Source organism: Paramacrobiotus metropolitanus, unplaced genomic scaffold, assembly GCF_019649055.1.
Source record: "Paramacrobiotus metropolitanus isolate TYO unplaced genomic scaffold, Prichtersi_v1.0 Parri_scaffold0000035, whole genome shotgun sequence".
NCBI classification, from domain to species: Eukaryota; Metazoa; Tardigrada; class Eutardigrada; order Parachela; family Macrobiotidae; genus Paramacrobiotus; species Paramacrobiotus metropolitanus.
The window spans coordinates 245865-317706 of record NW_026570255.1 but is presented as its reverse complement, the minus strand read 5'-3'; the positions used below and the strand labels follow the sequence as shown (position 1 = coordinate 317706).

At 43.3% G+C, this 71842-nt stretch overlaps 4 protein-coding genes across 4 annotated transcripts; 2 read left to right on the top strand and 2 right to left on the bottom strand.

Moving 5' to 3' along the window:
• Positions 1 to 6644: 6644 nt before the first annotated feature.
• On the top strand, positions 6645 to 8708 carry LOC129589479 (uncharacterized). The gene is made up of 3 exons (XM_055484256.1): positions 6645 to 7359; positions 7419 to 8267; positions 8550 to 8708. The coding sequence occupies exons 1-3, from the start codon at positions 6685 to 6687 to the stop codon at positions 8706 to 8708; spliced, it is 1683 nt and encodes a 560-aa protein (XP_055340231.1). The 5' UTR covers positions 6645 to 6684.
• Positions 8709 to 14769: 6061 nt separating this feature from the next.
• Positions 14770 to 17012, bottom strand: LOC129589512 (BET1-like protein). The gene is made up of 3 exons (XM_055484301.1): positions 16761 to 17012; positions 16600 to 16656; positions 14770 to 15328 (listed from the first exon to the last, which is right to left on the bottom strand). The coding sequence occupies exons 1-3, from the start codon at positions 16836 to 16838 to the stop codon at positions 15101 to 15103; spliced, it is 363 nt and encodes a 120-aa protein (XP_055340276.1). The 5' UTR covers positions 16839 to 17012; the 3' UTR covers positions 14770 to 15100.
• A 417-nt stretch (positions 17013 to 17429) lies between these two features.
• On the bottom strand, positions 17430 to 18832 carry LOC129589513 (uncharacterized). Its single transcript, XM_055484302.1, has 2 exons — positions 18616 to 18832; positions 17430 to 17948 (listed from the first exon to the last, which is right to left on the bottom strand). Exons 1-2 carry the CDS (start codon positions 18680 to 18682, stop codon positions 17722 to 17724), a joined length of 294 nt encoding a protein of 97 aa, XP_055340277.1. The 5' UTR covers positions 18683 to 18832; the 3' UTR covers positions 17430 to 17721.
• Positions 18833 to 25575: 6743 nt separating this feature from the next.
• Positions 25576 to 42764, top strand: LOC129589516 (uncharacterized). The gene is made up of 4 exons (XM_055484309.1): positions 25576 to 26417; positions 30275 to 30545; positions 41362 to 41768; positions 42265 to 42764. The coding sequence occupies exons 1-4, from the start codon at positions 26222 to 26224 to the stop codon at positions 42438 to 42440; spliced, it is 1050 nt and encodes a 349-aa protein (XP_055340284.1). The 5' UTR covers positions 25576 to 26221; the 3' UTR covers positions 42441 to 42764.
• The last annotated feature ends 29078 nt before the right edge of the window (positions 42765 to 71842 follow it).

Genomic DNA, 71842 nt, shown 5'->3' with positions numbered 1-71842 from the left:
ACTCGCGGTGCTAACACGCCGATGTTTTGCTTAAAGAATCGGAAGTTATCAACAGAATTTATTCTTGCTGGATGCCGATAAATTCGGATCGGCTGATACCTTCCTCGACATTCTGAATACTGAATTGTAGGGAAATGAACTCTCTTGCTGTATAACACATTTAGAGAATAGAGAACTGGAATGGATGATGGATCGATATACTGTATTACAGCGTATCAGATCCGTTCCGGTTATGTTGTGGTTCCCTGTCAGCAGCCACCCGAGCCCTGTCGGCAGCCACCCGAGCCTGATAACCATGTACAGTACATTGTAAGTTACAGTACTCGTATAACTGATTACTGTAATTAGAGCGACATTCACCATCCTAATCGAGCAATAGACCAAGCAGTTTGTGTATGAAAAAAATATAAGGGCGTTGTGCTGCCCATGTACTCCAACGCACGGGGCATTCGAATTTCGCAGATTCCGGGTGGTCGTACTGGCAACTTAAAACTGGTTCTGTCAAGCTTGCACATAAAAATGTGGAGTATTATTATTTATTATACCGCTTTTACCAGTCAGTTTTAGAAACGAATCTGAAAGCTCACATTTTTTTCAGTTTTCCGTCAACCCAGAACACAGTCACGAGAAGGCTGAGTCGCGAATAGCCTACGAAAATAAGTTGTACAGTCTTGTACTGTGTATAATTTAATAATTTAGTAGTAAACACTTTTAGAAAATATATGCTTGGTTATCCATAAGAGTGAAAGCGCTCTCGACTCAGCTGCTAGAATGTACAAAACAAAACATGTACAAAAACCAAAACTATATGCATGCACATGTATATGTATACACGTATACATAGTACATATAAACTCATATACACGGGTACCGAATATTGCAAAATGTGAGCTGGTGGTGGTTGGAGAAACCGAAGCGGACCGCAGTTCGGTTACGGCTGCCTTTCTCCAAGTCATTTCCAGATCTGAAGTGCCTGTCCTTGAAGGAAATGCAGTACCTCGGCGCACCACTTCATGATGATGCCGTTGCCGGGGCACGATGATACGCGACAGCCTGTCGAAAATAATTAACACTGCCATCACTGATGTAATCTGGACGCAGGCGTCACTTCCGGTCTCAAGAGGCGGTTTGGGCATTAGGAGCATTGTTAAGTTAGCACTGCCGGCCTTTCTGGCTTCGGCTTATTCAGTAGCTCCCTTGGCATCCGCGATTACGAACTACCAGCCGGAATCCTACTGCAGTGAACCTATTACCAAATGGCAGCAGTTCAAGATGCGCCGCAGTCCGCGGAATGCAAAAAGCGTGGGACGAACCTATCATAAGGTCCGACCTGAGACTTTTGTAGAGGGCTTTTGAAAACGATATCGCCAGCCAGGCGCGGATGTTGGCCGTCAGCAACAAAGAGACGGGCGCATGGCTCCAAGCACTACCGGCCGCATCCCTTGGAAATCTACTCAACGACTCCAGCCTAAGAACAGCTGTGGCGCTGCGCTTGGGTCCACCGGTATGCACATTACACCAGTGCATTTGCGGCGACCAAGCAGATGAGCATGGCTATCATGGTTCAAGCTGCAAGTTCAATGTCGGACGGAAACTAACCCATGAAAGCCTCAAAGCGTTCGTCAAGCGCGCTTTTGCGTCGGCCAGAATCGAAACTGAACTGGAACCGCTCGGAATCTCCCGTACAGATGGCAAACGACCAGACGGTGTGACAATTTTCCCGTGGGAAAGAGGGAAGGCGCCGGCCTGGGATGTAACCTGCCGCAGCACCATGGCTTTGTCGTACATCGCAGCCACATCCACCCGAGCCGGAGCGGCAGCAGCGCTAGCCGAGCGGGGCAAGACCGAGACATATCGCAACATCACCCAGGATTACTGGTTCAAGCCTCTGGCTTTCGAGACCTACGGAACATTTGGACTAGAAACCACCCAGCTGCTGAACGTGCTAGGAAAGATGATCCAGCAGCAGTCAGGCGAACCGCGAACACTAGAGTTTCTGCGTCAGCGGATCAGCATCGACAATTCAACGGGGATACGCAGCTTCTATAATGGGAACAGCACCACCGGCGGCGCGTTTGCACGAAATATTTTCTGTCATTCGCCCGCCTGTGTTCGTAGATGTTGAGTAACTCTTGTGATTTAGTTTTTTACGATTTATGTAGAAATTGTGAATAATTTGTTGCTAATAACGCGAATAAAAAGAGTATACTGGAACATATACACGTATACATATATGCATGTACATGTATAATAATTGTACATGTACATGTAAACATATACATGCACATGTAAAATATGTACATATACATGCACAAAACGAAAAGATAATTTTAGTGCAGCAAGTTATAATAATTTCACCAAGTTGTAGCGGCATTCCATAATATAACGTGCAAAACGGAGTAAGCTAAGCGCATCATCGATTTACAACTGCCGGGGTGTTAAACTGGATCGCGGTTCGGTTGCCAAACAGCCCGGGACAGCCGCCAGCTCCCGTGTAACCTTCCCGCCGATCCCAAAAGAAGAACGCTGCCATCACGACCAGACCAGCGATCTGTAACATCAACAGTTATTAGGCGACATACGGCATTTATTTCATCGTACAACCGTCGAAATAATCTGATCGTCCTGTGCAGCCGCGAACCCACGTAAGACACTGTGGTATATAAGGGGCGAAAGTAAACGCGTTCCACCGTTCCCCTGTACTGCTGTCGTCACCCGCCTGGAGTGTGACGTTACGGCAGTACATATGGTTAAATCTGGCGCGGTACGTAACCGCCATGTTCAGCCACAACGTCAAACTCCAGTCGGGTGACGGCAGCAGCACAGGGGAACGGTGGAACACGTTTACTTTTGCCCCCTATATTTGCAGTAAAAACACGGGCGCAGTGCGTCGGCTTCAGTTGTCAGAACATTTACCGTAAAGATCATGGCGCGTCGCACTGTCACCATGCGGAACGCGTAGAATTCGCTGTGACAATAGCATTTGGCAGCGGCCAGCAGTCTTCGCATCATCGAGACCATGCACTTGCGCCCCGTTGCGCCGGTCGCGGCGACATTGCTGTCCGTAGACTTACTGGTCACCTTTAAAAGTTCGGAGACTGCAATACTGCGCAAATGTGTAACCGTTCGATGTCACACATGCAGCGTCACACGGTACGCATATGTCCTCGTACATAAAACGGTTTAGCACCGATTTAATCACTGTATTCATTTACTGTGGAGACGGCTTTGATGTGCCTCCTTAGTTGTACCTTTTCCTCCGTGGCCATGAACCCGTCGTTCGCTGGCTGGAGAGGTGTGTAGACATCATCTTGGTGCAAGCGGATGCAGTCGGCCAACAATCGACGGGATATCTGCACAATGTCTTCGTTCTACAGAATACGAGGGATTAGTGTGCCACATACTTATCTTTAAAATGTATAAAATGGTTCAAAACTGCAAACACATATAGCATAAAGAAACGCTTCTTTCTCGAACGTCGGTGTGTTTTGCAGTTGCACACTGAGTGTGTTCCCGTTGCACATAGCTTGAGAAATAAGATATCTGAATTTTTCAGCCTTGGGCCGACTGACCGTCTTCACCTTTTTATACTTCATCACTGTACAGAGCACAGATGACCTTAAATTTCACTGCCTTGGAGACGGTAATATTTAAATTTATTTATACGCAAATAAGATTTAGTTTTACACCGTAATGGTAACAAAACAGTCGTTGGCACGCGGTACTACCTTTTTAGTCGCATTGTCCACCAGTACAAGTAAGACCAGCATCATGTAAACGTGGAATAAATTATCCCAGAAAAGCGACGCTGCAAAATATGGATCCTGGAAATCGCTGATATCCAGCATCATCTTGGCTACCGTCGAGACCAAGGAGTAGAATGTGGACAGACTGATCAACAACAGCGGCAAGCCGACACACGTCTCCATGCGCCCATAGGCTGTCCCCATCTTTTCCAAATCGAACTCGTACCCGCGTACAACCGGTAGTAAATCGGAGGCGGATATGTGTGGCAGACGCAGGGAAATGCTGTTTAGTCCATCCAACAATCCATCCACTACCTGGTTAAAATTGCAGAGGATGACCGTTATAATGCTGAAGCAGGCATAGACGATGGTACCGGTGATGGTCTGCATTACGGCGAACCACGATTCCACTAGCACGGTCGGTAGGCTGAAGACTGCGTACGGCTCTGGAGACATATTGGAGATATTGTCGAGGACCGGTTTGCTGATTAGAACACACACCGCTAACAACATGATGCCGGTAGGGATTAGCGTCGCGGCAAGCGCACGCCCCAGGTGGGGGCGTGTATTAACTGGGAGAAGGCCGGCGCCGTCGCTCGGAAAATCGCGGCCTACTGTCCGGTAGATTTCCCGCAGTTGCCGGTGGAAAAATACCGACGCAGCTAGAATGAGGAACGCGATGGTGGAGGTCATCTCCGAGAAGGTGCTGGTCATGATGAAGAGGACCGGGTTGTACTTATACTTGGCGCAGGAGCGGGAATAATCAGTCGTCCCGTTCAGGAAGAAATCCAACCAGTCGACACAGACAATCAGAGCGTATGCGCTGAGAAGTAGTACACGCAACATTATACGACAGACTGACATGAAGAGCGTCATGGTTCGTGAGTAAATTAATTTGCTCGCTGCAGCAAATTCCATTTTTCTGCGATACTTTGATTTTTATTCAACGTTTTCCTCGTATCTCTGGTTAATCAATTTAATGTAAGAGAAAATACTGGCGTGGAATACAGGCTGTGAAAGAAATACGTAGTAATACGGATAGGTATTAGTTTGCTTTGGCTTTGGCTTCGTTTTGGAGATGTACGTTGACAGGCACAATTTCCGGTTATGTGAAATCCTGAAAATGGCAGATTGTCAATACGGTATCAGTGGCATAATAGCAAGCACTTTCCTACGTGCAGTAACTACAGATACTGTGTGACTGTGGCTTGGTAATTTACACAAATTAAATGGTTCAGCTGTTTAGCCGTTTTTTTTCTGCATTTGAAGTAAGACAAATAGCATACTAGCGTACTAGCACAGCCCGACACCCGTAACTTGATGCCGTGTTTGTCAGAGAGTCTCGGATTACAGTTAGGTTGAATGCCAAATTTTTATGCGTAACTGTAACACAACTATCTGCATGTATTTCATAATCCGCTTCATCCAGCTTTCTACCAACAGAAATTTAGCAGGAAATATGTTTAGAAAACGGTATCTATGCATCAGAGGCGGCAGAGTCATTCTGGTTGGCTGGTGTAAAAAGAAGAACCATAGTAAATGTTGAATGGAAGAAAAAAATTGTTTAAAATACTACAATATTAACTGGGTTCAATGGTAGCAAACTAAAGCGCGCGCAATCAGCTAAATCATGGTAGCGCATGTAGTCTGCACAATCCCATTGGTTTTTGGTTGGCTAACATGTAAAAAAATTTCACCAAACCCGCCAATTTTATCTTTAAGAAGAACCGATTCCAAAATTAAACAAAAACGTTTTCCTATGTAAAGGAACGCAAGGAATCGGATTCCGCACAAATCCTCAATTCCGCATTGCCCGAAATCCATTTCTTCATTCGGCTGCGGATGCCGCCGGGGCTGGTCTCCACTTGCACCTCCGCGTGCTCCACATGCGCGGCCTTCCTGGCCTCCTTCATCAGCTCCAGGAAGTTCTTGATCTTTGTAACGCTCTTCTCCAGTTCAAACAAGCTCTCAATAGCCTGTGTCACCGCTGCGGCGGAAATATCCGCACCGCTCTTACACTGGGCATACGCCGTGGGCATAGGTCATTCGTCAAATCATTTGACGAATGATATTCCTATTTTACATATACCGCAACATTCTGAGCTGCGGCCGTTTTATCTGCTAGACCTTACTTGTCTGTTCTTACGGCAGACATGGATAAAATAGCGTCGTACAGACTGGACGGGTTTGTCGAAAATTTTTCTTGACCGTTTGATACGTTGGTTTTTGAATTTATTTCACTTCTTGTCGTTTTTTCTTAGGTTGCTATTTTTACAATCTGTCGGGTCATCGTTTCGTCGATTACCAAAAAGTCGCCAGCAAGTTGTCGGCCAGCAGGACAGTGGTCAGCGAATAGTCGGTGTGTAGCATTGGTAGATGGAAGAACATCCAAACAGCGAAGCTACGACTTCCAGAATTGTCGCATTATCAGTGCCGAGTCTTCGTGTGGCCACTCTTCATTCAGTGTGAGCAATTTCGTAAGAAAAAAACTGAAAGAAGACTGAAAAACCTGTTGGGCTGTCAGCCTCCTGTGTCTGGCTTCACAGGCTTTGCAGAAATTATTCGTCAGTACCACGTGTACAGAGTGTCGCAGAGATCTCTAGTCCTGTCGCCATCATTGAATTAAATGTCTATTGGGACCGCCCACCGGCTAACCAGGGGAAGACAGACACGCCTACTGTGTGCAAGTTTTATGATTCGGTGTACGAGCCATCTTGGCTTGACAAGCAGAAAAGGGTGTGCACTTTGCAATCCAGATAGCCTTCTAATCATAAATTTCTTTGATTTCGTGCGGCCGTTGGCTGGCTTGCTGCTGCAGCTCTATGATATCTCGGGCACCTCTTTAAATATCTTTTTTTGGGTGAGGAATTCTCGCTTCTTCTAAAGTACAACGACGAACTGTTGCGGAACTATTTCTTGCTCAACGAGTTCGTCAACAATGTTCAGCCTGACGCAATACGCTAACGCTGTGGACGTTCTGGGCGACGACGGGATGATGCGCTACGGACGCGTGGTGGACGTGGCGGACAACGGGCTCTTGCTCGATCTGCTCTATCCCAACCGACGCCGCGAATACGTTCCCTTCGACCGGCTTTTTTTGTCGCACGAGACGAGCGAAATTGATCCGTATCGCCGGTTCCCCGTGGAATTCGCCCAATTTCCCGTGGAAGTGCTGGTGCCGGAGACGCCGCTGGGTCCGCTGATCTGGCTTCCGGGAGAGGCCGTCAGTTTCGGACGCGGAAAGCCCGTGGAGGAGATCGGAGGGGCCATCGTCCATTGGCGACGGAAGGACAGCGGAGTACGTTGCACCGATTTCATCCCTTTTCAGCGCATCCGTTGGCCACTGGAGGAAGCACTGGAACTCGACCGCCACATTCGTCCCGAAACATTCGTCAAGCGAACGGTGCCGCTGGACGATGAATTCCGCTCGCTGTCCAGTGAAGAAGCAGAGGAGATCATCCAGCGGCTGAATGACAGCGAAACCCGATCAGACATTCCCTTTCCGTGTATAGTGGACGTCGTGGAACTCGTGAACGGCCGTTTGGGCTACGTCTACCAGCAGGGTTATCGGGAAGTGGACGGCGTTTATGATCCTCGAGACGGGCGTGTTCTGGTAAGAAAACATTCTCTTGGTTTTCTTAGGTGTTCTGGCGTGTAGTGGGCGGGTTTCAGGCGGTCCGCGCCAATCTCGAAGCGGAGTTAATTCGGCTGTCCAAGCTGCTGGACGAGTTCCCGGCCCGGCCCGACGAGACGCCGCTGACGGACAAAGACTGGCAGGAAGTGCTGTCGCACTTGGGGACGGGAGCCCAAATGGCGCTGCGGGCGGTCTGCACCGCGTGGAACACGCTGATGGACACCCCGGCGCTGTGCGAGCGGATTCTGACGGGCGTCGATGCGGACGCGCCTACGCGGAACAGCGATTACGTCCGCCTGGCGACGGTGTACCACCGCTTGCAGCCGAACACGCAGCACGTGGTGGCGCAGTCTCCCCACGGAAACCCGCGGGGCATCGCTGCCACGATGATCGTGTGCGACATGATCCGCTACGTCGCGCAGCAGCGCCCCGGCATCCGCCTGCGCAGTCTGCAGCTGCGGCGTTTCCCGCTGGCGCTGCAGATCAACGGCGTCACCGGCCACTCGGCCGACAGCGAATGCGCCCTACACCAACCGGATCCGGCAGCGCTGCAGGCGGCCGGGGAGCTCCTCTCGTATCAGCTGGAAGACTTCGTTGCAGCCTGCGGGCGTCTGCCGTGCGAGACGGTTATCCTGGTTGACTGCACTGTCCAGCTGCTCTGCTACTGCTTTTCACGCCAGTCGGCCCGTTGGAAATGGAGACTCGTCCGTGTGGACATCCACATTCCCACAGCGCGACTGCCGATTGGTCCGGATTTCCGCTGCGCTTGGTGGAATGCGTTGGAGGCGGCGCTGCCGGCGACCAGTGGGCAGGAAGTGGAGTTCTTGGACCTGCTGCAGTATTCCGAATGTGATAAAGACGTCCAGCTCCGGAAAGTCGTCTGCACGGTACGATTCACGGTTTCTGACCGAATGACTGTATGTTGTGACATAGCAACGGCACTATTTCCGGTTCGCTGAGTGTGTCACTGCGCAGCGTCGTGTTCTTGCGCAGCAAACCCGCATGCGTGAAAGTGGCATGGGGGATCAAAAATCCTCGTTGTGCTGAGTGTCGTTCAGTTGGGTGCATGGTTCTGAGTGTCGTTGAGCAGAGGCAGAGTGCGAGCGGGAGAACCTCGATGGCGCGGGATTTCGCGGCTACAAAACACTTTAATCACGAGCATGTTGCAGATGTTGTGCGCGCTGCAGTCGGATGATCCGCGTCCGACGTCGCATTTTCGCGGGAAGAAGTGGTGCGTGGACGGTCTGGAACTGGCAGACGTGCATCTGGAAGATCTGTCGCGTATCAGCCGGCACTTTCTCGCCCAACTACAGCGGGATACGGCCTAGAGTCTCGGTATGATTCTGCTGCAAGACTGATACTGTTTTCTGCGTGGGCCGAGCCGGCTTCTGCTGAATATGTTCTTACCGCTGTTCGGATTTTCTGGGGCCGCGTTGTGCAAATGTATTTCTTGCGTTACTGTAAGGCAGTTGACTGCACCAATCAATCTTTTCTTTTTGAGTCCGCAGACTCATAAAACAGTGTGTTTAGTACTGTTTACCAACGTTTTTCTTTTATTATGCCAGCGTTTGAAGCAAAATTTCGAACAACAGTTAACTCATTCAGTTGTGGCGGTCTGCACTCCGCGTCGAGTAAGCGTCTACAATAAATTAACTACAATAAATTAAATGAACAACAATAAATTATCTTGCATACGTGAATAATGAACAGGAGGAAAAGCAGCGACTCTCTCCCTCTGTGTTTCAGTTTCAATTCAGTGAAAATTCAAGCCGTGAAGGTAAGGACTTCAGATTATTTGGAAAAGATTCCAAATACAGCAAAATGCAGTACGCAAGTGAATAAAAGCGCAGTCCGTTAAGGTAAAAGTTCATATCAAACTTGTTGAACAAATCACAGAAAGACACCGTACACACAACTGCAGGTGCAAGTACATAACACGGTGCAGCATTTATGTAGACTTTAAAAATATGTGGCGATCGCTTCGTTCATAACCTTTCGGGACCTTTCACTCGGTTCGTGACCTTTTGCATTACGTTTCTCCCGTTACCCGTACGCTACGTTATATACGCGTAGAATGTACTGTAAAATTACGCTGACAACACTGGCATCGGTAATTATTGCATTAATCAGCAGCATTTTGCAAATTTTTATTGCAACGTCAAGCAGGTACTGGATCCCACACGAACCAAGTAGGTGTACTGTTGCAGATTCCCACGATACCGCAAGCTCGAAGACATCCGGAAGTGTGTCCCAAATGGGAGAAAATTCCAAGCGCCGGACTTATTTTTTTTTTTAAAACGGTTACCTCTCTTATCCTCTGGTTTATTGAGACACTGGGAGTTTTTGGCCCTGCCTTCAGTGAAATGCTTCATTTCATGGGCCGCAAGATTAGGGACATACCGGGCGAAGCGCGTTCTACTGCCTTTCTCAATCAGCGTTTTAGTTTAGCTGGTGTTAAAGGAAATGCTACGGCTGTTGTGAGTACAATGCCTCTTAATCCGAGAGAAGATAAGGATTTTGGTTGTTTTATTAATGTTTCCGTTTTGGTTGAAAATGCCGACGACTGCTTTAAAGGTTATTCTATGCGCTGAACACGAATCTGGAATCGTTTTGCAAAAAGAACATTACAGAGAGAGAAAACTCGACATTGGATCGCTTTTTTTAAAATCTCGACAGAAAAAATCTGTTACAGAAAAAAATCTCAATCTGTTACAGTTTTTTAAAATCTGTTACAGAAAACTCGACATTGGATCGCTTTTTTTAAAATCTTGATTACTACGTGGTGAAATCGCTTCAAACTCGGCTTTTAGGGGTTATTCTAGGCGAAATGAAACAGACAGTGCGCAAAGGTCAACCATTCTCCGGCCCGTCCAGGGTAGACGCTATCAATATCCTGCGTCTCGCTGTAGTTTGACGAGAAAATGCCGACTAATACGCGACAGTCTGGCCAGCTGCAAATCTTCCAACCCGTCGACGCACCATTTCTTCCCGCGATAGTCCGCCGATGGACGCGGATCCGCCGATTGCAGCGCGCACAACATCTGCAACAAACACGCGTTGCTCAGTGGTTTCTCGCAGCCGGACAACAACCCATTACGTAAGACACTGCAGCTGTGCGGCGTACCGTGGCGACGACCTTCGGCAGTTTGCCCTGAGTATCAAACTCCAGTCGGATCAGGAGGTCTTCCAGCTTCTCCTCATCCGGTGCCGGCAGCGCCGCCTCCAACGCCTCCCACAATGCGCAGTGGAAATGACGCCCGATCGGCAGGCGGGCAGTCGGGATGCTGATCTCGAGACGGAGGCGTTTCTCGGCCCAGCCGTCCGATTGGCGATACAAACAGCAGAACAAATTGACAGGACAACTGACCAACTGGATGACGTTGCACGGCAGGCGGTCGCATCCGGCCATGACATACTCCAGCAGATACGAAACGTCGTTCCCCATCGGCATCACTCCCGCCGGTGCCGGATGCATCTGATGCAGACGACTTCAACAGTGGGCGAAATACCGGCGGTGTTGGCAATCTGCAGTTCCAGCGTCAGATGACGCAGATGCAGAATGTGTAGGCGGACGCCCATGCGTTGGCGCGCCACATAACCGAGCATGTCGCTCAGCAGCAGCAGATCGACGGTCGCATTCGGGCAGTTGCGGAAGCGGTCCATCAGAAGGTGCTGCGTGCCCGGCTGCACGCGCTTGTACACGGTCGCCATGCACAGGAAGCGAACATTTCCCCACTGGGAGGACATATGGTCGCCGATCACCACACAGCCACGCAGCGCCGGCGTGTCCATCATGCGGTGCCACGCGGCGCACACCGTGCGCACCTTCATCTGCGTCACCGTGTCCAAGTGGGCGAACACCTGCCGCCACAGCTGCATCGGCAGCGCCATCCCGTCGTTGGTGGCCGGCGTCTCGCCTGACAGCGGAGATAGTCTGATCAGCTCCGCGCAGAAACGGGCATGGGAAGCCTGCAAACCGAGGATTGCTTGGAGTTCAATTGATTTCGCAAGAAAAAAGAGTTCGTTCATACCAGAACAAGCCCGTCTCTGGCATCCCACCCTCCCGCTGCTCCTCGGAAGCCCTCTTGGTAAATGCACGCCAGCCTGCCGCCGTGAAGCTCCACCACGTCAACTTTGTACGGCAAGGACAGGCCACGCCATTCGCCGTCATTCAACTGCTTGATGAGCTCCTCGGCTTCTTCGGCCGACAGGGAACTTACTTCAACGTCCAGCGGCACCGTGCCCTTGACGAAGGTCCCTGGACGAATGTGCCGATGCAGGTCCAGTGCCCCGGTCAGCGGCCAACGAATGCGTTCGAAGGGGAGGATGTCCGTGCAGCGCACGCCGTTGTCCTTGCGTCGCCAATGGACGACAGTGCCTCCGGATAGTGTCATCGGCCATACGCGTCCTACAGCGACCGCTTCACCACGCAGCCAAATCAGTGGGCCCAACGACGATTCCGGCACCAGCACTTCCACCGGAAACGTTGCGAATTCTTTACTGTTAGTGAGGTATGGCTCGTCTTCGCTCGTTTCGCTGGGTAGGAAGAGCCGGTCGAATGGAGCGTATTCACGGCGTCGGTTGGGGTAGAGCAGATCGACGACGAGGCCGTTGTCGGCCACGTCCACCACCCGTCCACACCGCATCATCCCGTCGTCCCCCAGGATGTCCACGCTGTTACCGTACTGCAGGAGACTGAGCATGGCCGGCCGATGATGTGGAGTAAGCAGTGGGCCAAACACAGTTCCTGTGCTGGACAACGGACCACAACATACACCGCGGAGCTTCACTACTACGTGTTTCTCCTGAAACGGTAACAAAATTCAAAGAAAATGAAAAGTCGTTATCAATAAAGGAAGAACTAGAAGATCCGTGAAATCTTTCAGCAGGTAAAGAGCTATGACAAGCCTGCTTGTATAATATTACGGCCGCACTATGGCAAAAAAATTGAAATTGAAATTAGAAATTGCTTGAAGAGACCGTTTCAAATTTCTTATTTCACGCTGGCCTTCATTCGCAGACGATTAGTTGATTTGTGCGCAGGCCGAAATCTGCGCACAGCTTAGGACTAAAAAGACGCATAACCCCAAACCCAGAATTATCCGTACGCATGTGGCAAGTGCACTAGTACGATAACTGGATATTTTAGTTGAGTCGTGCAGCGATGCGTTCGGAATGCTTTGTGGGTGGGATTAAGCGTCTTTCTAGTCCTTACCTGTAAGCCGAAGTTAGCGTTAGCCGAAATGTATTGTGGCCGAAATGAAAACGGCCAAAGTAAGTAATGACTGCAACACCGGCCGCCGAAGTGAATGGCGCGTCAGACCACATCGGCCGTGTACAAACGGGGCTACCGATCACTTCGGCCCCGTTTTCGTTGCGGCCAAAGTCTTTCGGCCGCAGTACATTTCGGCCGATACCCACTTCGGCTTATGCACATTCCTGCCGTTTTTCTACAAGCCGATGGATGGACTTTCCATGCAAACCTGAAACCTAGCTAGCGGACGAACGGACTGCCGTCTTTCTACAAACCGGCGAGGATGGGCTTGCCGGCCAACACGCACACCGCGACCACAAGGTTGGGAGTAGAGCAACCGTCCGCCCATGGTGGTGGCGTGCCACGGAGGATGGGAAGCCGGCGTTCGGCTACGAAGGCTGCGTCGTAATGTCCGATAGACTGCCCGCTGCTGACGATGGAAGTACACCGAAGTGGCCAGAATGAGGAGCGCGACACTGGAGGTTACCTCCGAATAACTTTAGGTCAGGATAAAGAGGACCGGGTTGTATTTATACTTGGCGCAGGAACGGGAATAATCGGCCGTCCCGTTCAGGAAGATATCCGACCAGTCAATACAGACAATCAGAGCGTATGCGCTGAGCAGTAGCATACGCAATAATGCACGATACGATAGGAACCAGTTACCACAAATGCCATTTGGGGGATTAAATTGCTGCTTACGGTCCAGTTACTGGTACAGGAAGAATTAAAGAAGATGTGTATCGTTCGTTTAAAGTTAATCGAGTTCGTCAAAGTCAGGAGTGCCTCAAGGAAATTACTGGAGCGGTAGTGCTTTTCCAGTCCCTGGATTACGGTCGGTTTTCGACAGATTTCTCCTCTGTAAGTTCATTTTCTCCTCTGTAAGTTTTGGACAAACTGACATGGAATCCGAGAGAAAATACAGTAATCGGAATTTGGACGACGCTTTCATCGTAAATGTTCAGCTGTGGATCGGGAGTTGTTCTTTTTTTCTGTGAACAGAAAAACTGCATGGAGGCCGAGCTAAGGCAGGCATGATTTCCGGTTGTAGCCAATCCAGAGAATTGTAGACATTTTTTTTTCTAAGCCGACAGCTAACAATTGTAAAGCAGCTACGATATACCTAATATTATTATGCCAAATGGTTAACGTAGCAGACTGACTATTAGCACAGCCAGGCGCCGGTAACCTGATACCGGAAATTCTACGGGCGGGAAGTGTTTCCATAGGTTACTCACGATTGCGCTTACAGTATGGTTGAATACGGATTCTGTGTAAACGGTATAGCCGAAATACAGATAGACCGGAAATTTTGGGGCGCATGGAAGTGACCTTTATTTTAACATCAATATTTGGCGTTCTCGAGCCGTGCTAAATGTGTGCAGTGCGTAAACATTGTGGCGTGGCGCGCCGCGGAATGTACAGTTTAGCGCAACCCACGAAGTTATATTTTTCGACGCTGTATTCATTCCTGCTCATCATCCGGACAAGCTTGTACATATTCCAGAGAAAGATACAAAGTAGCTACTAAAACTGTAGTGTACGCTGTGTTGAATCCAAGATTGTCCGTCTAATGTGTGGTACTGAACGTACTAGTACTCATTATTGTGCGTCTAATGAGTGGAGCTGCGGCTTGAATTCAGAAAAGGTTCTGCATTACATCGACTATATATATAGTCGATGTAATGCAGAACCCTTCCTGAATTTAACTTTTAACCTTAAGCAACCTTTTAACCTTAAGCAGTACCCTTTTTAACTCTAACTAGTACGTACCGATACTAAATATATATTTATTAGTATCGGTACGTACTAGTTAGAGTTAAAAAGGGTACTATTATTTATAGTTTCTTGTTGACCAATAATTTATAGTGTTATACAATAATTTATAGTGTAGTACGCTACAACCTGCTAACAACTCTTAGAAATATATTTTTGGCTTAAGAATTAGACTAATAGTTTGGCTTCCTAAGCATTTGTGGCAAGGTAGAAAGCCGGTAATATTTCCAAGATTTAAAGCAATTTTATTATCACTTCTGGACACGCTCTTTGAATTTGAGAAGTCCTATAGCGAATTTAATTATTATATGGAAAATTTGTTAACAGCACAGCAGCACAGAAAAATCAGCACAGAAAAATTCCAGCCTCGTTCCTTATTTTTTTTTCGGATTAAAATTCACAGTAATCTTCGTGTACAGAACATCGGCAGTTCACCAGGAGTTTAACACAAACAGCAGATCTCTTAATCGACAGGAAAGTACCATATTCCGCGGTCAAAAAATAATTGTTAGAATTTAGGTTTAAAAATATAAACACAGTACAGCGACAAATTACCCGAAGTTAATACACAATATGAGTGAAAAAAATAAAATACAAATGCTTATTATATAAATTATACAAAGTAGTACACATCGCTTTATTCGGTAATGCTCATGAAATTCAGTGTAGAAAAAGCAACCGGTCCGGAGGTCAGTGTCGGCCGGTGGAGAAGAGCGGCGGCGTCGTCACGGGGTCGGTGGGGGCGCCGGCGTGGGCCGCGACACGGCGCAGCAGGGCGTAGGTGGTGTAGAGGAAGAGCGCCACGCCCACCGCCACGTACAGCAGCGTCCTGCGGTCCCGCTTCCCCGCCGCCAGGATCTGCCCGACGCGCTTCCGGCCGCGCTGCAGGTAGTTGCCGGCGGCTACCATCTCCTTCTCCTGCAACGTAAATTCTACCAGTAAATTTTCGAATAAATTACAGCATTTATTCAATACTGTAATTTTTATCTCATAAAATCAAACCAAAAAAAGTATCAAATTTTCTAAACTAACCAAACAAATTTTCCAATAGCCTGGTAAGATATCTCCATTGAAAGGAGTTGGCTACTGTTAAGTGATAATAATAATAATAAAATACATAATACATTTAGATAAATATATTTAAATTATTATTAAATAATTTATGGCATTAATAAGCATTAAATAATATGTCAGCCAACTGAATAATTTCCTTCGGACACACAGAGAATTGCCTGCTCTGCACAATTTCCAAATTCATGAAAATTTAGAGAAATTTACTTGAAAATTATTTACGGATTTAAGAAAAAATTTTATGAATTTATGGAGATTTCATATGGATCAAAATATGAAAATTTTTTACGGAAAATTATTCACGAAAGCTATTTATGGATTTAGGAAAATTATTTATGAAAGTTATTAATGGATTTATGAGCATTATTAACTGATGGATCAATTATTGGATGTAATGATTCTACAGATGGTCACCACTGGTTTGCGAATATTCTTAAAAAAACCCGGACAATAAATACTCATAGAAAGTCATAAAGCGGTCACAAAAACTCAAAACGACAGTGTTTAAATAAATTATTATTAACCTGGACAGCATTGATTTTTAAAAATAAATCATTAGCATTTGTAATAGAAGCATCTGAAAGCTAGATAAGATTTTTACGATGGGGAAATTTCAATCAAGTACGTGTTAAAAAGAAAACCATTGGACGTTCGCGATCAGTTCACGGCGTATTTGTTTATCCATCAGAAAATTTGTAATTTGTAAGATCGGTTGTTTCTGCATCAGTCAGCTACCAAACGGCGCTTTTACAAGTTACAACGATTTCTTGAAATTTATTCCCATTTATAAACACAACGAATGCAGAGGAAGTCGGTTTGTATGAAGAAAAACTAAAAGGAAGACCATGGGAAATTTTCAAAAATATTCAAGATAAAATTCGCTGGTACGCTGTCACACTGGGCGGTTGCAAATGCGTCAAACGCCGGAAGTCCCTGCATTTCCTTAATTTAAAACCTCCAGGTACGAGGTTTTCGTTAAACAAAAATTGCGTTAGACAGGTAAATAATTTCCACTAAAATACAGATTACTTGGAAGGAAATTGTTCATGTATGAGTACGATGGGAAAATTAAAAGATCCCCAAAGAAAAATTATAAGACTGTTAAACTGCGAACGCACCGTTTCATCGAGAAACACATTCTGATCCTTGGTCTCCCCTTCGATATCGATGGCCAACTGCAAAGAAAATACGGACCATAACAAAACCCAGCTAAAAATGATGGAGACTAGTAGATCAATGTGGGGAGAACAGAATGCAGGAGGGAAAGGAAGAGCCCAACCGATTTCAGCAGCGAGACACGCGACGACAACGCATCCGAGCGCATCTGGTTATCGCGCGACAGATAGTCCTCCGCCATCCGACGTCCCCCGATCAACACTCCCGCGGACAACGATGAATCCGAGGACAGCTACGGATAACTGGGATTAAGTAGTACCTTAATCTACCAGATTCAAGCGTTTGACGGACGAATAATCACTGGAGATTGGGAAAAAAGGAAATGTTTGGAACAGTCGAAAAATCAACCAAAATATTCATGTTTAAACATGCTACAGAAATCAAGCGACGCATCGACGAGTAAACAGTGAGCTATCCACGTAACTGTCGCTACAGAATGCTGCCATTTAACACGGCAGACGCACGTGCAACCACCCAATTTCGGTTTTATCCTGTTTTTCATGGTTATTGATCAATTTACGACAATTTACGGGTTATTGATCAGCTTAAGCAGGCATAAAAATGCAGAAAAAATTATATTTGGATAAGAAAATACTTGAAAAAGAAACTGTTTCGTTCAGTCGTTGTTGTGCAAGCAAGTGCAGGCTAGGGGGGTGGCTCTTTCAGCAGACTGATTTTCATGGAAAAAATATTTTATTTCTGTTCTTTTTAATTTTTTTATTCATACTGATTTTTATAATTTTGTGAAGAAATTGTGCGCGCAAGCAGGAAGCATTTTCCCGTGTTTTTATTGCGAAAAAACTGCAACAAATTTATTGAGCGTATTTACATATTCACATTAAATAAATTCAGTGGTTCCCGTGCATTAATTAAAATTTAAAGCACCGTTCTTAACGACAGGCATATAAAATTAATTTTGCCGTCTTCCATTTTTTTCTCACAACAGCAAAAATTGCGGCATAATTGCCGGATGGGTAAAATGCATGTACAACTCATTGGCTCGATTAAAAAAAAATTAATACTGAATTGAAGGATAAAAGTTTGGGTTGGGGAATTGTTCGGGATCAGAGAATGGAATGGCTGGATCCGGAGTGGTGGTGGTCGTGCTTATGGCCGTGACCTTTCATCAGACCGGCTCCCGCGCCCACCGCCGCCCCTGCGGCGGCCCCTTGTTTGGCACTGACGCCCGGCAGCACCGCGCCGGCGATGGCTCCGCCGATGGCGCCCTTCGCCGCGCCGGAAATGACGCCGCGTTTATCACGGAGAGACGGGAGCTCCACCGGTGACGCCACTGAAAAAAGCGTAGTGTAAGCAAGAATTTCCCCCTAAAGTACATGTATTACTGCGTGTGCCTATATTGCACTACACTACAAGGTTACACCAGATGTGGACATTAATTATATAAGATTACAGATACACTGCAATTTATATTAACGATAATTGAACACTAATAAATTGAACAATAATAAACTACATTTTTAAACGAAATCTCAATAAATTAAATAATAATTATATTACAACGTTACACCGGAAGTGGACATTGTTTTTATAAGATTACATATACGTACACCGCAATTTATGTTATTAGTAATTAGACAGTAATAAACTGAACGATAATTTCAATAAGTTACGTTATCGAATTTAATTACAATAAATTAACTAATAATTACATTACAAGGTTACACCGGAAGTGGACAATAATTATAAGATTGCACCGGAATCTGTATCACTGTATGGACAACAATTGAATGATAATAAATTAAAGAACATTAATTCCGTTAAATTACGTTATTAGACTGCATTACACTCAAATTACAATAAAATAAATAGGAATTGCGCAACAGGCTTACACAGGAAGTGGACAATAAACTGCCAGTAATTATTGTTATACGCGAACCGGAAAGGATTTTTGCTCGTAATGTTTACTGTAGGAAAGCTGTTAATAATCAATGACTTACCGGCAAAAACGAATAAAAATCCAATAGCCAGGACTAGCACCATTCTTATATGTCGGTAAAAATGCATTTTCACACTGGTCCTTAAGAAATTATACGTGTGCAAAGAAAACGCAACGTAGCTAGCTGTGTAACAGGAAATCTTCAAGCAGAAAATAATTACAATAAGTCAACTGAAAGTTGCCACCGAGCGATTCTTTATATACTTATTGTCAGTTTGGTCAAGGAAACCTTTCCGCAATCAATGCCATCCCGGCGCAAATGAGCACGCGGTAATCTGAATAGACTGCGCGGAATATTCCCGTCGTATTGTTTCAGCGAATGAACTTCATAATGCGATTACGATCGGAAAAATGAGTGGTCAGCCGATTTCAGTAGCTGTAGTTACCGTACAACGCACTGCACGGCAGGTGGACTTTATCCCGACCAGAAAACAGGTAATTTCCATGCAAGAAATGCAACATGTACAGAAATGTAACGTAAATTAAACAAAACAGTCACGCATATTTATATATGCGCTTTGCCGTGTAAACTATATAAAAAAATCTGCACAGAAGTAGCACTACACGCAATTATATTAAAATAATGTTAAATAATAAATACCATGTTAAATTTTATGTTTTTTATAACTAAAGTTCAAATTTTTTTCAATAAAAAAGCAAATTTTCTATAAAAAAAATGAAAATTGCACATCAGTTGAACGAAAAATTAAAAAAAGTACATAATATCGCAGCGAAAACAGCGATACATTTTTTCTATATTGAGTACTGACTATAAAGGTTAATTTCAATAACCATAAAATTTGAATACCAACGTTAAAGCTGATTAGGTTAATAAACGTCCGTATTTATTTCCAATATTAAGATTAATGTTTAACTAATTTTAATATATTTATGGATGCTTGTATACACATAATTAAATACACATAAATGTTTATTGTACATATACACAAAAATACACATAAATGCTGGTTGTATACACCAAAATACACATGAATGCTTGTTGTGTACACACAAATGTATGAGTATTATTTGTAGGCGTACAAAAATGCTACGAAACACTTGCATTAAGTTATTAATATAAATTGCTTCCGCCCCAATTTAACACGCCGGCAGCCAGCATTCCCCCGTGCAGCATTTAACGGCAGCGTTCCCAGACGGTGCAGTTATTACTCCGTCCTGCCAGAGCACAATTACATACCAATCATCCATAATCGCCGGCTCGAGCATTTTTCCCTGCCCCTGTCTACCTTGTAAACTGAGGCCACCGGCGCTGGTATGGACCATTGTCCAGCCAGGTACGGAACATATCGCCTTCATATACACTTTACAGATAATTAGCAGGTTGGCATTACGCTGCATAAACGCCCGGTATTAACTCGATACATCGCACTGTATAAATGTTATCACGCCACTTGCAGCCTATATTTTCATATTTGACTGATATTATTGTAAAGTGTGCTAGGAGGAATGCGCGCTGGTCCATTAACGGGAGAATAAAATTGCTCGCAGACGGTAAATGGCTCATAAATTATCCATACTTCCATAACGCGTTATGCTTTTACAGTTGGAAAATGGGAAGCAATCGGTATGGCGATCATTGAGGCCATTATGCAGAGAATTAATGGGAGATACCACACATGAATATATGAAATTTTAAAACTGAGAGATATGTGCATGATATCTGTGTACTGATATGTACATGTACACTCTGTATTGTACATATCTACATGAAATTATATTATGTACATGAAATTTATTAATAACTATATAACTTATATATACATGAAATAATTTATATTTACATGGAATTATTTATATATACACGAAATAAATGTGTATAATATGTACAAGTATATACTGCATATGCATACATAGTAAACATGTAACATGTGCATGCAATTTATATCATCGGCGTGTACAGATGATTATAAATATTATATATTACAGTATATACATGTTTGTACATGCACCTCATCGTTTATAAAATATGCCTTTCGACTGAAAGGTCAACGCGATTTCCGTGATGAACTGCAGTATATAAAAAACTTTCCACAGTAATAAATTAATAAAGAGAAAACTAAGCAACACATTAAAAAAATGTAAATAAATTAAAATCTGGTACAAAAAAATAAAAAAATCAGAAAATTGAAACAATATAAAAATTTTAAAAAATATAAAAAATTACCAAAATTGTATACATAATTAGTTGACGTACATATCAGCAATATATGAAAATTATTTGATCGAATTTTTATACGTGTGTTTTGTCCAAGCAAACGTGCTAGCCGAAAACGCCGGCAACATAACAATATTATGCGCGACAATCGCTTTCGAAGCCTCGAACTGCATGCCCTGCCCGCCCGGAAGTTGTCCCGCAGCCCGCACTGCATATGCTAACAACATCCGGACGCGGAGAATCCATCCGGAAGACGGCCATCTCCCGGTATATACGTGTATACGTTACGTGGCCTTTTTGCGTAACATCGCGATCGTTCTCAAGTGACGATTAGGCCTTTGTCGGCGTGCGCAACGAGTGCATTCAGCTTAACATAATCACGCTATAATGCCGGAAGTGAATGCGCTGGCCAACGGATCATCCTAATGGAAATGTCACTCGTTCGCCCAACAAAAGCCGCCAATAATTCGTCTAAACAACGGGATGAGCATTCAGTCCATGACATTCAGGAGAAAATGTTGCGCCGGATTGAAAGAGCTTAATTTAATGGTAGGGAAGTTTTCGGGGTCTAGTTCAATCTCTGTCTTAAATTGTTTACACTGTCAATGAAATCGCGGGACGCTTCAATGAAGAAGATGTGCAGCACAGAGTTTCCGACGCGCTCCCGAATTTCGTGACCTTTTCCCAACCGGCTTAGCTATATCGGCATATATTACTAATTTTATTACAAGTTTATTTGTTTTGTCAATTTTCACATTCGACCAATTAAGCTAAATTTTTTATATTAATTTACAATAAAATTGTGAACTCACGATCGAATCGTTGCCTATAAATTTACAAAATAAATATTTCTTAAATATCTTAATTTCTATATTAAATTCTGTTTTTATTTCTTCTCGTTCATTATATCCTTTAATTGTGTTTTCTCTCATTTTCGTTATTTTATTTTGTTTATGACTTTTATGAGAGTATTTTGCAGTAATTAGATTAACTTGTTTATTTTTGGTTTGGTAATTCCATGGTTTTATTTATTTCCTTTTTGTTATACATTTCCCAAAAATATTTAATCCCAAAAATATTTAACAAAAATATGCTTTTGTGTAAGTATAAAAATACGAAAAACATATTACCAAATTAAACGTTTTATTATATATTTTCGATTCCGCATACTCTTTTTCGGAACTGCTTAGAAAATCAGAAAGACCTTTAGCAATTTTTAGAATTTTGCACACCTCAGTTTCTAATAACAATTTTCTTTTTGTGTTCGAGACTGCGATTACAACATAAATTCTAAATTATTATTACAGAACAAGTTTCCGGAAATAAATTTTATTAATTTTTCAAATAAGAAAAACGCCGTAAGGAGCAATTTCGTAAAGGTCACGGCATCCCTTTCACCAAAAACGCCAGATGCACAAGCGGAATAGGATAACGAGTATCTTGTTTGCATACATTTCCACTGCTGAGACGATTCCATCCCGTGTATATTGTCAAGAGGCCGTGGCGCGGCATTGATCCCGGTTAGTTATACGAATGTAGGCCGCGTTAGCCCGTCCAGGGGAATATAACTAGAAATTCATATTCCTATCTGGCTACTTATCAATTGCCGGTGGATCGGAGAGTGGCTGCATCATTACAATTAAGCCGAGCCCAATGGATAATGGCTGCTTGAGTGGATATAGATGTATGTATACACTTTATATATGCAGTCTGCATCAACATTATTCATATTCCGCGCAGCCATTAAATAATATTGTTGTCCAGCTGGAAATTACGCTGGCTGACCATCAGATAAAACGCATCGCCGGAGATCGATATCGCGCGACGCGTGCGCCAGTCGGGATGCTGGTGTTCTCGTGGAGTGACCAGCTGAAAAGTCAGCTTGTAATAACTTGTACAAATTGTCCTGTTTTCCTTCACAGAAGCATGCATGCGCCAGCGCAACTTGACTCGATGGTCAATCGAATTTATATTAATTTCGCCGTGAAATTTAATGCAGTGCCGGTCAGTTTCATATGACACAAAACCGGAAGATACACGGATCACTCAAAAGAAGAGAAATTCGTTTGCGTTTACAAGGGAAATAAATCTCGTTAATTTTAATTCGTGTATTTTTATACGCACGACATTGTGAAACGCAATTTGAGAAATATGTTTGGATTAATAATTTATTTCTATTAAGTCTAAATTTGAAACACAGTTTACACAGTAAACACAGTTGTGCAAAATTACATAATTTTATGCACGTGGACGGATTTTTATTTACTGCGTTTGCGTACTAAGAATTGAATATTCTTTTACAAAAAATTAAAAATTGTTAAACAATATCTGAAACTTTTTTACTGTAGAAATTATTTAGAAAATCAGAAACTTCATTAGTAATTTTTAAAAAGTTTTCAGAGGTTTGTTAAGAACAGACTTTTTGTTAGCAATTTTTAAGAGTTTTTCAGAAATTGGTTAGAAAATCACAAAATACACTAGTAGTTACATTTTCGAGAATTTTTAACAAATTCGTTTATAATTTTTATTGAAAAGACGACGGTCACAGGTCGAACCAGCGAATATACGCCGTTATAAAAAAAACCCTCAAATATTTTCCCTGCCAAAAAATGAAAATTAATCCTGATTTCTTAAGCGGCAACACTGCCGCTCGTTAGTATCATATGTTATTGCGTCACTGATAATCTTTTCCAGATCATTAACCGGCGCAACACGCTACCGTATTGCGCAATTATAATTGCCCGCATCGCACCGGCTAATCGCGCCAGTGAATCCCGCTAATTCCCTGGGAAAACAAGAGCCCGACCGCGCGGCGCTTTGTCAGTCCTAACGATGTGAGCCATTACCCTGTGTCGACAGCGACAACCAGTATCCCGCTGGCTCGTCAATTACCCGAAGAATCCCGACTACCAACACGCCGATCACGTGGCTTATATCTATCTATGGTGGCGCTTATATACGAAAATTAAAAGCGCACTCGGCCTAATCCAGCGCTGGACGATTAGCGCGCGCCGGGAGAGCGCATCCGGGACGGTATGTATGTATAAGCCAAACGTCTTAGATCGATGCGCGTAGATCGCTGTTTATCGCTCAACTGCATCGGTTGGAGCGATCGGGAGGAAGATGCAGTTAATGGCGAAAGGAGCGGAACAAGGAGAGCATGGTATAAAGTGTACTGTTCTATGTGCCCATGAAACGCGCTGGGGTCGATATTGACTATGCTTCATGGGAAAGACAAACATGAGGATACACTCCAGCGATTTATGCGAGGACGCTCTAAGAGGCCCATTGACAAGCCACATTATGACATCACATGCAGCCAGAGTTGCCGCTCTTGACAAAAAAATCACCGGTTACTTTTGCTAATCGTTTTGTTGCGGGGGTTTCTTAGGTTTCTTAGTTTCCTTAGGTTTTGTACAGAATTTTAAATGTGCGCTTACTGACCAATCAGAAGCTGGTGGTGCTCCCGGTTAATTATTCAGGAAAACGTGCGTATATGAAAGAATCGCCGGTGGTATTCTTAATCGATGGATTATAGTAATTTCTTGTGGGTGGCGTTTCTAAGGTTTCTTAGAAAATCGAAGACTAGCACTAGCAAAAGCCCTTATTGAACTAGCCCTTATTGGACTAGCAAAAACTAAGGCAAATAAGCAGAAAGTACAGAGTATAATTCCGGTAAGATATTCTCTAACAAGCCCCAAATGAGAAGTACCTCCCGGTCAATTAACTAGAGCAGTCGTTTTATATTTTCCAAAAAGTGTGGTTGGTTAGTCTTTTTGAGTTGCCTAGATCCTTAGCAGACCCTAAAGTTTATTATTATATTAGAAGGCGAATAAACCTAAGGTATTTGGGCAAAATTTTCAGTAGAAAAATAAAAAAATGAGAATGTACCGATCTGTAACCGGCACTTTGCATCGAATCGGTCGCTTTGTTTTGTTAATGGCTGTTGCAATGTGCTTCTTAGGTTTCTTGGGTTTCTTAGATTTCTGGATGTTGACTTGATGTTAGGGTTATAAGGTTTTCGACTAGAGAAACCAAAAAACAAGGCATTTCCGGCGAAAGACATATGTAAAGAGAAAGTCACCGGCAGTTTGTTTAATCGCGATCGCTCCGTCTTGCGTTTTTGCATCGTCGTTCTTAAGTTTCTTAGGTTTGCTGGAGCTCGGCTTTGCCCATGACTGAAGTCATCCAAAATTAAAAATACACATCCGGTAAAACTACCCAGCGAAAGCGAATGCAGAAAGTGATAATGCTATTTTTCTGAAGAGCTTCCTTTAAATTCTCTACGATGCGCTAATGGCGAAGACATATGCGCCTCTAAGCGTCTCAATTGGATGCATTAGCATAAACGCCGGCCAGAAGCAGATGTCCCCGTTTTCATCTGCTCCTCGGGGTGCACAGCCTCCTTCCACAGACCAAGAGTCCGGTCTCGCGGGACATTAGCCCGCGCCCGGTGAAAAATTACTCACTAACCACATCTGGCAGCTTCTACCATATTAATACGATCCGCACACTTTTTCCCCATTCGTCATCGTTACGACCGCTTCACCCTTCCCAAAAAACGAACCCGGTGAATTGCGCAAGCAGGAGCACTCGTTGATTGGCGGAGCTGGAATGCTGATAATCGACAAGCAGTATTTACACGAGTATTCCACCGCCCACTGCCACGCAATTACACCACATACTGACCAGCCTACTATCTCCGCCCCCTCCGCAGTGGAGAGACGGCCACCTGGTTGCACAGCGATGAGTTTCTGTTTCTCTCGGCAGTCACAGGAAAGAGAATAGAAAAATCCCCCCTGCAATCGGCTTTAATCTCGCTCTGTCTGGCTGTGTGTATGCGTATCCGGGTGTGTTTGTTCGGCTCCATTCCCTTATCGCTCCATCAACGTCAAAATATCCGCATCTACCTGTCGGCGCTAGATTCCGCACGTACACGTACGAGTAGAGCTGGTTGAGCTTGTACGATCAGCACGCTGGTCAATCTACCTGTCCGTGCTACATTCCGCACATATACGTACGACGGCGAGTAGAGCCGGTTGCGCTTGTACGATCAACGTTGTACATTCATTCCAGCGTTGAGTGGCCGTTTGGAGTGGTCAATTGTGCACACAACTGGCCGAGAGAATATATGCATACTTCACATCGCGACGCGCCGGCTTTTTAATTCCGCATCGCCCTTTCCATCATCATCATTCTATCCTTCCCAGAAGTCAAAAACCCGGCATCCAAATTTGTCAAGGCTGTGTAATTTTTATTGCCATCTCGTATAAATATTAACCTGTATTATCGTCATCTGTAAACATTATATAAATATTCTCAGGAATATTTACCGGCCGTGCGATTTATTTACGGTGTGTGTTCTATAATGTGAATTGGGACGTTTCGCGGGAATTTTATCGGTGTTAATTACGGATCATTGTAACGGGCAATGGAGTGGCTACTTGTTCCGCTACTGTACACGTTAATTATCCTCCGTCCGGCGCTGTCTTATCCGTTCGGCGCGGGTCCGAGTGCCTGTAAGACGCTGGTGCCGGGGCACGGTAAAGAGCCGCAGCCGGCCGATACGCTACCGTTCCTCATTGAGCCCGATGGAGATAGCTTTGTTCTCAATCGCATCCTCAAAGGTAAGCCCCAATCGCTGCCCGCATTTTACCGATAGACAATGGCTTTTTATGACCCGAGCGCGGCTCATTCGAGAAGATGCACTTACACCCGGTAATCAACTCCAACCGGCAACTTAATCAAATAAGCCCGACTTTTATGGAAAATTATGGCTGTTGTTTAAATCGTGGAATGAAATTGTATGGGTAATCGTATTGATCCGGCTTCGATTTTTGCCGTTTGTTTATATTTTATAAGCATGACGAATTTCCGATTTTCTTCGATCGGAAGAGAGTGCTTTACAAAAAATTCTTTTATTCACAATTGCATAAAATGGCACTTGACAGTTAAAAGGTCGCGTTTTATTCTGCCAGTACAAAAAAGTTGCCTCATTTTCTTTGTAATTTAAATCCACCTGTGAAAATAATCGAAAAGAATGTCAAATTTTTCCCTCGAAACTGGAGAAATAGTTTGAATTAAAATTTCTTAATATATTCTGAGAACATAGTTCTGAAACCACGAAAACTGTGGATTAAATTCGGGAAAAAATTTCTCCTGTAACAGGTTGTTCTTCTATGAAAAATGTATACTGATTGTTATTCTAAAAATTAAGGAAAACCGACGAAAATAAATATCTTAAAAATGCTAAATCGAGTTCACATAAAAATGATAAAATCGTCGTGAATATTTTCAAAAATCATAATAAAATATTTCAAAAGCGGACAAATTGCCGGTAAACGCGGATTACACGCGGCAAAGGTGATCGTTTGTTGTGCTGAGGCGGGAGCGATGATATTAGCCAACAAACAAACAGATACTTGGCGCGTTGAATACACCCGTCCGCGCGTTGGGCGCGATCTTTGGCTTCGTCGACATTCAGCCGGCGATTTGCCCAGCATGACGCGTATTACAATAGCCATACAATTCCTAAATCCGCGTTTTCACCTGGCCAAGGTATCCCTCTATACATACACACATATGGTCAGTTGCAACTGCACTGGACAATGCCGTAATTGCCAGTTCCGCGGCTGGAATTAGGTGAAAAGCTGTCTGCGTGTTTGCTCTTCGATAGCCACCACTCTCTTGCCACTTTTACTTTTCTCCACAATGAATTTTCTTGACCGGCTCAAACAGGTTGTCGGGTCGCGCGCTCGCATATATATATTTTGTATAAATTCGCCAAAGTGGAATGTTTGTGCCGGGAAAGAAGTCGAGTGTGTTTTCTAATCGTGACTAAATGTTTTTCCAATCAATTCGTTGAGACTGCATTGCGAGAAGCCAGAACAGACAAGTCAATCATGAGGAGCAATACAGTTTAATCGATAGGCTCTTATGATTATTAGATTGATGCGCCGCGCGGCCGCGACGCAGAACTGTAATTAAATAAAAAGCAAATTATTGCAAATTATATGCCGCCGGAATTTTCAATCATTGTAAGACGACGGGCGTTTAACGCGCATTTTTAAAATCATCTTTCCGTTTATCGAGGTTTTGCATTAGTGTCTGAAGTTTTGTTTAAAAATTCAAAACGAGATACACGATTTTATTTTCATTTATTAATCGGAAAATAAATACCTCAATGTAGAAAAAAATATATAATTAAGTAAAGAATAAAAGAATGTTATAAATGGGTAACAAATAATTAAAGATGTCAGTTGTGGTTCAAAGATGAATTCAGAAATTTGGCGAATTATTTTCATCAGCGTTTGAAGGAAGAAATTCATTTGCGCCGAATAAAATATAATTTCACCTTCGCCGAGGACGAAATAAAATTATTCAAAAGCGGCGAAAATGATTAAAAAATAGTAGTAATTAAAATTTAATATATGTAATGCGTCATCTGATTTTTCAAAAATATTTGGAGCAATTAAATTTTATTACCTGGATTTAAAGAAGCGTATAAACCCGTATTTTGCCGGTTTTTATCCGTTTTTTATTGCAAGCGATTAATTGTATAATGACCGCGGCATTTTGCCGGTGGAGGAAGTAGGGTAAAAAAGTATCGATTTAAAGTGGTATAAGCGGGAGGCAAATCGCTGAGAAACAGTTAGCCGGCACGCGCCGCATCCACTGTTTGCCGTGGCGATGAGTGTTTTTTTCGGTTGTGTTGCCGATGCAGTGCAGCCAATGAGCCGCGACACACAGCGCTGCCCGGTAAATGGAGTGTGCTGTTTACCAAAAAACTTGCCGGCGTTGATATAAAGCATCTCTATAATGATCCTGTGTTGACATTGTCCACTCTTTGCCCAGGCGCTGTTTGACCCAGAAATACGCCGCACCACACAATCACCGGCTCATATTTTATTAATCGCACCATTTTTCGCTTTGCAGGGAAATTTTTCTAACAGTGGATTCGTACAAATCAAAGCCGGATTTTTTTTAATAATTGTTCGTTGACATTTTCCGCCGTTTAATAGCGGGATTATTTTGCATCAAAGATCCGAAAAAACTGAAGAAAAATGTGTGGACAATTTTTAATAATTTGTGCGTTGACACAGTCATTTTTGCCGTTACTGGTGGTTTTTTTATTAATATTTGGATTTCTCCAAAAGTTCTCCAGATAAGACCGTAGAAGAATAAAAAGAATTTTTTTAATAAATTGTTCGTTGCCGGCGTCGTAACGTTTTCTGCTGAAAGGGGAATTCCATCAAACGTTTTCTCAGTTTTGAACAATTTGTGCGTTCACTTCTTGATTTTTAATGCAGCTTTTATTACTTAAAACACTAACTGAATTTTATATTAACAAATTTTTGGATTTTTCAGAAAATTTCCTGTTCGCTTTGACAATTGTGCTTACCGGTTCGATAAAATTATTGTTTTTCAGAAAATAAAATCCCATCGAAAATGTTAAATATTTTATGGAAAAGAAATGGTGATGTTTTCTGGAAAAATAATTGTTTAAAATATCCGTTGACTTTTTAACGGAAAAATTGGAGAAAAGCTAAAAATGTTTGTATTACGATGGAAGTGGTTGTGCCTACATGCTCCCTCATTCCATGTTGTTTTTTGCTAGTCCCGGCGAAAGGCGGTCAAGCCGGTCGTCCCTGCGCCCGGAAATCAGGTGCTTCCGGCGGAAGTGGGTCAAACGAGTGTCAGTGCTTGTCAGACGTTGGGGCTTCAATTCTGCTAAAAAAGCCCCATTGTGGGGAATTGGGTTGGCTTGGCGTTGTGGGGATCTGTGTCGACTCCCATCACTTAGGGCTTTTCGATATATACATGTTACATATATACAGTAAGGCATCTATCTGAATTATTGTCCACAACGGCAGCGGATAATCGCGACGCGGCATTATGTCATTCGTCATCACAAGTCAATGCCTATGTGGAGCGACACGGCGTTCCCACGGGGTTTTTTTCACAGAGGCGTCGCTGGGAATTTTTATTATATCATTGTTTGCTTGGGCGATTGAAATATCGGGGAAATATGATTTATCGATAGCTCGAGAATTTATTTTTAAATATTTGCGGCGACAGAAAATTAATAAATGCGTGACGAATTATTTACCTATCAAAAATAATATTTCAAATAAGGCGAATTGTTTAAAAATATATAACTGATAAATTAAAAACAGCCACGTAAATTATTTAATAATTAAAATACGAAAATTAAAAATCTGGAATTTTGAAATCACATTATCAACTCAAAATTATATATTAATGGAAAAGCATACAAAATATTCCAGAAAATAAAGTTCATAAATAAAAATTCGAAAATTACAAAAATATCAAAAAATGAAAAAATAGTTAGCATAAATATTTGATAATAATTTGCGTTGTAGAAGACTCAGCTAAAATGTAGTGTTTATTAGTACAGTTCAAAAGTTATTCTCAAATTTTTAAGGTATGTTAAAAATAAAACAACTAATGGTTTAATTTGTAGTACGGATTCGCACGGCGCACGGGAAATACAAGAACCGGAAGATCAGCGGCTTCTTCGTGCAGGCGCGCGCCCCCGACGGGAGCGAGGCCGTGGGAAAGTGGCAAGTGGAGGCCGGCACGGCGGCCGCGGAGGGCAGCAAAGTGGCCATCAAGACGCAGAACTGCTTCCACGAGGCCGACTCCGTCACGCACGCCGACTCCAAACCCAAGAGCGCCGATCTCATCCTCCACTTCCTCCCCACCGGAAACATGCCCGACCAGATCCAGTTCATGTAAGCGCAAAAATCAAACAAAAAATAACTGAAAAATCACGACAATCACGGCAAACTGCCGCAGCGGGCGGTTATACAAAAAAATTCACTGTATTAATCAATATTATTTTTATATTTATATGTATGTTTACCGAGAAATTCGGATACTTATCAAAACGTTTTACTTTACCGGTGTTGGTAAAGGTCACATTTTTATATATGCGAAAGAAATTTTCATGAAACGATTTAAACTGTCATAAAAAACGTCTTTTATTAAAGTTGTTAAAAAATGATTCACTGAGTCTGTATTCATTTAAAACTTATTTGTTACGATAAAGGTCACATTTTTATAAGGAAATAAATATATGTACAAAATTGTTAAAAACATATTTAAAAGCTGATTCGTCCAAAAAATTGTTTTACATGTTTTAACGGTTTAAAAAGGGATTATGGGTTTAAAAATTGATTATATCGGTAAAGGTCACATTTTTATATACGGAAAAAATATAAAAATTATATATGGAGAGGTTTAAATATACAAAAATTGCCAGTAAAAAATGAGGACGAGCTCCGTGTGTAAGTGGAAAATGGAGGGTAATGGTTTTGGAATGGAGCAAATCAGTGGCTGGTTATGATTTGCTGATTGCATCCGGAAGTGGACGAGCTATAGGGCTGCAGCAGCCGGGGAAAGTGGAATGACTCGTCAAGCATGCCGGTTTATCTTATTCTGTATCATATCTGCCGGTTGGAGTTTAGACTGGGCAGTAGTGTGTGTGTAGACGATACAGTAACAAGTTTACGCTCCATTGCGTCGACGGCAAATTGTGCGATAGATGCGTTGCGTTGGCCTAATGTGTACGGCAGATCATTCATTCCCAGCCTCTCCACGATCGCAACGAGTGCTCCTTGACAAATGAAACAATTGTCCGTCCATGTTTGTCCCGCTCCACTCACAACTGACAATTTTACATGAATCATTGAAGAAAGTTTCGAGGGAAAAAGTATATACAATGCAGCAATTTAACGCAGATAAATTCAGAAAATCAGAAACCTGTTTTATAAAGAAATGATTAGCAATACAATATTTACAATTATATAATAATATAAAAAATTAAAAAAATAAATATGTATTATAAATAATCAATATTATTATCAAATGTAGCGAAAATGTTGAAAAACAAATTTATAATTAATAATGAATACATCGGAACAATATTTGTTACATTTAATTTGGGTAAATATAATGCTTCTTTAAATGAGAAAAAATTAATATAAAAAAATGCAGATATCTGTTTGTTTAAATTTTCCAATGGTAAAAATTGGCTAATATCAGTGTGTATGTTTTTATTTTATTTAGAATAAATTGTTTAATAAACCGCATAAAATGCAAAAAATAATAATAAATTGTCTAACGGCTTTCTGATTTATTTTTTATTTTTTATAATTTATTTTTAAACGTTCATTGACATTGGCCGCCTTTTGTTGCGGCGGACACCGGCGTCCATTGTGCAGAAACCAGGCTCCGCGTTCGGAGGCCGGGCGCGCCGCATAAAAAGGCAATCAATAGGGAAAATATGAAAAATATTGGTTTAGCCTGCATAAACAGTGCAGCCAATGATTAGTTAATTGAATAGGTGCTCGCCGTATCGATCAGCGCACTTCCGCTGGGAATAACAGGAAGAGCGGTTAAATTGCCTGGCTGGCACGCTCGCGCCGACAGCTTTATACTTTGTATACGGACTTCAATTGCACCTTTGACACAAATCTTCCCTTTTATCAATAGCCCGCGTGTTTTGTCCAATAAACCATTTACAGTATTTTATATCTAATAAACAAAATTATTTATGTATTAGAATTAATTAATGTGCCAACATTCATTTTTTAATAAAAATAGATAATGAAATAAAAATTATTTATTAAACCAGAAAGCTGTTAGAAAATTCGTTTTTACCTTTTATTCTGTTTATTAAACAGTTTCATTCAAATAAGATGAAATATATAATCTTGCGCTATTTGTTCAAAGGTTTTGTAAAAATATTTAGACTTTGAAATTCAAATAAATCAATATCACAAAAATATAACTTATATAAGAACGGTGGAACAAATTATTATAAAAATTTGAACAAAAATTCGAATACAAGTTGAATTATATCAAATAAAACGAAATAATGGCAACAGAAAATAAATTAAATAAAAAAAATGATAATAATAAGTAAAAAATTTGAATGCGGCAAATTTGAGCGGCTCAATTTAAATGAATATTAAATCGGATATCCAGTTTTCATAATTTTTTTCTCAGGGGTGATTTTTGCAAAACTTTGTAGCCAATAAAATTTTTAAAATAAGATATTTTTGCCGGCACATTTTCCCGCAACGAAACTGCACACAAAAATCCGGAGATAATTTTTCTTTGGCCAATATATGCGACTGGTATTTGCACGTTTAAAGTCGTAAACCCAGATTTGATACAGCAGCGATGGCCGGATCGATGACCTCGGCGGTTGGACGCTCTCCCCACGCGCACACAACGCTGCGCCGATGTGTCCCAGTCGTTTCATATTCCCGGCAATATCCACACATATCACGTGATTTTCCCTGAACCACGGTGCACTCAAAATGTCCCATCATTTAAGTGATTTTAGCATAATTAGATTCGTCGAAATAATTATTCCGGTTATTCGATACGGCGACCAAGCGTGTTCGGTCAAAAATGATTTGTAAATATTTTCCAATTTCCGTTTTATACTGAATTTTCCGGCTTTTATTATCTGCAAATTTTTAAAAATCTCCTGCGAAAAAAAACGAAATGCATTATGCAGCAAATGTTTTAGATCAACCAAAAACGAATTACTAAATGTTAAATAATTTTTTTAGCCGTTTGAAAAATTATTATGGAAAATTATTACCAGTATTATGTTAATAAATCGAAAAATATGAGAATTGTGAAGACAGATTTATATTTTGAAATCATAAAATATCGACAACATAAATATTTTTTTAAATAAATCATAAATAGTCATGAATTATTTAGGAAAAATTTTTTGGTTGCTTAAAAAATTAGCAAGTAACACATATTAAAAAATAAATAAAAAATATAAAATTATTACAAATAAATATAAAATAAATATAAAATATAAAATTATTACATATCAGTAAATCGAAAAACATGAAAAGTACTTGTACTCAGGAAAAAAATAATTATTAATTAGAGTTATAAAATATTTACATTATATTTATATTTTTTACAAAGTAGAATACGAAATTATTTTGACTAATTCTCACGAAAAATATTTATATTCCACTGGTTTTTCTCCGATTGTTTGAGAGGCTTTTAAAAATTGGAAAATGCCATTTGCAGCACATTTGTTCAGCGAGAGCACTCACTTTGCGCAAATTGCGCAATGAAATTGGTCTCCCACATAAATCTGTCGATGTGCCGTTGATAAGTTGTTGGGAAAGGTAAAAAAGCCGTATAAATGCCATCAATCTTGCTTATCGCGTGACGCGTGAATCTGTCTCTCTGTGTACAGAATTATATGCGCTTGCTGCCGGCGCAGCTTGTTAACAAGCCCAACAACCATAAAAAATCCAAAAACTATCCCCAAATCTGGGACAATCACTTTATGAGTTTAATGTCGCTCATTTGCTCCACCGTTTTAACCGATGCGCTTTTCCACCCATAAAATCCGCCGGCTTTATGTGCGCGGCCCGTGGACAAAAAGATCGATAAAAATTTGGTTGGAATGACTTTTTCGAATTCTGCTCAATTAAATGCCGGTTTTAAAAATTGATAATAATTTCGGATAATTCAAATATAAAATAAAAAAATTTATTCCCAATATTAGTTCGCAATAGTTCGCAATAAAGCCTTAAATTTAAAATTCTCTTTTTTCTGTTGCCTCTTGAAAAATTTTTAAAAAATAGCCTTTTCCGGACAAAAAAAAACATCAAAAAAATTTTTTTCTACAAAACTTGTTGAAAAATAAAAAAGAAATAAAAAATTGCGTGCCTTTTTTTAGAACTGGACATCGAATAATCAATAAAAATCATAAAATACAGGAAATATTGTTTTAAAAAGATATAAAAATTATTCCTAAAAAACCACGATAAAAAGAATAAAAAATCAAAAATTTATAAAAATCGCTTGTTTTGTATTATTATTTTTTCTGCAACTGTTTTCGATTTTTCTTGTTGGAAATTTGTTTTATATTCTGAAAAACTGTAAACGTGGTCCCTTTAATTGTGAATTTTTTTATAAGAACCCGGCGAATTTTTTTTGGCTATTTTTAATGAGATTTATTTAAGGAAAAATTGGTGTTATATAAAAAAAATGTAATGGATGGAAAACCCGCGGTTGCGGTCAATTTGCGGCGATTAAGCCGGTGCAGAAAAAAAAGCGGAGCGACAGCAGGAAGTGGCAGGAATGAAGTGCGATGTGGCGACGGTGTTGATTGTGCGCGTAGCCTAGTGGACAGGACCGCTAATGGACGGGCCGCTTGGCCGGCTGACGAGGTCAAGTGGTGTCAGTGGCGAAGAGCGGCGGAATCGCCAGTCGACGCTGTCAAGTGCCCACCGACTTAACACTAAACATCTGCTCTTTAACCTGCCCTGCAACTGCCCCAAATGTCCCGCTGTTGTGACAACCAGGAATTTTTCTCCGTGTAGCGAGTTTTTTTGTACAGATATTAGGCATTTATAGAATTTGCCGGGCACCGCTTAATTAAAAAATAAATTTTCCGGGTAAAAATATTTGCGAGAATATTTCCCTTAAATTTCCAAAATTAGCTGGTTTATATTTTCTGTGCAGTTTTGTTAAGAAATTGTTATAAAAACGACAACTGATATTTTTCACAATAAAATTACCCAGTTGTTTTTAATATACTTATATGTTTCAAAAAAACGTTGTTGGATAACATAAAAATTCTATCAAAACGGGCCGTATTATACGGCTGAATTAAAATTGAATTTTATGCCAAAATAATGTTTTATTAGGACTTAATGCGCTAATTCCAAAATAGATGTTCCAAATATTCTACGCGTGTATTTTAATAAAAAAACAATTATTATTCCTGAAAACAAATGATCTGCACAATAAAATTAATCGTTTTGTTTTGGAAAAATTTCTTCAAATAAAAATTTAAATACTGAATTTATTTTAAAACGCTCTAAATAAATTTGAAAAACAATTAAAGGTTGTCGTATTAAAACTTTAAATCTTTTTTAAACACAGTTAAAAATTTTAATATTTTATTTAAATTAGTAGTAAAGGCTTTTATATATGTAATAAAATTGCCAAAAAAATCAGAATAAATGGCCGCTTGCCGGTAACACGTTTATCGGTTAGTTGGAATTTTTCCACAAACGTAAAAATGCCTTGAATGGAAAACACATATTGGGTGTTGTTTGCTCAGTGACCAGTGTGTGTGTTGAGCCAACCGATCCGTGGCGGTTGCGACTCGCCGCAATCACTGCGGCCGTGTACACAGCGCATTCGCTATCGCCGGTCGGGCGCCGGAAACCGGCGGAAATTCGATATAAAAATCAGTGTTAAGGAAAAATTGTCATTCCTGTGCCGGTTCTCTTGCGCCGCGGTCATTCTCTATCTGACGCCGGGGTACAATCACGCCTGACTGCGCGTTATACGCTGTAAGAAATAATATTCCGGCTTCTGCTCAATCTAACCTGTTGGCCACGCTTGGATGATTTCAAGAGAAATTTTGAGAGAATTTTCTTAGCATAACATTGCGTGCTAACATGCAGCGATTATTATGGCGACGCAGCGTTAAGCGAAGCGGGGATTAGAACATGTTGCCGAATTAATCAGTTTTCGCTGTGTGGTAATCTCGGGGATTTATGCCGCGGTTGCCGGCGCCGCGGCGATCGCGCATCTTTCGTTATACGGAATTAAAAAAAATTCCCACAGAAAAATCAACAGAATTGTAATCCATGCAATAAATCAAACAAATACTTATCGAACAAAATCCATTTTGATGAACGAAAATTTCAAAAATCCTTAAACATTTGTATTTTTTTTATTTTTGAAGTTTTTCTTAAAATTGTAAATGTTGTAACTGGTTTTGCAGGAAAAAAAAATTTGTTTCACTACTATTTAAAAATTCTATACATTTAATCATGAAAATTATAATTATTTACAAAAATATGTTATACATTGTTAAATATCCTTTAATAAATGCGATTTATTTACAGTGAAAGATTAATAATTTTTATAACATTGAAGAAATTTCTTCGTATTATATGTTGTCAAGGAAACATTTAATACCTTCGTTTCGACGGAGAAAGATTCATTGGAGTTGGAAAATTGCATCGTAGTAAAGTGGCTAAATGGTTAAGCATTTTCGGCGAAAATAAGCAATTATTACAAAACTGAAAATGCCGTATATAGAATTGCGAACAGCGACACTAATATCCAATTTTTGAATTTTTAATATTAAGTGGAAAGTTAAAACAATAATTTTTTCCTTATTGTAATAATGTTTAATTTTCGTCTTGTTAAAATTTTGTAGTAAAATTTGGTAATTTTTATGAAAATCAAAGCCCGGCAAAATGCAAATGTACATCTGAGAAAAATATAAGGTGCGGCCCGCGTAAAACGGTCAAGCTGGTCAATTAGGATGCAAACGGCGGCGGCAATTAAATCCCGGTTGGATCCGGCCAGTGTCCAGCATCTGACGAATAATTTGCCTAATAGCGGGCATTATTAATCTGCGCACCCGGCGCAGCAGGTGCTCGCTGGCTAATATTAATCCGACGATGGATGAGCGCTGACATATTTCCGGGACATGCAGTGTTTTTCGCAGCGATTAAGCCGCGTTGTCATTTATGCATAAATATCATCAAATATGGATGCGCCACGCGCTAATCGGCTTTACATATATCGAAATCAACACCGAGTGCCGGATTGATTGATTTCCTAATTGCCCGGACTAATTGTGCTTGTCACATTCGACAAAACTGTTTTCCAATGATTATTAAAATTGTCATCGCCATCAGAAATATACCGCACGCACTATTTATTTTTAAAAAAATATTTCAACAATAATCTAATATACTAATATAAATAAATACAAATAGAATATAAGTTTATCAGTATAATATATTATAATTGTAGTAAACATAAATCACAAGTTTTACTGAAAATCACTAAGAGTTGTTTTTTTAAATTAATATATAGTTTTGAATTAGTTAGCAGCAAAAATATTGGATGGATTATTTTCCGGATATATATTTATTCAACAAAATTCCTGTCTCATGTTTAGAAAAACAAAAAAATATCCAAAATTACAAAACCTGCTTTTGAAAATTAATAAAATAATATTAAAATCATTTAAATTTTTTTCTGTGAATAATTCCAATATACAAAATTATTCTGGAATAACTATAACAAAAAAATAAATTCCGGTTGTTGAAAAATATTTTAATTTGTGTCTGTAGTTCTTGTACTCAGCAAATATTTTCCCGAGTTTCTTATTATTCCCGGAAAAATGGCAGCAGATGCCGGCAACGTAATAATAATATAATTGTGGTTATACAAAGACTTTGGCGGTTATTTCCGCCATGCGAGCGCGTGGCCTGCAGCGGCCCTAATAACGTGGACAGCCGGTCCGTCCCGGCGCGGCCAGAGGCCAATTTTAAATGATCATTTGCTGGGGAAATTGCGCCGGGATAAACGCGGGGATATTGGGCAAGTGGCCTTTCGGGTCACTAGCAATATCTTCTGACCGCAGCGTAATTATTATATGTGCATACCGGTGCCCGACGGGCATTACACACAACCGCGCATTCTCATTAATTTTACCAACGCAATCATATATAACAAAAATTTCTAACTGCCGGTCGAATTCTACCTACCCTTTTTTTACTTTTAAATTTATTTACGAGACGACCGGCATATATTTTTCTGTGTTATTCCGTTTAAAAATTTCTCGGTATCGTCGGAATTTTTTCACTGTGTTGTTTCGTTCCGAATTTAGTTTTTTTTCTTGCCGGTCGCACTTTTTTGGCTTTCTTGTTGCATTTAAAAACTATTTTTCTTGCCGCTAGTAATTTATTTTAATTTTTGAATTTCATTTATATTTTTTTGTGGCGATTATAAATTATTTCCGTTCCTTTTTGTATTTTAAAATTATTTTAATGCCGATAGCAGCAAGTATATTTTATAAGTTACGTTTATGCCCGATTAACCTGATTTATTATTAACTTTGTGTTTATAAATTGCTCAATATTTCACTTGCAATTTACGTTATTTTGTTTAAAATATTTAAAATTTATTTCCCCGATTTAAAAAGTCTAAAATTTGATTAAAAAAAAGAAACAAATACAGATGGATTTTGGTTTAATCTATTAGAGAAAATTCTGTTCTCGTTCCCGATTAAAAGCGGGTTACTCGCGTGTCCGATAATCCACTAAATATTGATGGTATAATGCGGAATGTTATTCCTTGTCCGACTACACAGAGAAAGTGACCGGCATTATGCCGTTTGTTTGATAGAAATATCGCTGGCCGCGCTGTCGGGCATGTTGATCCCGACGGGAAGACGCGGCCGGGATTAGGGATGACGAATGAATCAGCTGGCGCGGTGCATGATAAGCGCAGCACCGGACTTAATAGTCTTATCCCGCTCATATTCATCGCTGACCAATATATCTGTCCACACAGATAATATTGCCTTGTAGTGTATATATACTGCTCTGGATGAAACTCGGCCACTTCCGCTCAACTGGCCACTGGCATATACACGGAAATATACAAGAGGGACCGGCCGACGCGCACGCAAACACAGATATATACAGGCAATTAGGGTGTAGGCGCGGGGATGGTCCGGCCATCGTGTAGCCCACAATTTCATCAGTTTAATAACCGTTTTTAAAACTGGGCCTCGGCATTCGGTGGGGGTAGGTCGCAGACCTCCGTGACAAGTGCTATGTATGATTGTATCCTGTCTTCGTACTGGCAGAAGAAGGTCAAAATTTCCGCACATCAGCATTTAGTTTTTAAAAAAACTGCAAAAATATATTTTCCATTCCTGAACTTGCGAAGCATTTTTGTTGTTTTTAATTTTATATCTATTTGTTTTATTATTTTATACCTATTTGCTTTATTATTTTTATCTATTGTTATAATTTCCCTGCCAAAACAAATCACGGAAAAAGCGATGTCTGGATTTTTGGAGAATACCGGTAGTACAAAACTTGCAATTTAAATCGAGGAAACTGGAAATTAATATATTTTTAGTTTCCAGTAAACGGCAAATTTTTCGTTTCACTTTTATTTATTCATTTTAATTCGATTTTCCAAAAACAAAAAGGGTACATGAAAAAGGCTCGAACTTTCTAAAAAATTATATGACTTTTTAAAAACCTAAAAAGCATGTCAGATTTAAAAGGTTCCGACAAAATAGTAAGCATAATAAATTATTTAATTGAGCGGCTGGTTTTTACAACGTTTTATTTACGAACAATTATTAAGGTATCACAAAAATTTAGTAAAATTAAGGCGCCGTTTTAAAATCAGTAAATGATTAAATAAAATGTAAAAAAAGTCATAATGCTAATTTTAAATTTAATGCAGAGTCTTGAAATATATTCAAAAAATGGATGTTGCGTTTGTCAGTGCCTGAGTGCCGGTATACGTGTGTAAGTAAATTAAATTTCTCATAATTATTTCTGTTCTATAAATTAAAATGCACGGAGGAACAAGGGAAACCAGTGAACCGCAAGAATATCGTTCGTCCGACCCAACCTCCATTGTCCACCAGTGGTTTTAATAATTGCACATATCGTTTTCCTAATAACACCCCCACAATGGTCAGCCTCCCGCCCGCAAAGGTGAAGTGAAGCATGGCATGTGCGGGTGGTAATTGCGCGGCCGTGTCGTGCACTTGCATAATCCAGCGGCCGTGTCAATATTCAAACAGCCGCGTGCCGACTGACCACTGGTCAGTGCGTCCGTTACAATGTTCCCAACGCGGCATTGTGACGAAACACACCGGGGTCATTTTATTCGAAAGGGAATCGGGATGCACCGGCCGTAATGGTGGTGTGGGCCGCGTGTGGCCATCTGGCTTCAGTGATCGGCCGCGCGCGGCTTAAAATGCGCCCGGTAATTATGCTGTATTGCATTTTACGATGCGCTAATGTGTGCAGTGGTTTTATGTTGCCACAGCTGCGTCCACTGATATAAGCGCAGTGGACGGCGGATTTATGTAAGATTGGAAGAAGAGTTTGGTGATTTATTGGGGCGATGCCACCTGGTCGGCTTGCATAACAGGGTATCCATATAAAATTGGAGAATGGAGAAAAACATTAATTAAATTCTAATTGTATACGCGACTGCGCTTCAGCAATTTTTAGAACAAAAATCGCCCGCTTGAACGATTTTGGCTTTAATTTAAAATTCAAAGAATGGCAAAAATAAAAAAAAAACTATTGAAAAAAATAGAAAATTATTGTAAATAAAAACTAATAATATTTATTATTATTATAATAAATAACAAAATATTCAGCAAAGAAAAACGAAAATAATTTTAAAGGATTTTCTAAAACAGTTTATGGAACGGAAAACTGGAAATCGGCCAGCAGGTGCGCCGTCTCAAAATTACGTAATAAAATAAACAAGCAGTGTTCAACAGAAAAACAACCAAGGGGCGCACAAATCATCAGCACTGGGTTCGAACAGAAAAACGCTTGTTTGTGCAATATGCGTTAAAACAAGCACATAATTTTTTGGTCCTAAAATGTAAATTATTTATAGGTTTTCACATAAATTAAAATAATACGCTGCGTTTTTCAGGACTTTTATATGAACTATTTTTTGAAGGGGCACGATCGCGCGTGATTACGGTACCTACTGGACCAACGTGCGCTCCGCCATCGTCAGCCGGCGCTTCGTCCCCGAAGCGGAAGCCCCGCCCCCGCCACCCCCGGTCCCCGTGACGACGCACGCGCCTAAACGCATCCAGCACATCACGCACACCATTCTCCACCACGTGACCACGCCCCTGGTTCACCACGCCCACAAGGTCTCGCACCATCCGCGACGCACCACGCCGCACCGGACCACCACCACCTCGACCACCGCGGTGCCGGTGACGACGGCGGACATCGTGCAGCTGGAACTGGATAAATACATGGAAGAGAAGAAGTACATTGAGGAAAAAGAAAGGAACGCGCTCATGGAGAAGGCCGCCGCCAAGCATCAGGACAACGAGGAGAATGTCCAGAACGGTCAGTAATTACGTAACATCATTTTGATTTTTCGTCTTCCTTTTCATTGTTTCGTGAAATCTTTTATGCAGAAAGAAATAATTTTCGTTTTTAGTCGCTCTTTTGATAATATAGTATCAACGGTATAATATTATGTTAGCTAATCATATTTTTAAATCACATTTTAATTATTTATTTTGTTTTACTTATTTAGCGCACTACAACATTTTTCTGTTCTTAAGCATTTTGAGTTTATTTTATTTTTATTAAACTTTTGGTGTTATAATTATACGTTTACTAAAAATTAAAATATCGGTATGTTTTATTATAGTACAAGTCGATTCTTATATTTCGCCGGTTATATTTTCAATAATTATTCATAATATTACTGTTTATAATAATTATTATTTTGTGTTTATTTATTAATATTTGTATTGTGTATTTCATTAAAATAGTAAATCAAAAAATTTTATTTTTTTAAATTTTACAGCTAGTGTTTTATGCGTGACCTTTGCAGACGGCAGCAACCCCGACTCGCAAGCCGCCAAAGTCCGCAACGGCTCCAAAACGAAAGCCGCAACCGACGGCAACGCAGCCGCCTCTCTCAGCGTTTCAAGACATTTCCTCATCCATTTATTCCTTTTACAGTGTGTCATATTTGTGACCTTAAGAATAGCAACACGACGCAGTTAGATGACTGCGCACTGCTCCCAGTTTTACCTTGTTGATACGTACAAAAAGGTCTGAGTGTCAGGTTTCCGCGGACGGTGATGGAGGGTCCGCTCTCGATGGCTTCCAGTGTCGCAATGTGGCGACACTCTTTGTAAATGTAAACATATACAGAAACCGGAACTATGTGCCCCGTGTGTGAGCCTTGCATGTACTGCATTTTCCCGTTTTCACTGATTCTTGTTCTTCCGGAGTTTTGTTGTGCTTGGTTTTTGTTGAAGTGCCTGTGGTTGTTGATCTGTTGAATCTGCTGAGTTTATTGTCGAATGATAACATTATTCTCCTTGAACTGAGGCATTCAAGTGCGCTGAAAAATAATTACGTTATTGGCGTTGAATTCAATTTAACCAGCTAGGATTCTTGTTCGCAAGAAAACATAAGTAAAATGCCGGTACTACAGTTTCTAGAAGTAGTTGCAGTTGTATATAGACTACGAGCACGCAAACAAACAAATACATTTCCGCAAACCGCATTTTTGCGCAGAACAAAAACCCGCTCGCAACAACGCAAGAAACACTCGCAACAAATACATTTTTCTGTGCACAGTACAGCGAATACATTTTCCAGCGATACGGCGCTGCGCAGATGGTGCGGTAGTCGGTCGATGCAGATCCAATTTTACGCGGCTGACAGCGGACTTTTTAGGATCACACTACTGCTCTTAGCGCAAAGCATCAATTACATTTTATTCGTACAATTTGATTTATTGGGAAGTACCACAAAATATGTTAACAGCAAATAAGTACATAACATTGCTTTTCATCAGTCCATCCATATTATTATGTACGCTGTGTTTTATGGACTACAACCTACTATCTAAGCTCTCTGTTTCGTTGTTTCGTTTCTCCCATACATATGCTACCAAGATTCTTCAGAAAACTACAAACTTAAGAACTTGAACCGGGTGAATACGGGATGCACGACGGAAGTGGCGAGGACTTTTACGTAAATACAACCACCCGAAACCTATGGTACGGTTCGCATACCCGTTGCAGTTTTTTTCCTGCAGGTTGTCCGAAATTCAGCAACTATACTCTGCGACCTTATACAGTAGCTTCCTGTACATATGTACCCTTGATGTACCTCCCGATGTTGCTTCCTCTTATTCTTTCGCTGCTGTATCCCACAGCATTTCTGCAATATCTTGTAGGTACTTTGCATCCTACTTGAACACCATACAGAAAATTCGAAACACGGAACAAGATAAATGAGTACAAGTATGTAAAGAACAAGTTAGGATAATGAGGTCAAAAGAAGAGCTGCAAAAGCATAACAACATACATGGAGGATGCAGAGGGACAAAACAAATCGGTGGGATACGGTGGATACTTTGGATACTGATCCAGGAACACGTGTGGTGTACAAAGTCACCCAAATCCTCCTGTTAACTGTTTAAAATAGCACGAAAACTATTCCGTTGTGCACGGATTCGTAAAATGCCGAGAAAGGAAAAGGCGCAGACGATCTGATTCCCTAATGAATTATCAACCTCTTCACAAAGTCTGATGACCTTCAGCAAGGAGCTGGCCTAGTTGCGCATACTGCATTTTATGAAAATATGTTAAGCATATACTGCGCGTCCGATGCAGACATTTTGCGATGATTTCAAGGAAAAGAATTAAAACGTTGTCGTGTAGTAAGGGTCTTTTACCAACGGCTCTCAAATCTACATACTATAGATGCGTGTTCCATTTAACTTCCATTATCCAAACACATTCTTCGATAACGATAAAATGGGTTTACATAGGTGCTCATGCATATCCCTACACAGAAGTACCTATACCGGATAAATTATAATTCCCTCGGCACGAAATGAAAAAAAATCAAAACAAAAATCAGTAGTCTAGAAGAACTTATTCGCACGGAAGCTGTAGCCTGTAGAATCCGGCACAGTTTGCATGAATTAATTGACGCTTTAATACCATTGCAAAACTACGAATTTTTCACGATAACGAACCTCGTCAGTTGCAAACGCATCTTTTCTTCCAGCGGTAATGCGCCGGCGTACGCCGATCAGTCGACTGCAAGGCGGTCCGTCGCCTTACAATCGAACGACCCACGTCCGAACAGCGCATTTTCAGAAAGCTTACGTTTTGAGTTTCCCTAAAACGCCCAGATGCAGACTGCGTTGCCGGTTCGCTGTCCAGCCACACAGACGCTCTTGTCGCTCTGCATCGTGAGGCTGTGCGACATGGTCGGCTATGTAACTGCAGCTCGCTCCGCATGGAAACCGAAGAGGGACGCCTTCAATACCACGCAAAAACAGAAATATGAGCCTAACCTTAGAATTCAGTAAACGGAAAACTAATATCAAAACCAGAAGCTATAACGCTTAGTGCAGCAAAAAGCAAAAAATAGAGAATTCTCCGCATTTACGCACCATGTCGTAGAAATAGTCAAAATAGAAACAGGTCTGTCAAACACAAGGCTGATTATTTCCTGACGATAGAGTTTCGTGTTTATATACGCGCATTGTCGCGCAAGTCGGGCATTCTTTGCTTCCTACATGCGCGATACGGATTTGATGCCTGGGCGGGGCCAGTCACCCTTAACCTTCTTTCTGGTCGCTGTCATTGGGCGAGATAAATTCGGAGCCCGGGAAAGAGAGCGCATTACAGCTTCAGGGTTTTGGTTATGCGGAATTTATGCCAGATATTCCTTGATGACCGTTCTCCAGTCATGGTTATTCAGTCAGTTGCCATTGAAACGATACAGTTGCTGTCTGTCTGAGCGGATCAACCCAGCTGCTACCGAATGCCAGTCATGCCGCGAAACCAGTCAAGTCTACGTTTTCGTAAGAGCCTCTTCCATACAGATCAGTATAAAATCAAAAAGGATTTCTTCGAAAAACAGAGTGCTTTATTGTGGCTTTTGCAAGAGTTTCTCTTAATCGACCGGTTTTCCGAAGAATCATGCTTTCTATGCGTTATAAACATAAAGATGAACATAATTAATGTACTCAGTAACTTAATCATGAAACATACAGATAAAACCTAATTATTTCCCGGCGGATCGGTGACAAACCATTTTCACCGAAGTTACACCGAACTTCCCCTTAACCATCAAAAGGCGAATGCGATTTACAAATTACAGAATATTAATAGCATAAATCTTCGCAGGTAATGCTGGAACCTTACAAAATGATAAAATTTGAGTGCCACCGTCACACCGTGCATAAAGTGGATTTGGGCGAGCTCGTACACCTTACGTGTTCTTGGGTCTGTATCCAAAGTATCCACAGTTTCCCATCGATTTGTTTGTCTATGTGCATCATCCATGTAGTTAAGCTTTGTGGTTCTCCTTTTGACCTCATTATCCTTTCTTGTCCTTTCCGTACTCGTTGATCTTGTTACGTGTTTCGGTGTTTTGAATTTTCTTTATGGTGTACAAGTAGATACAAGATGCAAGTACAAGTAGATGGTGTACAATGTACAGATACAAAATACTGTACAAGTAGATACAAATTCGCACAAAACAAAACAAATTCTTCGTCCAAACCGACCGTAGATCACAAGAAACGCGAACCCGAATCTTGTTATTATTAGTATGAATAGTGGTTATGTACGTATAATACGATTGTTATGCAGCTATCCTTATTTTGAAATAAGTATTATATCTAGAGTAGTAGAGACATTATTTATATCATTATTATCGAGACGGACATTGACGAACGTGAATCACGTGAGCCTTTTTGCCCGTTTCCGTTCTGTAATGACTGATATTACATTGGAATTGAATAAACGTGAAGCGAAATTACTACTACATTCTTACTTTGTAAATGTAATGTTAAAATACACCTATAGAATCGTCTACAGTGGGTAACTTGTGCGAAAGCAAGAAAGCAGCATGTACAGATACAATAACTGGCAACCGAATAAAAAGGAAAAATCTCGCCCGAATTCGCCAGAGTTGGTGTCGTTTCCATTGTCGTTGTTGTGTTTCCTCCGTTGGATTTTAATGCTTCATAAAAAGACCATTACATCAGAAAGATGCACGCATATAACAACTGCAGTCACAAAGGACAGACAGGCGTTCCGCTGGGAAATAGGCTGCTTCCCTACTTTTCGGCAGCAGAGAATTAGAGCCAGCCCGGCGCTCTGTTGCACATGATCCGATACAGACGAGAGATCGGTATTGCAGACGTTTCCCTCAAACCGTCCTAATAAGTTATCAGTGAAACGCTGACTTCAGTTAACGTGGTACTTTTTCCTAAGAGATTAATTGGTAATTCATTACGAAATCATTCTTCTGCACGTTCATGTTTTTCTGCGTCTATGCGTTGCGATCGAGAAATGGTCGACCGTTCAAAGTCCGGCCTACCACAAAATAAAAGCGTTTTGTTTTTCCTAATTGTGATTCCTAATTTCTCATAAGCCACAATTTTTGGATGCAGCATTATCCAAAACTGGCACAACGTCTCGCTTTCCGTTTTCCTAGCCTTTTGCACACTGCACCGCGGCCACAGTCCCTGCCTCCCTGCTACCGTGCGGCCTCATATCGACGAGGCGTGGCCTTGAATTCTATCACATGTTGTGCAACTGTCATTCGCCGTCCCTTCTTACACTGGGCGGAGTTCATCCATCGCCCATGCCAGAACTTCTAAATTACTTATTATTTCCACATATTCATGAAGCGTTCAGTATTCGTTCAAAATATGCGCGTATAAATCAGCTTTTAACGAACCCTTGGGCAGTCCAAAGTTGGCATCCCGAAGTGGTGCGTCACCGTGCGTGCCGTGTCGACCATCTGCAGGATCTGTAATCATCACGTCCTGTATTGAAACGATTAAATGTTCACCTTCTGTACAGCTTTCAATTATTCCTGGTAAAGCAATAGTTGTAAACTGTGCAGACAGTGGCATTAATCGCTTCCAATTGGAAGCTTAATAAATTGCGGGTATTTTTTGTTGATTTTAAATATTTCTGATATGCTCGCTGCTCGTAATATTGGTACATACTGTCAAACATGATTTGAACCGTGTCGATTACGATTAGTGAGTCATTTTCCGCCTGTCTGTGGCCGTACATTTGCTGTTCGGCCAGGTTCAAAATCCCGTTCTCGATTTGTAAGTAAGTCACCCTAGCCGGAAATAGGTTACAATAATATTCATATAAAGTATGACAAGGCCAGTACTGTTTTAAAATTTGAAACCAACATTTTGATGATATCCATTTTTATATTATTAACCGATATTATTAATTAATATTTAATTGATTAATTAATATTCTCTATTCGTTAAAACGTGTTTTTGGTTGACTTATTCGACAACAACTTAATTATGATATTTACTATTCAGCTATTTTTTTCACACTTTGGAATACCATTTAAGCCAAGCAATGTAAGAATGACGAGATAATGAAAAATCCAATGTTTCGAATTTTTTAAGAAAATTTAATGCCCAATAGTGTGGAGAGTAACTTTAGAAAATGACATCAAGCCCGAATCGCAAGTCAGACGTTGGCTGTGAATTATTGTATACATTTACGAAGTTTTATGTGGCATGGTTTTGCTCAGCTTTTTATTTGGCGGTATACAAAATTCACGCAATTTTTCTGTCATAATAACGATGTACTTATTCCACAGCCTCAACCGACAACAGAAATAGACGGTCTAATTATACAGAACATCTCTTCCAAATTAGCCGATGCTGGGGCTGTTCCCATGGCGGAGGGCCGCATTTCCGCGTTGGATTTGCTGACTGTGTATTCGCTATACCTCTAATAAGTATCACACGCTAGTACACACTTAGTACTAAAACAAAAAGAATATTCATAGCAAAAACACTTCCTCAATGCTATCCTGGTCGGGAATTGTACCCATCACACACATTGCGTTTTCCTCTCTGTATCTGAACAGATAGCCGCTGCCTAAAAAACTCTTTCGCTCGTTTCTGGCTTGTTGCAGTAGCCATCCCAATTTCAACCTTATCCACTAACGTCTTAGTACCACATCCCCATGGTCCGTAAATTTCAAACGCTGCTGGCATGAGGTTGTACCGAGGTTGCAGCCAGGCGTGTTTTGTCAGCTTCGTTCTTTCCGCTTGTTCAGCTGCTGCTCCGACGTTCACAGAGGTATGGTCGATATACGATGCGGCGAGTGTGTCCACGCCTGTTACATCTACGGCCAGCGGTTTTCCACGCTCCCATGGTACCAGAGTAATCAGGATATCCCATGACTATGTGCAGGATATCCCTGATTTTCGTCATTGTGCCAGACGTAGCACAGTGGCAATCGTCCATAGAAGTAGCGCAATTTCAGCCAACCTCGTGCTCTAAGGCTTTTTTTACCTTAACGATGGAATTCACGGAATAGGCTTGAACACTGCATGAAAAACGGGGTGTGCGTAGCATCACTTTGATAAGAGCAGACTTAAGGGAAATGTTTAGGTACTTGGTGTCAAAAATGGGATATATAAACTAAAACTTTCGCGCACGCGTTCAGGTTTATAGCCTTTTACCATAATTTTAACACAAATGGGAAAATGCTATGAACCTGAAATTAGTTCACTTTCGACTTTTTTTTTCGGGCACTGATTATTCCCGACCAGCCAATCTAAATGCTAAAAAAACATCCTCGTTGTCTCTCATGTCATTAAAAGTTCCGAGGACAGACACTGCACTTCCTCGTTGAATCTCAATACTGAATATCTGGCGTAAAAACTCCCCCGACCGTGGGTTACCGCTACATTCGCAAATCTTCCTCGATAACTCCTTGAAAAATTTCTTTGTTAGCGGTCCAAAAGTTCCCGTAGTTTCAAAAGCCAGAGGTTGTACTACGTAGCGATCCGCGAGTCCATCGTACTTCCGTAGCTCTTGATTTTCTCTTACTTCCGCTGCACTTCCTGGAACGCTTGACGTATGCCCTATGTAGGTTTGGGCGAAGGTATCGGCAACAGTGACATCCCACATCAACGGTTTCCCATTGCGCCAGGGAAAAGCAGTAACTCCGTCCGGCCGCTTGCCATCTCCTCTATCCAGTCCAGGTGGCTCGAGCGTCGACGGCACTCTGGCGGAATTCAGGGCTCTTTTTGTTGCTGCATTCAGCAAGGCATGAGTACCGTGTCTTCCTTTTGCCAACTTACACACCAGACCGTGGTGGCCGAGGCTGTCCACTGTGGCTCCGCAGCGACATTATATACACGTGTCTTTTGCAGCAAAGTTTCAAGGAGATCGGGTAAAACCAGACTTTTGGTACACAACAATGCATTTAAACTTATAGACCATTTTAGTACGGCAGCCGGATGTTGGATGTTGTCCGCGCAAACGGTTTTCAGAACAATGTACGTTATACAAATCCTGTAGCTTTAGAATGATATAAAGTATTACAAAAAAGTGATTCGGAGTGCCCGAAAGCGAAAAGTTTCAGTGTATGTATCCCATTTTTAACACTATGTACCGGGCCATTTTCCTAAACAGGTGGAGGTGGCGCGGCGGCTCGGTTAAGAAAAAGGTCACCAAGTGATTCGAAATACGCGGCTTTGGATTAGAAAGGAGCGATTCACTGAATCGCTACATTCTAATACAAACCCGTGTTTCCCAGTCCCAATGGTATTTCAATTTTCACGCATAGCATAACAGTACTGCGCACAACGCCGTTATGGCTGCCACGTGTTTTCATACATGGAAACTCGGCGTCACGGTTCCTTGGTACGAAAACACCGGCGGCCACAATTTCCCCGGCAGCGCCGTCTCGGTTGTCCGCCGCAATCCAGAATTCAGTAAACGAACCAACAGAAAAACCAGCGACTGCGTAATATTAGGGTGGTCAGTGCAGTAGAATTTGAGTCTTCTCCGCATGCGCATGAATTCAAAGAATTAGCTCAGATGGAAAAAAACTTGCCAAACGAAAGACTGATTGTGGATTTTCGCTTGTCGATGGAATTTACCTGTTTTTATATGCTCTGGTCAGTGCATGCTTGACATACATTTGCTGCACTGATCAGTCGTGTATGGCGCCGACGTTCATTCTGGTGGATTTTACCCGGCGAGACGAAATTCGGTGCACGTGAAAACAGCAGCGTTGAAATTTCAAGAGATCAGCAGGGAAACTGATCAGGAATTCAGAATAAAGGTCGGCGCCAGCAGCAGTGACTGTTGGAGACAGGAAATCCATGCCGCGCATATACGACGCAATCAATGGTTGACTGGCGCCGATGAATGCACGGAATCAGTTGTCTATTCGAGTATAGACAATCGAGAACCAGATCTTGGCAGTGTAAGTCATTTTCTCCATCTTGACGAATTCCACGAGACCGTGTGCAAATGCGAGGCGGTCTCTAATTTGGCTCGAATATCTCCGCTTTTAGTGCAGCTATATAAAGCAGGCCTTGGCTTGATGATGCCGTTATTTTTCTCATTACTAAAATGTGGTTTTCCTTTCATATTTTCCCTACTGAGGCTGTCGATGTTGGAGATTTTTGTTGAACATGTGTGAAAGGTTGATTCAGTATGCTGTGCGAAATTTTGCGATAGTGGCTAGTTTTGCTTGCCGGCTTCCATTTTAATTGGTCATAGCTTCCATTTTTAGTAGTCTGCATACAATGAACGACAAAAAAAGGTTGAACCGATCAGTCGGTCCGCGGTTCAAAAAATAACCTCGCAACGACACGCCACCAGTAAAACTTGACGTTATCACTTTTTTATGTTACTTTCAGATGCTCCGTGCAACTATACTAATTGCATATCAAGAGTGTAGAAAAAAATGCTTAACTTTTTGATGCTAAACCTGTGGCTGTTTATGGCGAACAGCACAAATTCTAGCCATTTTGCTTCCTCGTAGGCACAGCATAGGATCTGTGCCCAAAACCGTTTGGCTTGCAATCTATGCTTAAGTCTATGGGAAAGCAAAATGGCTAGAATTTGTGCTGTTCGCCGTAAACAGCCGCATGTTTAGCAACAAAAAGTTAAGGATTTTTTTCTACACCTTCTGATATGCAATTAATGTAGTTGCACTTCGCTATTCACGGAGCGCGAGCGTTTGAAAGTAGCATGCAAAGAAAGTGAGTAAGCGTCAAGTTTTACTGGTGGCGTGTCGTTGCCAGGCTATTTTTTGAACCGCGGACCGACTGATCGGTTCAACCTCTTTTTGTCGTCCATTGTATGTTGTGCTGTTCGCATGTGGACGTACGTGTTCTTGGCGTTGTGAGCCACGGCTCAGTCCAGCTTGATCCGCGTACCGCGGTGCACAGATCTCGCGTCCACGTGGTACCTGAAGATCACCGGCACGTTGTGACATAATTGTAACCGATGCCTTTTGTGATCTGTTTATGCAGTTTGTACCGGGTTAAAGATGGAGGCAGAAATGTGACACGTGGAGGGTCTCGGTTGGCAACGAGCGTGACCGTCGTGATTTACCCGCTACTGAACCTGAAGTACCGAGTAAGCCACGACAGTTTCCCTCTCTGCTTTTTTAACCCATCGGTCAGATTTTAGACAGCGGCGTGATAGTGGCACATTTTGCCATAATTGTAACCGGTAACCGGTGCCTTTCTGCTCTATTGATGCAGCTCGTACCGGGTCAAAGAAGGCGGCAGGAGTGTGGCGCGTGGAGGGTCTTGGACGGTTGACAGCGAGTGTGACCGTCGCGTGTTACCCGCTGTTGACTCGGTACAGTGGAACGAGGAATTAGCACGTTTCTCGTTGTGGTTTCTTGACCAATGAGTCCAATTTTAGAGACCGGCGTGATAGTAGCGGACTCCATCGGGGAGAAATCCTAAAAATTAGAAATTCTAAAGAAACCCAAAAATGGATGGTAAACATTTCTACTAATACTCGTAGTGTCTTCATCATCGTGTATCAATAAGGAAAATGTCAGCTACTGTGGCTTGTTCCAGCCAAGAAAGTTTAACTGGTCTGTAGTTTTCCGACGATCTAGTCAATACGTTTTTCTCCTAACTCTGGCTTCACAGTTCGCATGCACAAAATTTGTTATAAACAGTAAACCTGTTGATATTTGACATGTACAGTATCATGTTTTGAATGAAAATCACGCAGAGGAGTGAGAGTAGTACACTATATGTGTAATTTGCAATACAGATCAGGCTTGAAAAGTTTTCTTCATATACGCACGATTTGCCACTGTCTCTTATGAAAACTGCATTTAATCCGATCAACATTTGAAGCGATTTTTTCAGTTTGCGCCGATTGTCAGAAAAATAAAAGGACGCGAGTACTGTGCTGCCACCCATGTTTATTATGTTCAATGAAATGTAAAAGTTGTTAGTATCGCACTCATGGTTCTACCAAATGCAACTTGCAGGTGAAAGAAACTTATCTTCGCAACTGAATTAAATTTTCGGGTACTCCAACCTGTATACTGCGGCGCACCACCACATTCACGCTCTACTTGTATTTTTCATGAAATATGCATTACCGAATTCATCTTAAAATTAGACACAGTCGATATAAATTACGAAATAAACTTTTCTCCTTGAAAATCACCCTCGAACTCGTATTGAGAGGAGTAAATTTTATCATTGTGGTAGATACAGTATAGCGGCATTCGTTCATAGCGCAACTTTTGCCATATGTACCTGTACGACAAAAATGACGAGATAAACTTTTACAACATTTTCTAAGAATAAATATGAAAGCGGTTTCAGCAGAACGTTAGTCAGCGCATTCACGAAAAATCTAACTGTCGGAAATGGATTTGTCGGTTAACAAGCAGTAAAATAGCCAAAACAAGGGTCAGAATATTCTGGAGAAACATAACCAAGCTTTCAGAGAAATGGCTAGCTCCACTGTGACTCTTGGAATTCCGTTTGCCCTCGAAGCCGCTTACGCTGCGACTAACTAGCCGAATATAAGCAATTGCAAAGTACGGCTGCAAAATTAGTTTCATTCTGATTAAATTCTTGTGTACCGCTCATTAAGCTATTACAGTGGAGCCGTGTGCAGTCCGAATCTCCTGACTTTGGCCAGAGCAATCCCATCCAAACGCGACCCTGATAACGATGATTTTTTAATTACTGAAATTCCAGCGCAATTCTAACAAATTTTTGGTAATCTTGCGCCGCAGCCAGTGTTCACCATGCCCAGCGGAATGAAATGGCCGAACACCGTGGACATCCTGGATGACGACGGGATGATGCGGTGGGGCCGCGTGGTGGACGTGGCGGACGACGGGCTCTTCATCGACCAGGTCTGTCCCAACCGGCGCCGCGAATACTTCCCGTTTGACCGGCTCTTTGTGCCGCACAAGACGAGCAAAACGGACCTGAGGTCCTCTATTCCATAACTAAAAAAGTTTACGCCCGTTCCCGTGGACGTCCTGGTGCCAGAGACCCCGGAGGGTCCGTGGATGTGGCACCCTGGTCAAGCGGTGTTTTTCGGGCCGGAACCACTCCAGGGCGGAGGAGCCGAAGCCAAGTGGCAGCGGAAGGGCAGCGAGGAGCCGTGTACCGAAATGGTTCCGCTTGAACGCCTCCGCTGGCCACCGCAGTCGGATCACAGTCTGCGCCGGCTGGCGGACCGGCAGGCAGCGTTGGACAACGCGTCCTTGTCGGTTGGCGAAGGACCGGAACACCTGGAGCATATTCGCCCCGGGTACTTCATCAAACAGACGGTGCATCTGACGATGGGCCATGAATTTCGCTCGCTGCCCACTGAAGAGGTCCAGAAGGTCATCAAGCGCGTTAATGACGACTTATCGGATCGGCAGAACTGGACGGTTACCATTGTGGATTACATGGACGGACGCTTAGGCTGTATTTGCCGACAAGTTGATGGCGACAACAGTGATCCGGGAATGGAAGATGTTGCGGTAAGAATGCAAGGGGGGGGGTAGTCTAGTGGTTAGCATTCTAAGGACTTTAAAGTGTATTCTAGTTTTGAAAGGATTGGCTCACGTGTACCCAGAATGTCCAAGTTACGGTATTTTGGTATTGCAAAGAAACCGGGTTTGCGGCAATATCCGTTTGCGCAGCTGTATACGATATCAGATTTGGTGAGCAGGGCACATTTTCCGTGTTTGAATTTCTTGTATGAAGTTAGCACAATAAACCGATTATTTTGAGATGCTTAAAAAACAGTTAGATTTTTGCAGATATTAAAACAGATGTTGCAGGAACATTAAGTTAGCACACGTTATATAATCAAATAACGTTGTTATTAAAATATACGTTTAACTAGTGCACAATCTAAATAAATTAGTACGCGTTGTGCCTTATAATTCATTTACATTTATTACGCTGCACGAAACGCGTGCAGTACCGGCGTTTTCGGTAAGTTTTCTTTGACGTTCCGAGCCTTGCCTTTGACCTTTCCAGTTGTCAAGTGATCGACTAAATAAAAAGGCGGTAGCGCGGTGAACCATGCACAGAGTAACCGTTTACGTGCGAAATGACGGGAAGAAGGCGTTGTACTGCTTTTCCTTAAACAACGGTTTAGTTTGGCTGTCATTAAAGGAATGCAACGGCTGTCTTCAATTTAGGACTATAAAGCAGTGAGCCCGCGCTTGCACGTTGAGTTTTTCTGAAGGCTGCTGCCTAGTGATTGTCATTTATCCACGCCCTGTTGACCTTTGCTAATGATACACTTTTCAGGCTGCCGTCACCCGTTTCCAGGAGGAGCCGGAACTTGCCTAACGAGCCTCCGCCGGCTCAAGAGATGACTGAAGCAGTCTCACCAACCTTGCAACCAACCATTTCGTGAACTAACGGGAAAGGGCGTTTTTTTAAACAAGTGTTTCGCTGAATCGGTCTAGCAGATGCTGAGGGAAATGCGCCGGGATTTTGGTTATGAACTTTGTAACCCGGGAAGCGAGAAATCTTAGGTGTTTATCATTACATGAAAATGTTTTTTTTTTTGCGTGAGAGCGTCACAGCGTTTGGTCTTTCTTGTTAATCTGGCAACTATTACTTATAAAACTGCTGATTAACGCACTGCGTCTTTTTAATTGTTCTCCTACTTTCGTTTCTTTTTATTTTGTCAGTATTCACCCACTACTTTCTGTCCGACCAAGTTGCATAAAAGAAAATCGTTGTTTCTGCTAAGGACCGCTACAAAACTACCGTAGGCAGGCAAGAAGACAGAACCCATAATTTATTGGCACGTTTGAATTTACTGGCAGTGTACTGCATTCACGCTTATCAATCAACAAGCTGGTAGGTACGTAAATACGATACTACTAAATTAATACCAATTAAATGCAAATACGTGTGCAACCCTAAAAACAGGAAGTTTCGCTAAATAGCCGGTTGTGGTGGCTAAGCAAGAGCTATCCAACCGCTATAGCGAATCCAAGTGGTCGTGCCAATTGCCATACGTGTTTGTATGAGCACTTGCAGTACATTAATTTTCCGCCTTCATTGCTTTTTCAATCTCATTGGTAGGCAATTCTTCACATGGTCTGTGATTTCACGGTAAGCACATTTATCGCTGGCAGTCCCTCAGGATCTTTTGCTGGATTCTGTTGCTGTTTAAATTTTCCATCCTTTATTTCAGCTTCAGGAAGAAAGCTTGAGGAAGGTTGTTTTCTGCACGCTGTAGCAGAATTAAACTTTCCGCTGTGTGTCCTCCATCGTCAACCATGCCCAGCGATCTGAACCATCCAAACAGCGTGGACGTTTCTGGGCGACGACGGGATGGTGCGGTACGGGCGCGTGGTGGACGTGGCGGGCAATGGGCTCTTCGTCGATCTTAGCTGTCCCAAGTTCCAACCGACGCCGGGAATACGTTCCGTTCAATAGACTTTTCTGGCCTGCGAAGAAAAGCGAAGCTGATCTGGCTGGTTCATACGTCAAAAACGTTGTGCCGTTGAAATGGGGAGCACTGGTGCCGGAGACGCCGTCGGGTCCCTGGACGTGGTTCCCGGCTAACGTGGCCATGTTCCAGCGCGGTATCCCGTTGGCGCAATACGGAGGGGTCATCGTCCAGTGGACATGTGAGGCAGGCGGCGTGCACTGTACCGATTTCGTCCCCATCGAACGCATTCGCTCGCCCGATCCGACGAAAATTATTCTGAATATCCAGGCAGGGGTACTTGTTTCGTATAAGCGATGCGTTGCATTAAAGCGTCATATTAAATCCGGGAACTTCGTCAAAAACACCGTGCCGCTCAGCGATAAATTTCTCTCGATGTCCACCGAAGAAGCAGAAGAGTTCGTCAGGCTACTAAACGGCCATAAGATGGATTTCTACCGTTCTGCGGTCTGCGTGGTGCGGATGGAGCACGGCTGTTTGGAGTACATTTATCAGCCGGGTTATCTTAAACAAGAACATCGCTGGTGGGATATGGAGTTGCTGGTAAGAAAGACTTCTTATTTCCAATCGGCATTCGTATGTGTGTGGTACGGGTTTAGGATGCAGCGGATATGCTCCAATAGAAGTTGCTCATCAAGAAGGATCAGGAGGTCCCCGGTAAGATGGCGCTGCCGATGGAGTTGTGGCTGGAAGTGTTCTCGCACTTGGACACGGTGGCGCAGATGAAGATGCGCGCGGTCTGTGTAGGATGGAACCAGATGATGGAAACCCCAGTCTTGCGCAGCCGAATTATGATCCCTGACGGCGAAGACGGCAAACCGAAATACGTCCCGTTCCTCCGCTTGGCGACGTTGCATAACCGATTGCACTCCGGTACCCAGCATGTTGTGGTGGATGCAAAGCACCGGGAAACGAGCAGCGATGAGATGATGATGCTACTGGATATTATCCACTATGTGGCGCAGAGCATAACGATATCATATTGCGAGCGCTATGTAATGCCGGCATTGAGTCGTATCCGGAGCCTATTGGCTTTTTGCGTAAAAATGGAAAGCGCCCGGATGGAGCCACGCGTTGGAAGTGATACCGCGGTCAGCCGTTAGTATGGGACGTCACTTGCAGAGACACGATGGAGAATTCATACATCGACGCGACCTCAAAATGTACTGGCGCCGCTGCCAAACATTTTTGCCGTGAAAAATACCAGGAGCTTACTGATCGCTGTAATTTTGTTGCCTTTCCATGTGAGACTTTTGGCACTTGGTGTGAGACTGGCATTGCTACTTTAAAGGAGATTGGTAAGAAGTTGTTTTTAAGGACGGGCGAGAGTCGCTCCACCTGTTTTTTGTTTCAGCGTTTAAGTTTGGAGATTATGCGTGGTAATGCTATGAGTGTTTTATGCAGTCTCTTCTCAAGTTTATTGGGACAAATTCTTCATTTGGTTGTTACTGTTGAGCGAAGCTCGTTTTGTACATATTGAAAAATAAATGAATATTCACTTACTTATTTGAACTGGAGACATGGATTGCGGTGCAAACGATCAGCCGGACGTCTACCTAGACATGATGGCATCAGCAAGGAGTTCGCTCGCGCGTTAACGACGGGTGGTTTTCCTGCCAGAGTGGAACCGAAAGGATTGGCCTTAGTAGGTAACAAAAGACCGGATGTAGTTACGCTTGTCCCATGGGAACGTGGTAAACCACTCGCAATAGACGTAACCTGTGTGGACACTCTGGCAGCTTCTTATCTCGACCGTACAGCCGTCAATGTCGGTGCCGCAGCGGAACTGGCAAAAAAGCAAAAAAGCTCGCAAAACATGCGTGGCTTCAGCTAAGGTATAATTTTGTCGCCGCTGGCTTTGAAACATACGGACCTTTGGGCGATGGAGCTAAGAAGCTGGCGATAAAGTCGGACTCCTCATCGCGACCACTACCGGGCAACCACGGGCGAAGGAATTTTTCTGGCAACGGATCTCCATACAAATTCAAAGAGGAAACGTTATGTGCGTGATGGGCACAATACCGGATCAGGAGAAATTAGAGGAAATTTTTTTGTTACAGCCTGTTAAAACTGCATTTTCCTACAACAAATCATTTACTGCGATTCGACTCTAAATGTGTGCTGAAGTCTGATGGGCGGGGCAGAGAAAGCGAGCGCATTGACGTAAAAACAGGGTTGTTTCCCTGCCGTTTCACAAGGCACCAGTGCACCACCCAGCTGAGAAGTTTTTGAACTACTATACTTGTATTAGTTGTATACATAAAGTAGTCATAGGTGAAGTAGATAGGATGCGTGCAACGGCGCGACGCTCATTGACTGGGAAATGTTTGGCTACTAGTAGTTTCATTCATTACTTTGGCCGTTTTCGTTTCGGTCGTCGTTCAATTCGGCCACAATACATTTCAGCTAACGCTAACTTCGGCTTACAGCTTAGGACTGAAAAGACGCGTAATCCCACCCACAGCATTCCGAAAGCATGCGGCGCAGTGCGCTGTAAGACTCAGTTAAAATATCCGGTTGTCGTACAAGTGCACTTGCGACATTGGTACGGTATGGGCTATGCGTCTTTTTAGTCCTAAGCTGTACGCACATTTCATCCTACGCACAAATCAATAAACTAGGAAAATGCACGAACTGTGCATTGGTTGACCGGAGCGCAGCTCTTATTAGGGTTGAAGACTGAAAGTGTCTGTAACGGCTAATTTTGGAAAAGTTGGTTTTTAATGGGCAGAACAGAAAATAACATAGCAGATGCAGTGTGGTAGCATGTCCGAATGTGCATGTGTTACCGACCAAAACTTTCGGACTTCAAAGACATCCTGTGGACGTTTTAGTCGGTAAACCGACAAAAACGTATGTGGCCAAAAGCACGTCACCCAAAAGTGGTCCGTAACTGGCAGAGGGGTACGGAATTTTTGCTCCGTGCCCCCGAATGTCAAACAAAGCTGGAACCCGTTAAAAAAACCCAAGAAGCCATAATAAACCTAAGAAACCAAAGAAACCATAACAAACCTAAGAACCCTAAGAAACATAAGAATACCTAAGAAAACCTAGGAAAACTAAGGGTGGGTCTCACATTCAAAGCGAATCTCGTTATGGTACGGTTGCTCAACCGCACGAGGTGGTTGTTTGCAGTGGCCACGCCTACAGATACGGTACGCGAAGCCACCTCGCGAGGTGGAGTTGCTGTATCGCAACTAGATTCGCTTTGAATGTGAGACCCACCCTAAGAGGGCCTAAGATGGCCGACACATCCAGTTGGCCGAAATGAGCGTTGGCCGAAATGTAACGCGGCCGAAGTGATCGGACGCGCCACACAACAACCTGGGGTGGTGGCAATGGAGTAAAGGACAAAAAATTGATTTTTGCATTCTGACAACTTTTTCTAGGTAATTTGACAGCGCTAATTCTGAAAATGTAGTCAGAAAAAAATTTCAACGGCATTCGAGGGCGCTGGGTCGAAAATTTGATTTCCTTATAAACACAGTTGTACGACCCGAAACAATAGAACTCTTTACTGAGCGCTCTGGGGGACGGTCCAAGACTTTTTCTGACTTTATATTCGGAATCAGCGCTATCAAATTACCTAGAAAAAGTTGTCAGAATGCGAAAACTAATGTTTGTGTCCTTTACTCCTTTGCCACCACCCCAGGTAGTTGTGAGGCGCTGGGGGGGCGGCAGTCACAATTTCGTTTTGACCTTTTCCAATTTTGGAAGATGGTTTCTAGATCAGAAAAATTCGCTGATTCTGAATCTGTGATTAGAATGCGTTAATGAAATGAGGTTGATGCGTAAACTGAATTTGCTAATATCCTTACGAAGTCCATGTAATAAATAAATTCTGGGCAATCAATGACCTTTTAAAAACCACCGTTTAAACCGGGGTTAGTATTGCACCTGAAATTCAGCAAAAAGGCAGAAAGAGATATTAGAGAGGGAGTGATGAAATATTTGGCTGGTATGGGAGCCGTGATCTCGAGTGTTAGAACAGGCGTCCGGTATGAATGCGGTAGTGCACGCCAATATGTCGACTTACTGTACATATGTTTGCTATACAGGCTGCCGTTCAGTTTACTATTGCAGTGAGGTCACCATTGTCGGATAAGTGGTTACCATTACAATTCAACAATTATTTGGCTCGGATACCCTTCGACAGCAGTGCCCTACAACTGAACACTAAGGAAATGCTATTCCCCATTCCGTACGCTAAATGCCACATCCCGGCAATAAATTCCCTCGTATGATATATCAAAGCTTAAGCTGAATCGACCAAACTTTTTCATATTGTGTTTTTATAAATTTAATTTGTTATCGCGTCGGTGAACCCTTAATACACTGACGGCATGTAGAAGGCCGCAGATTAACCTGAAAATTAGCTTATCTGAAATGTGTCGGACCCGGGTATCACCATTAGGGCCAAGGGTTGCCCGTGCCACTTCGGTGTTGTTGGCATGGGGGTATACGGCAGCAAAACATTTTTCCGAGACGGGGAATGGGAGTGCGATTTTTGTCGGTCACATGCGTACACACGGGCATGCCGCGAGGCGAATGCTTGCAACGTGGCGCTGAGGGCATTTTGTGGTTGTTCACTTTTTCAGCCGGTCGCATTTTTGGGAAAAAGTTGCAGAATTTCGACTGCATGCAAAAATCAGGTACTGCCCGACTGGTGTTACGAAATCGAAGGCCTTGGCTAGCTGGCGGCAGTCTTTGGGGGTTTTAGAAAACAGTGGTGATGGGACGTGTGGCTGCAGTAGCTAAAATATGCTGTGATGGATTGCCAGTAGCCCACTCGATCATCACAGCAGACATGTCCGCTTTTAGGTTTGAAAAATCTTTAGTTTTACGTATTTGTGATGTCGATGCATGTCGTTGTATCCATGCCGTCCGCCAGTCGTCGTATGCATTTCCTATGGCGTAGTTACAATGCTTCTCAATACAGCAGTGTTCATAATATTATATAAACAACGCGCATCTCTATATAATAATTGCATTATCCTTAATCTTTGTTAATCCCATAATCCCGTATTTGCCAGAGACGTCATCGAGCAGATCTATTACGTCATTTTTTACTTCCGCGTATGACGTCATCGTTTACTTCCGTAACAAACAGACAGACAGACACTTTTTCATTTCGCCTGAATTAGAGGACCTTCGCTGCGCTCCGGTCGATCAAATTAGTGTGAAAAAGTATTTGAAACGGTCTTTTCTAATATTCTTTTTCTATTTTCAGTTTTCTAATTTACAGGCAATTTCTAAATCAAATTTATTAGCTATAGTGCGGCCGTAATACACAAGCAGGCTTGTCATAGCTCTTTACCTGCTGAAAGATTTCACGGTTCTTCTAGTTCTTTCTTCTCCACTAATAATGTCTGCTCATGTTCTTTGAATTTTGTTACCGTTTCAGGAGAAACACGTTGTAGTGAAGCTCCGCGGTGTATGTTGTGGTCCGTTGTCCAGCACAGGAACTGTGTTTGGCCCACTGCTTACTCCACATCATCGGCCGGCCATGCTCAGTCTCCTGCAGTACGGTAACAGCGTGGACATCCTGGGGGACGACGGGATGATGCGGTGTGGACGGGTGGTGGACGTGGCCGACAACGGCCTCGTCGTCGATCTGCTCTACCCCAACCGACGCCGTGAATACGCTCCATTCGACCGGCTCTTCCTACCCAGCGAAACGAGCGAAGACGAGCCATACCTCACTAACAGTAAAGAATTCGCAACGTTTCCGGTGGAAGTGCTGGTGCCGGAATCGTCGTTGGGCCCACTGATTTGGCTCCGGGGTGAAGCGGTCGCTGTAGGACGCGTATGGCCGATGACACTATCCGGAGGCACTGTCGTCCATTGGCGACGCAAGGACAACGGCGTGCGCTGCACGGACATCCTCCCCTTCGAACGCATTCGTTGGCCGCTGACCGGGGCACTGGACCTGCATCGGCACATTCGTCCAGGGACCTTCGTCAAGGGCACGGTGCCGCTGGACGTTGAAGTAAGTTCCCTGTCGGCCGAAGAAGCCGAGGAGCTCATCAAGCAGTTGAATGACGGCGAATGGCGTGGCCTGTCCTTGCCGTACAAAGTTGACGTGGTGGAGCTTCACGGCGGCAGGCTGGCGTGCATTTACCAAGAGGGCTTCCGAGGAGCAGCGGGAGGGTGGGATGCCAGAGACGGGCTTGTTCTTGTATGAATAAACGCTTTTTTCTTGCGAAATCAATAGAACTCCAAGCAATCCTCGGTTTGCAGGCTTCCCATGCCCGTTTCTGCGCGGAGCTGATCAGACTATCTCCGCTGTCAGGCGAGATGCCGGCCACCAACGACGGGATGGCGCTGCCAATGCAGCTGTGGCGGCAGGTGTTCGCCCACTTGGACACGGTGACGCAGATGAAGGTGCGCACGGTGTGCGCCGCGTGGCACCGCATGATGGACACGCCGGCGCTGCGGGGATGTGTGGTGATCGGCGACCATATGTCCTCCCAGTGGGGAAATGTTCGCTTCCTGGGCATGGCGACCGTGTACAAGCGCGTGCAGCCGGGCACGCAGCACCTTCTGATGGACCGCTTCCGCAACTGCCCGAATGCGACCGTCGATCTGCTGCTGCTGAGCGACATGCTCGGTTATGTGGCGCGCCAACGCATGGGCGTCCGCCTGCACATTCTGCATCTGCGTCATCTGACGCTGGAACTGCAAATTGCCAACACCGCCGGTATTTCGCCCACTATTGAATGTCGCCTGCATCAGATGCATCCGGCACCGGCGGGAGTGATGCCGATGGGGAACGACGTTTCGTATCTGCTGGAGTATGTCATGGCCAGATGCGACCGCCTGCCGTGCAACGTCATCCAGTTGGTCAGTTGTCCTGTCAATTTGTTCTGCTGTTTGTATCGCCAATCGGACGGCTGGGCCGAGAAACGCCTCCGTCTCGAGATCAGCATCCCGACTGCCCGCCTGCCGATCGGGCGTCATTTCCACTGCGCATTGTGGGAGGCGTTGGAGGCGGCGCTGCCGGCACCGGATGAGGAGAAGCTGGAAGACCTACTGATCCGACTGGAGTTTGATACTCAGGGCAAACTGCCGAAGGTCGTCGCCACGGTACGCCGCACAGCCGCAGTGCATTCTGTAATGGGTTGTTGTCCGGCTGCGAGTAACCACTGAGCAAGGCGTGTTGTTGTAGATGTTGTGCGCGCTGCAGTCGGCTGATCCGCGTCCATCGGCGGACTATCGCGGGAAGAAATGGTGCGTAGACGGGCTGGAAGACTTGCAGCTGGCCAGACTGTCGCGTATTAGTCGGCATTTTCTCGTCAGACTACAGCGAGACGCAGGATACTGATAGCGTCTGCCCTGGACGGGTCGGGGAATGGTGGGTTAAGCAGTTGACCTTACACACTGTCTGTTTCGTTACGCCGGTGTCAAGCTTTTAGCTGTCGTTTACCCGGTGCGTTTTTCCGGGGAAAATTTATAGCAATATAAAGCATCTTTTGTATTATTTTCATTTCACTGGCCGCTGGATGCATAAGCCATTCTTTCTTTCTGGGTCTTGGTCTGGCCAACGGTAGAAGTTGCTCCTGCGTGTAATTAGCAAAAAAATGTGTTAATAAATGTGTTCTGTATCTTTAACCTTTAATAAGTATCATGATACGAATACAAACTATGTACCAAAACGAAACAGCATTTACAACAGAAACACTTCCTCTATGCTATCTTGATCGGGGATCGTACCCATTACACAAATCGCGTTTCCCCGTTGTATTTGCATAGATATTCGCTGCTTAAAAAACTCTGAATCTGAATAAAAGCAATATGTTCTGTATCTGAATAAAAGCAAAAGCACAAGTCCGAACGCCGAGGTCCGTGCCAATGCGGTGCGGCTGGAACAGTCAATGCAGCACTACCGCCACGAAAAGGAGATCTTTGCCATGGCGTAAAGTATGCCTCGCGCAAGAGTGGTACGGATATTTCCGCCGCAGCGGTGACACTGGCTATTCAGAGCTTGATTGAACAGCTTGTTTGAACTGGAGAAGAGCGGTCCCAAGATCAAGAACTTCCTGCAGCTGATGATGGAGGTCAGGAAGGCCGCGCACGTGTAGCACGCGGAGGTGAAAGTGAAGACCAGCCGCGGGGACATCCGCAGCCCAGTTACTGCTTCCCAGTACCAGTAATATTTTGAACAATTTTTCGTTTTTCGAATGTTTACTACGGTTTTATTACGGAAAGCAAAATAAGGAAAACAGTAACTGGGTATCGGTTGATCACAGTCTGTACTGTCACAGGATTCGATCGGATGACCGAACAAATGGATGGCAGACGGCCAATCAACGCAATCTTTCGCTCGGCCAGCTGCCCGCACCACCAACCTTCCAGCAAAACTGGTTTTCTTTCTTTACCGTTTACAGCAGAATGCTGACTTGTCGGGCATCCACCTTTAACATGTGGCTGTCTGTATTTCACGCTGGAAATGGCGAAGTCCCTAATATGATTGGAAAAACTTGACTCTGATAAACAGAACTGTGCAACAGTTCCCTTTAACTCAGAAAAAAAGCTGTTTGCAAGACAACAGCATAATTTGTCAATAAAAGCAGGCTCGTCTTTGTGAACAAAGTTTCCGCAGTTTCCGTGCGCAAAGTGAATCGTCAGTCTCCAACGAACCCCACAGAAAATAATGGCAGTTGTAGCAAACTACAGCAGATACGAGTACATTCAGGAAGGAAAACGAAATAATTGCGATGATAATTCTAAAAATGTCAAGAACGGTAAGCAGCGTACAGGGAACACTGTACTATATCGTGGTAAACCGTAAAATTATTGTTAATATGGAAATTGTCTTCCTGTAGTCTTTTGTAACCAGTCCCTAATATTGTTTTAAAAATTCAGCTTCTGGATATCTGAACTGTAGAAGAAAGACCTGCCTTGCACGAAAAGTTAAGAACCTTTACGTATAACAGAGCAGTTGCGAATTGCTATATAGTCTTGCCATTTGCCACACGCGCTCGTATAAGCGTTTGTACGTACAGTACTGACTAACTGGATCCGTGGTTTAGGCGACACTCATGGATGTCTTCGTTTCCTCGCACTGTCCGTTTGAGCCCCCTGATTTCATCAAGTCCAATGTTCTGAGTGTTGAGAGTCATAGGAAATTTGCTGCCTGCTTTACGCTGAACGAGTATACAAGCGCTTTTTTTATTCTTCCTTGGTTGCCTCCAACAATCGTACGGTAAAAACCATCAATGTTTCTTAGTCTCCATCGCCAACCATGCCGAGCGTTCTGAACCATCCGAACAACGTGGACGTCCTGGGCGACGACGGGATGATGCGCTACGGGCACGTCGTGGATGTGGCGGACGACGGCCTTTTCGTCGACTTATTCTGTCCCCACCGACGCCGTGAATACGTTCCATTCAACAGACTCTTCTGGCCGGCGAAGGAGGGCGTGGCTGGTCTCACTGGCCCATACGCCAGAAGCGTGGTGCCCATGAAACTGGAAGTACTGGTGCCGGAAACGCCGTCGGGTCCCTGGACGTGGTTTCCGGCTGACCTGGTAATGTTCCAACGCGGTATGCCGTTGGCGTTTTACGGAGGCGCGATCGTCCACTGGCCATGCAAAACTGGCGGCGCGGCGTGCACCGATTTCGTCCCTATCGAACGCATTCGCTTGGCAAAGCAGACACCGTGGAGTCTAATCAGCGTTAAACACGAGACCAAAGTTCATCTTTTGACAAACCCATGCTTTCCATTTCATCAGCATATCAAAGCCGGGTCCTTCGTAAAAAGCAGCATAGTCCTCGGCGATAAATTTCGCTCGATGTCCAACGCAGAAATAAGGATGCTCGTCAAGCGCCTGAATGACCACAAATTCGATTCTTCTCGCTGTGCTGTTTCCGTGGTGAAGCTGATGGACGGCTGCCTGGAGTACATCTACCAACCTAGTCATCTTAAGCAAGATGGTCGCAGCTGGGACGTGGAGTTGCTGGTAAGTAAAAGGATTTCGGATTTCCCGTTTCAAGTTTTCTGGTTTCAAGTTTCTACGGGTTTTAGGATGCAGTGGACAAGTTCCATAAGGAGATACTCAGCAATTCTAAGTTCGTCGACGAGGCCCCGACAGTGCAGGAAAAGGTGGCGTTTCCGTTGGAGTTGTGGCTGGAAGTGTTCTCGCATTTGGACACCGTCACGCAAATAAAGATGCGCGGTGTATGCGCAGCGTGGAACCAGACGATGGAGACCCCAGCGCTGCGTTGCCGAATTATAATCCGCGACGGCGTTGACTGCAAAAAAGACTACGTTCCGTTCTTCCGCCATGCGACGGTGTTCAAGCAATCATCCTCCGGGACCCAGTACCTTGCGGTGGACGCTATGTACCGGCCGACGAGCAGCGATGAGTTGATGATGTTGTGCGAGATGATCGGCTGTGTGGCGCACCACAAACCCGGAATCCGGCTGCGGAGTCTGCATCTGAACCGCTTCAAATTCAGACTGCAGATCCAGTGTGGTGTCGGGAAAAACGGCGGTGGAAATGCGTCGAAATGCCTTCGGCATCAATCAGACACTGCATACGCCCAGAGCCGTCCGTTTCTCTGTTTGTATTTCCTGGAGGACTTCCTGGGCGTCTGCGGGCGTTTGCCGTGCGAGACCATCATCGCGACCAACTGCGTGATTGATTTGGTCAGCTGGTGTGATCCTTCAAAGTCCGAAAACTGGAAACTCGTCCGCTTTCGAGATATGGAACTGCCTACGTGGCGACTGCCAGTTGATCGCGATTTCGGCTGCGCGTTTTTCGATGCAGTGGAGGCTGCACTGGCGGCGCCGGGTGACGTGGACCTGCAGAAGCTCTCACTGGTTGGAGGGGATTGCGGAGCACCCCGACGACCTGGCAACGGTCTGCGCGGTAAGGGTCACGTTTGCGGATTGCACCAGGAAAAGATTCAGTGACAAATTCAGAACGCGAAATACCATAAATCAGGGCGCGAGAACTCTATGTATTTGCGTCTGTTTTAACGAAGCCACTGTTTATTCGTTTAGTCTTAAATTGTCCTTTAGAGGAAGAACTCTGGGTCATGCGTAATTTGCAGATGCTGTGCGCACTGCCGTCGGCTGATCCGCGTTCCTCGGCGCATTATCGCGGGAAGAAGTGGTGCACTGAAGGTCTGCGAGGTGTCCAGGTGGAGAAACTGTCGCCAGTTACCCGGCATTTCCTCGCAGACCTACAAAACCGGGACAGTTGAAAAACGGCTTGGAAGGCGTGGTAGCTTCGATGATGACCGGATAAATGGATCTGGTTTTCGGTATATGTACGTTTCCCTCCAACTGCGGGCTTTAGACCTTCTCTTGCTTTATGCACTGTGTACAGCATTTTATAGTTATCGCTGCTGTTTTTTTGCCTCTATTTTTCCAGCTTTATTTAGTTCGCTGCAAATAAAATTGTTTTTATGTGGTTTTCGTTTGGAAACCCAGGATGCAGGTGGCGCACGGAATTGTATTCCGTCGGTGTTCACAAAGTGCCAACCTCCTTTAATTGACAAACAATTATATTTGAAGTATTGCTGTCTATGCAAATATTCGTCGTTACTTGTAGAAGATAACCGTTACACAGTTTGTTTATCAGAGTTGTGTAATCTTGGTAACGACCTGGTCATTTCAGGAAAAACAGCGCTTCACAGGTTAAGGTAGATGTCCGACACGTCAGCCATCGGCAGTCGAATTTGAGTTTTTCGAGTACGCATTTTTAATTGCTCCTTTGCAAGTGCGGGCAACGATATGCGTTGCATTGACCCGCGCTTGACAACCTTTCCCTCCTACAAATTGACACTACGTATTTTGGACGTAGAGAAAGGGTTGAGTTTACGTATAGCTACATGCCGAATGCGCTAACGACTGAACAAGAGCAAGATTACGTTGGATTGGCTGTCTTGTAATCCATTTTGTTCAGTTAGCAGGCTGAATCATCGAAATAAAGGAGGACCCATTCGGTTTCATTCCTACCGGAGACGAACGATTCCATACCGCTGACTGTATACACGTAAATACAATGCTCGAATGATTATTTTTCTTTTCTTGCATGCAGTAATAAAAAGGTAACGCATTGCAGGATTGTCCCTGCGCCGACATATCTCTGTTTGCGTTGTAGTTAAGAAGGACGACTTTAGCGAAACTTTGGATTGCATTGCTGGTCACTGAGTACAATCACAATCGTACTGCACATTCTGTGCCCCCATCGCCAAACATGCCCAGCCACCTGAACCATCCAAACAACGTGGATGTCCTAGGCGACGATCGGATAATGCGGTACGGGAGCGTGGTGGACGTGGCGGACAACGGGCTCTTCGTCGATATTATAACGGATGAATCATGGATGACAAATAAACTAACTAATTATCTGATTTACTTATGATTCATGTACTCGTATAAAAACCTATGTTACGTTATTGTAAACTAACATTCTACGAGCTAACGACTTACGAGCTATCGACTGTACGAGCTAACGTTACTTACGAGCTATTCTAATTACTTACGAGCTGTGCTAATAAATTACCTACGAAACGTCCGTGACCTTTTCTCTTGTTCTACAATAACCACCATCTTAACGTAAACCAATAAGCTTCCTGGAGCGGCACATCGCCAACCCAGTTTGAGTTAGTTAACCTAACGTTATATGGCGCTCCTGGGTGCCGTATAGCATCCAGGTTATAATACGCAACACCATCCCATGCCACCTAAGCGCCTTTTCCACGACTCCGACTCCGAAAGCGACGCACCCAACCCGCCTCGGAAACTGGTAGCACTGTTGCCTACAGTATCCCGTACCAGAGCGAAATCTGCCGGGAAGACACCATACGTCCCGCCGCAACTGAAGAAATCAGCGACAACGGTATCCGATCCGCTACCTACGCCGGCCAAACCCAGTACCACCGGTTGCGACACGATGCCGAAAAAACGTGCGCCGAAACCGAAGCCCGACACTGCGCCTGTTGTGACCATGCCCGTCGGGGCAAACGAGAAAGCCGATGACGAAATGTCGGTTACCAGTTACGACGATGGCCGCTTTCCTGAACAAATGTCACCAGTGCCACCGCCCCGAGACTATGCTCTTGCGGTGACCGCTAGTACTTCTGACAGCCGTCGTGTCATATTGGATGACACTGCGCCCAAAGCGCCGGTACATCGTACCACATACTACCATGCATCTGTTACCGATACCCCTAACACTACGGTGACTACTGAGCAGAATACTGATGACAAGCAACGCCATACGGCGCATGATCCTCTTAAACTGCCGTTCAACGAATTTTTAAAAGATTACCAGAATCGTTCAAAACGCGATATTATTCGATATATTGCTGACTTAGGACGTGGTGTCGAAATTGCTCGCCAGAATGAAACTAATGCGGATAATGACCATGACCGAAACGTTAACCGAATTATGGGTCGATGTATGCAAGACTTACGTGAACAATTGCTGTTCTTGACCGATACAAATGCCCCTGGTATCTCCCGAGTGGTGCAGAAGAATACTACTATTACGTTTCCACATCCTGTGCCAACCTCCCTGAGCCCGCAGTATACACAGCAGACTTGGCACAATAAGTTTGCCAATTCCCAATGGGTTACGTATAAGAACCGAGATAACAGACAGCGATGGGAACATCGTACCGGTTTTGTATACGGCAATTACCGTAACAAGATGATGAGAGTTGATGAACCACCTGCATATTTCGATGCAAGTCAATTCTTCGCTATTGACCAACCATTTTGGCCTGGTCAGAATGTCTGGAACGGTCAGTTTGATGCGGAACTACGTGAATATATGTGGAACGCACGACGAGATGAAGATATGTACTTGTACAAAAGGTTCCACAATGCCAATCGTAAATACCCGCTAATCGAAGTCAGTGAATGTTTGGATGATGTACGAATTGTTCGTGACATCCCAAAATTCCTGAACGACAATCACGTTTCTGGTTACACTGAGGATGAGTTGACTCGGTCGTTTCCGCATGCTCAATTACTGCGCGAGAAAGATGACGAAATTGCACGTCTTAAAGCGCAATTAGCGGAACTGACAGCGCAAAAGTAACTGTACTGTAAATTACTTACAGTCAGTTTCCCTGCTATATCCTTGCCCGTATGCATTCTTTTCTCTTATGCTCCAATCCCAAATACTGTTCCTAATACGATTTGTCATTACGACCCGCTCAACTCCAATACTCTACCTAATTAGCAAGCTCGCGTACAAGACTCGAACGCTGGAAGACCACATACCAAGAACATCCTTCCCTCCCACCATCCTGGAAGACAAGTATATCTTCCGCCTACCGAGGGGGATATAACGGATGAATCATGGATGACAAATAAACTAACTAATTATCTGATTTACTTATGATTCATGTACTCGTATAAAAACCTATGTTACGTTATTGTAAACTAACATTCTACGAGCTAACGACTTACGAGCTATCGACTGTACGAGCTAACGTTACTTACGAGCTATTCTAATTACTTACGAGCTGTGCTAATAAATTACCTACGAAACGCCCGTAACCTTTTCTCTTGTTCTACAATAACCACCATCTTAACGTAAACCAATAAGCTTCCTGGAGCGGCACATCGCCAACCCAGTTTGAGTTAGTTAACCTAACGTTATAATATCCTCTGTCCCAACCGACGCCGTGAATTCGTTCCATTCCACCGTCTCTTCTGGCCGGACAAGACGAGTCTAGCTGATATGTCCAATAAAGAAAACTTCCCCTTCAAAGTGGAAGCGCTGACGCTGGAGACGGGGTCCGGTCCGTGGGCTTGGCTCCCAGGGGAGCTGGTCATGTTCGAACGTGAGATACCGCTCTCGCAGTACGGAGGAGCGCTGGTGCGTTGGCAGTGTCCAGCTAGTGGCGTGCCGCGCACCGATTTTGTCCCCATCGAACGCATTCGCTTCCTAAATCAGACTGAATCGATTCTGCATACGCTAGATCAACAAGCGCAGGGATTTGACTTGGCTGGTCCGTACTGCCGTATCCAACAAGGGGTTATTGTCAAGAGTGCGGTGCCGCTGGGCGATGAATTTCTCTCGATCTCAAGTGAAGAAGCGCAGGCGCTCATCCGACAACTGAAGGGTCCGGAATTTGATTTCTGTCGGTGTCCGGTGAACGTGGTGGAGCTTGTCGACGGCTTTTTGGGGTTTGTTTATCAGGAAGGGTTCCCGGAGCAAGAAAGTCCTTGGTGGATCGAGTTGCGGGTAAGGCAGAAGCTATCGGCTTTCGAATCGACTTAGACCTTGTTTACTTGTATCACGCGGGTTTCAGGATGCAGTGGACACGCTGTATAAGCTGAATCGCAAACCCAGGTTTTCTGTCCAGGCCCCAACAGTCCACGAAAAGGTGGTACTTCCGTTGGAGTTGTGGCTGGAAGTGTTCTCGCACATGGACACCGTTACACAGATGCAGTTGCGTCCAGTCTGCGCAGCGTGGAACCAGATGATGGAGACGCCGGCATTGAGCGGCCGTATTTTGATCGCAGACTGGGATGGATCGAAGCAGGATCACGCTGCCTTCTTTCTCTTGGCGACGGTGTACAAGCGCTTGCATTCCGGCACGCAGCACATTGCAGTGGATGCTGGAAACCGGCGGACGAGCAGCGATGAGATGATGATGCTACTGGACATGATCCACTATGTGGCGCAGCACA

What these genes read in the sequence shown, in the direction of transcription:
- LOC129589479 (XM_055484256.1), top strand. Translation starts at nt 6,685, where the DNA reads ATGTTCAGCCTGACGCAATACGCTAACGCTGTGGACGTTCTGGGCGAC. An exon ending in CTCGAGACGGGCGTGTTCTG is followed by an intron (nt 7,360 to 7,418) that starts GTAAGAAAACAT and finishes GGCGGGTTTCAG; the next exon opens with GCGGTCCGCGCCAATCTCGA. An exon ending in TCCGGAAAGTCGTCTGCACG is followed by an intron (nt 8,268 to 8,549) that starts GTACGATTCACG and finishes AGCATGTTGCAG; the next exon opens with ATGTTGTGCGCGCTGCAGTC.
- LOC129589512 (XM_055484301.1), bottom strand. Translation starts at nt 16,838, where the DNA reads ATGGCGGAGGACTATCTGTCGCGCGATAACCAGATGCGCTCGGATGCG. An exon ending in GTGTCTCGCTGCTGAAATCG is followed by an intron (nt 16,657 to 16,760) that starts GTTGGGCTCTTC and finishes TTTTCTTTGCAG; the next exon opens with TTGGCCATCGATATCGAAGG. An exon ending in ATGTGTTTCTCGATGAAACG is followed by an intron (nt 15,329 to 16,599) that starts GTGCGTTCGCAG and finishes TTTACGTTGCAG; the next exon opens with GAGAAGGAGATGGTAGCCGC.
- LOC129589513 (XM_055484302.1), bottom strand. Translation starts at nt 18,682, where the DNA reads ATGCATTTTTACCGACATATAAGAATGGTGCTAGTCCTGGCTATTGGA. An exon ending in ATTTTTATTCGTTTTTGCCG is followed by an intron (nt 17,949 to 18,615) that starts GTAAGTCATTGA and finishes CGCTTTTTTCAG; the next exon opens with TGGCGTCACCGGTGGAGCTC.
- LOC129589516 (XM_055484309.1), top strand. Translation starts at nt 26,222, where the DNA reads ATGGAGTGGCTACTTGTTCCGCTACTGTACACGTTAATTATCCTCCGT. An exon ending in TCTCAATCGCATCCTCAAAG is followed by an intron (nt 26,418 to 30,274) that starts GTAAGCCCCAAT and finishes TTTAATTTGTAG; the next exon opens with TACGGATTCGCACGGCGCAC. An exon ending in CCCGACCAGATCCAGTTCAT is followed by an intron (nt 30,546 to 41,361) that starts GTAAGCGCAAAA and finishes TATTTTTTGAAG; the next exon opens with GGGCACGATCGCGCGTGATT.